General features: G+C 46.3%; 1 protein-coding gene across 1 annotated transcript; it reads left to right on the top strand.

The window, feature by feature from the left end:
- The first annotated feature begins 21,520 nt into the window (after positions 1-21,520).
- Positions 21,521-59,154, top strand: JCAD (junctional cadherin 5 associated). Its single transcript, XM_055334539.1, is given in 5 exon segments — positions 21,521-21,589; positions 33,563-33,901; positions 47,909-48,333; positions 48,336-51,683; positions 56,503-59,154. Coding segments are annotated over 4 exon segments (4,089 nt in total). The 5' UTR covers positions 21,521-21,589; positions 33,563-33,620; the 3' UTR covers positions 56,538-59,154.
- Positions 59,155-72,089: the final 12,935 nt, after the last annotated feature.

Raw genomic sequence — 72,089 nt, 5'->3', positions numbered from 1 at the left:
AACTTAAAAATATATATATATGGAAGGAGCATCCACATTTCACACCCCTTCTCCCTGGTGTTCCACTGAGATTCGACAGATGGAAGCACAGCAGTAGTTTTGCAAGTGGCTGCCAAATAGGGCAGCCAAACGGAGCGGGGAGAGAAGAGGTGCTATTCGAGATGCTGAGAGACAGATGCCCCTCCTGCGCTCTCGCAGGTAGCTGCTCCCCAATACCGCTGTGGTTCCGCTTGGCTGGCGGCACAGAGGCAGCTGGAGGCTGAAGGCCCAGCTTCACCACCAGAGGAAGAAAGCCGCTCAGCCCTTCATGTCACAGTTGGGGAAACTTTGATACAGATGGGGACAGTGACTTATCAAGGACATGGGATGATTTAGGAAAATCCAGTTTCTTGCCTCCCAGTCTAGCGGCCAGTCTAACATTCTCCAGGGCACTGTACCCATCACAGATGCTAACCACAGGCTCAGGAACCAGAGCCCTTCTGACACCCATGGCTTCTAAAATTTGTCCTGAAGAGGGGGAAAAACCCCTTCTTGATTTCTGTTAACGAGAGTTACTTTTTATACATCACCTCCCTCATTGGCATAGATTTCAAGGCCTGGCAGCCAAATGGACTTCGTCTAGTTCCTGCTTTTGAATCACAGTGTTTTTGAACTGTTTTTGTTTTTGTTTTTTAAGAGGAAGAAACTGAATCAAGGCCTTTATCTTACTATCTTCCAAACTATTTGTTTGTTTGTTTTTTTCTTCCAAACTATTTGATTTAAAACCTGAACACTGAGCTAGCAGATCTTGCCACTTGCTCTAAGTAAACAAAGGAGTCAGGAAGCCTGCAGAGAGGATTCCTTCAGTTTTGGCTGAGACCCACAGACTGACAACAGTGTTGTGTTCTCGCACATCTAAGGGGGACCATTTTATCCTAAACTTCCCATGGGGAGAAATACTAAGATTTTCTGCACTGATACTAATGATCTATCTTTGGGTATTTGAAGCTGGATCAATTGCTTCATACTGTTTGTTTATAATGTCTACACTTAGGCTACTTTGCTTTTTCCCCACCAGATCCACCCTGCCATGCCTTCATTAATTTTAAGCAAAAATTTACTCATGTTCAGTGAGGTTCCTGGTTCCATGCTAGGTCTTTTTGAATAGGGATGAAGGAAAAACACCTCCTGAGTTTTCTCTTCTCACATTTGGAACCTGTCTAGTGGGGGATTGGGTTACTGATAAAATGATATTGGAGAACGTGGTTTCAAGTCTACTGGTCAAGTGGGCTTAATACCAGGCCCCTAAACTAGGTCTGCTTTTGGCTACAGACAGTGTTGCTATTGAACACCCATGGCCACCAGCCTTGAGGAGTGACTAACATGGTGTATGTTGACTGGCAGGTACAGGAGGAAGGAGAAAGAAGGTATTGAGTTGTGTTCAGTTCCTCCCAGACTCTACATACCACTTTGCCTTGTGCCTGCAGTACAGTGTAGATGGGGGTGGAGAACCTGGACTGTGACTCTGTGTCACCAATGGGGAATGGGGTTTCCTCCGTTGTACAGACATTCCTAGTTCAGAAGAGCCAGGATTTCTGCCTAAGTTTCCAGAGCCCAAGTCTGGGTTTCAGTCCACTGTTCCCACCCTGCTCTCCTGACAGGGAACAGCAGAGTTCTTTAGCAAGACATAAAATTCCACCAAAAACTAAGAAATTTACTGTATCCTTAAAAAGAGAGAGAGAGAGAGAGAGAGAGAGAGAGAGATGGCAATATGCCCTTTAGAGAGCTATTTCTGACTTACGGGGTCGATTGAATTTCTTTGTTTATAAAAAGTATGAACATTTTAAAATCACATGCCTCAGATTAGAAAGAGTTCAGATTTACTGGCTGGGAAAAGGTAGGTGGATATCCCCATCTCTTCATCCAAGGTATGAGCCATGGGAAGGACCATGGTCAAAAAGCAAGGATACCTTTTGTCAGTTGGAAAAAAGCATCAAACAGCTTTTTTCTTTTTAAACATTTTATTTATTTATTCATGAGAGACATAGAGAGAGAGGTAGAGACCTAGGCAGAGAGAGAAGCAGGCTCCCTGTGGGGAGCCCAATGTGGAACTCGATCCCAGGACCCCGGGATCACGACCTGAGCTGAAGGCAGACACTCAACCACTGAGCCACCCAGGCGTCCCCAAACAGTTTTTTTCAATAGAGGGACTGGATTTACACCCGAGGGGTAGCGGTTAAGGATCTGGCTTTGTGACATGGCTCTCAGCTCAGAAAAGTCACTGTTGCAAATCCGAAGCTAAGATAGCTGAGCTTCCCACCTTGGGCCAACTGACATCATCCTGCAGGCAAACCCAAAGGAAGCGACCTCTTGACTGATTTATCTAACGCAGCTCATTTCAAACTCAGTAGTAGGCTCTATTTTCTGCCCTGTCAGTAAAATGCACCCTTTGGGTTAATGCCCTGCACAGCTGACACACCGTTTACACGGATTTGTCTGCCAAAGGACAACTCAGTCTTTTGTGGAGGGGGAGAAGTCCAATGTCCCAAAAGAGGCAGACAATCAGTAGACTTTGTTTCTAATTGTTTTGCTGGGCAGTTCATCTTTTGTGTACTTTATATGAGTTCATTTTTCTTTGAGGAAAATTTCTTTTTTTAAAAAAATGTAAATGTACTGGTTTATTTTTCTGGGGACAGTTTGATGCTAAAAAAAAAAAATTCTGAGTTTTCCATTTTTCAAAAGAGTTGGAAGAGATAGAGTTTTATATATTTTGTCCCTACAGTCCCAACCAATTTGCCATGTCATTGCAATTTTTAACCTTTCAAAGAAGTTCATTTAAATAAATAGACTGTCTAGAGGGAAGCCTAGATGGGTGTTAGAATTTGACTAATTCTCTCTGCTGCCATAGATTCCTGCTTTGCAAGTGAGCAGGGCACTTAGAAGCCCATGGACTGGGCACCATCACTTTAGATCCATGGGCACTCTTAGACAGAATAGGTAAACTATTCATCAGTGATGCTGGAGATTAGGCTGCTTGGCCTATTTGCAGTGACTGGAGGGGACTCTTAATATCAATCCATCATTTCCAGCTTACACATAGAGTTTCCAACACACATCTTTGGTTCTTGAAACTCATTCTTATTTCTTTGGCTCATCACTTGGAAGTCCTTCCTTCTTCCCATCCAATAAGGGCATTTTGTGATTCAAGTAGCCTTTTGTGATTTCATGGCTCTCACTAGCCTCTATCTTCTCCGAGTTTCCACAAAACCTGTGTCCCATGTTACAATCTCTTTAACTTGATGGAAAAGTATTGAAGTCAATGACTTTTATTCATTACAGAATTTTTGAGCTAGAGAGAACTTTACAGTAAAGACAAAGGGACAAATGTAGTAATACTACTGGAGAGTAGAGACCAATACAAAGTCACATAAAAATAGCGGCAGATAAAGCAGATGGCCCGCACAGAACTGGGCCACCATGTGCTCATTTTATAGTGGATCATTTTATTTAAGCCTTGCCTGACTAACAGTTTGAGGCACTGTCTTTAGCACCAAGAGCCTAGGTCATACCAAAAGACAACCACGTTCCTCCTCTTAAAATATGGAAAATGTAAAAACTGACCTTGAGTTCACAAAGAAACCAAAGATTAATTAACAACAACAACAGAAAGGTTTATGTAACTGAAAGAAAGAGAACGGTGAAGAGCAGAGTACCGGCCTGCATTTCTAGTGTCAGGAGTGGAGTGTCCTGCTAGGTCTAGGATCAGGACTGTTTTTGTAGGGGAAGATGTGAGGGCAACCAGTCTGAAGACCTGATGAAGGTAAAGAACGGAACGAACATGGACTGGGTGACTGTGATGACTTCAGAGCACAAAGGATTTTATATCAAATTAATTTAATTTACTCTCCCACCTCATGAATAATAGACATTCTTAGGTTCCTTATTTTTTAAAAAAGATTTTATTTATTTATTCATGAGAGACACAGAGGGAAAGGCAGAGACACAGGCAGAGGGAGAAGCAGGCTCCCTATGGGGAGCCCAATGAGGGACTGGATCCCAGGACCCCAGGATCATGCCTTGAGCCAAAGGCAGATGCTTAACCACTGAGCAACCCAAGTGGCCTGTTTCTTAGGTTCTTTAAAACTGTTTTGTCCAATTGCATGTTTTTTCTTATGATCTAAATGCCTGTATTTCTGTACTGATTCAGGACTGACTTGCATTACAGCTGGTAGACAGAAGTTTCATTTGATTCCCATGTAAAATTATGGATCGAGTTGTTTAAACACAGATTGGATGACTTAGCAAATAGACATTTGAGGTTTAACTATTAAATTAAAGTTCTCCCGCTGTCTGTAGCCCTCTATTCTGGCGTTCACAAAGAACTCTGCTGTTTCTATTGAATAGAGTGAGACACCCATAAATAAATGTATTTGAAATCTTGAAAACTCTTTGTGGTCATGTAAAATGTTGTTCAAGAATCTTTTATCAAATCATTCAGTTGATCCACATAAATACACACAGGCAGAAAATCTAATATGAGTGACTAGTTATAGAAATGGTTCTTTACAAAGTGCCTGCTTAGCATTGGGTGGAGGTGGGGTGGAAAGGTACCGGAGAAGACACTTGGTTTCTACTACATATTTGGCTCTAAACCACTGTCTGGCCTTAGACAAGTAAGTTGTTTCATCTGTAATTATATCTGAGGGTTTCTCCAGTTCTAGAAAACTCTACTTTTGTAAAAAAGAAGTTTTTTTTCCCTCTTCTTATACTTAATGTAAGGGATAAACCATTTCTATAAATGGGGATAGTAATACTATGCATTTCTGGAAGCCCTGGATTGTGCACCTGGAATTGGTCTGGAATCAACTGCATTACCTTTAAAATATATATATATATATATATATATATATATATATATATATAATGTATTTATTTGAGGGAGAGAGAGAGAGTGAGCAAGAGGGGGAGAGAGAGAGAGAGAGAGACCGCACAAGTGGGGGGAGGGGTAGAGAGACAGGGAGAAGCAGACTCCCCAGTGAGCAGGGAACCCAATGCAGGGCTTGATCTCAGGACTCTGGGATCATGATTGAGCTGAAGGAAGACACTTCACTAACTGAGCCACCTAGGCTCCCCTGCATCACCTTTTAAAACACATTTTGAATTAGGTTTCAGACCATTTGATCAGAATGGTTTTTTTTTTTTTTTGCATTCTGTGACATTCCTTAATAGCAAGTTGTCATAGTCTTCCCATAGCAGAATTTTTACAAAAGAATCCATATCCTAAGGGGTTAGAATAAGTGAGAGCTTTTCTTAGCACTACCTAAGATCTGACTCTGTTTTTCATCCTTCTGGAAAGCTGCATTTGACAGCTAATGGATCTGTTTTGTTCTAAAACTACCATCTGCTCCACGGCACTTTTAAAGGTTTCTATTATCACCATCATGTGTAAGATGTATAAATATATGTTAATAATTATTCATTTCTAAGAAAAAGGCAAAAACACAATTACACTTAGGCTTCAAAGATATAATATCTAAACAAATATACTGGCGACTCCTAGTTATACACACATTTGATATCGCTGAAAACTAAAAGAACATTTTATTATTACAACAGAATTGCAGGAAGTGCTGGAGAGGACTATACAAGTTACAGCTTCCAAACATGAGTCTGCTAATTCCAGGAGTGGCTATACAGCAGGGATGTGTCTCTGCTACACAGGTCTCTCTTCTCCTCAGAGACACACTAGTGCCACCGGGGTACCTGCTGGCATTTGAATTCCAGGTTCTGATTCAACTCCAAGCCCTAACCTACCAGATTTGTTTGCTCAACCCTTTCTTCAACCCTGTGATCCAACGAAATGTCTGATATGGTCATGCTAGTTCAAACTGGGTTTTTGTCATTTTCAGCAAAGAAAATTCCTGACTGATGGATAAAATATCAAAATAGAATGACCTTTCGTCTAGTTTATTCCTTACTCTCTAGTTTACTCTACTTGGCAAACTGGTCTTTGGTATGTGTTCACTAGGTGCCAATAACATCTCATCCCTTCCAGGCAACATAGATACCTCTTAAACTCGACCTTAGGAAGAGTGTGCCCATACCTAGGGAACTATGGGTGGTCAGCAGTAAGGAGATTTTGGCCATGGTAAGGATACGTTGTATGTTCTTCAGTGAATTTGGCATACGAACAATACCTGGTACAACGTTAAACCAGGACTACCCTAGTGAAAAGAGAATTCAATTTCCTCTTTCTGTAAGCCGAGAACATATCTTGGTAGATTCCTGGTTGCATGTGGGAGAGGAGCTCAGGAAGCCAGCTGGGCAGGAATTACCACAGACAAGGAGACCCAGGCTGAGCCAGAGGACAGCAGGTCACGGAAGGCTGTAGTACATGCAGACCTGGGGTATAATTCTGGGGATTGCTGCTGGAATTGGAATCAAAGGGGGCCCAGAGAGTGATGACAATAGCGAGCATTCCAGAGGAGGCAATGGCCGTAGAAAGGCTCAGAAGGGAGCAGAGTGGACTGCAGAGTGGTCAGACGTGGGGCTGTCCTAGCGGGGTGGGAGGGGTGATCATCCACGAACCACATGAATAGGAACTTAATTCAGGAAATGTGTGATGTAAGATTTGAATTCAACAGAGGCTCTCCTGCAGGTTTGCAAACAGAGGAGTTGGGTGATCCTCATGAGATTTGTGTCAGATTGTTCTCCAGGCTTTGTGTGGGAATCTGAGGGAGTAGTTAGGCCAATGGCGGAGCCCCAGACATTGTTGCCAAAGCTGCAGGACTATGTTGGAAGGGACAAGGGACGGGCCAGAAGGACACAAAGTGATGACTTTCTGTGAGGGAAAGACATTTAAGTAGGGAGGGGCTAGAGTTGGTTCTAGGCTGTGAGCCCCAGAAACTGACAGGAGGGCACCATTCCTGGAGCTCCTTGAAGATGGGAACAGGAGGGTGAGAGGAGGAACCTCTCAGAAGAAAGACTCAAGTGATACTCAGAAACCTGGTGGTTCTTCCAAGACCAGGATTCTGAAAGAACAGTTCTTTTTTTTTTTTTTTTTTAACCTAGCGACAATTAGATCAAACCACTGGATAGTAAAAGGATTGATTCCATCTGGACTCCCTCTAGGAGACGTCTCAACTACTCAACTTAGGTAACTCATTAAGGAAACCCTCTCAGAAATTTGTTTTTCCTGTCAAGAGAGTTATATAGATATTATTTTCATTCTTGTTCTTTCTTCAGGAGGGTGGTGTTGTTTGAAAAACTAAACAAATGGTGGATAATAATTGGGAATAATTGTGCAAGCAAGACCTGAGCTAAATTCTTTTTATGACGTATTCTCATAATCTGCAGAAATCATTCTACGTTTTAAGCAGGGAAGACAAATGTGAAGTCCTAGTGTCTGGTTTTCGTGAGTGGATTAGACTCATTGAGACAGGTGTGATACTCCAGAAACCCTCTTGCCCACTGCCCTCTAGTATTTGAATAGGAGCAGTCGCATTGTGTGTCATGTGAGCCAGCCCCCTAGCCACAGCCCCTGGGAACCCAGTCAGTGAGCTGACACACGGTCAGCCAATCCATGGTCAGACGTCTAGAAAGAGGTTTGGGGAGGGGGGGACAAATAGCTCTGCCCAGAGATGATAGTGATTAAGTGAACTAATCAGGTTCTTTCTCTCAGAAATTCCCTTCCTTAGAAAATCAAAGAGCCCCATCTAGAACAGCAACATCTCCATCACTCTAAAGTTCACTTGTACCTTTCTGTAGGCTGCTGCCAATTAGCCAGAAGTTCCTATAATTATTTGACCTACTAAAGAAGTAAGTCAGATCCCTAGACCAGGATCACCAGCAACTTCCCTGATGTTGACCGGAAGGGTCTCACCAGAGTCTGACAACTAGAGGCAGAAGCCAGATTTGTGGAGCTCTTACTACCACCATCTCCACCACCTCAGATACAGTTGCCTGCTTCGGAGGCACTCAGAAAAGATGACTATGACATCTCAGCATCCTTTACTGGGGTGTACTTAAGAACACTGGTCACACCCCTTCTTTCCTGAGTGCTGGCAGCACCGGTCCCTGCATCAGAGGCACCATCCTCCTAAGTGTCACCAAGGAGACATGCTCTGATACATCTCGTTCAAAAGAGGAAGGCATGGTGGTCCTGTAGCCTTTTTATGCCGCAGTATAAAGGGGCCTGCTGCCACCGGCCGATCACCAGAGAAGCAACTCTTCTGATTGACGGTTCTGCAGACAGCTCTTTCCAATTATCACAGGTATAATTTACTGGCCTCACGGTCCGGTCAGAGCAATCAGCTTCTCCTGCAAAAGCAGAAAGCCCTGCAATGGTCACCTTTTGTCTAGCTTTTCAGCCGTGAAAGAATCTATTTCAACCATCTCCACAGGCTTGATGGGTAATTTGCCTGGTTTGCACTAAGCAGCAGGTCTCTGATGCTGCCGTATTAAAAAAAGAAACCCTTCATCCGGCCCGCTGGGAGCGCAAAGTGTCTGTCTTGATTCAGATGTTTGCCTTTCTACAATTGCAATCAGTCCTGGTGCGCTATGTGGTTGTGACAGCTACAAGGTGGAATCCTGCAGAGCAGCTCCGAGATTTGTCAGGAATATAGGCTTCACACATACACCCCCCATTTGGTTGACCAGGGCGAGGTACTGAAATTTCAACCGACAAGCCGTCCCTATCTTTCTGTAGTGACTAAATTATTAGGAGAGTGGAATGCAAATCAAAACCACCATGAATACCGCATCACACTCATTCAGGTGACTATTTAAAAAAAATAAAATAAAATAAAGTGTTGGCAAGGGTATGGGGAAACCTGTTTATTGCCAGTTGGAATGTGAAATGGTTCAGCCAATGTGGAAAACAGTCTGGAAGTTCCTCAGGAAGTTAAACATAGAGTTACCGTAACATCGGCAGCTCCGCTCACAGGTATATACTGAGAAACCTGCAAGCAGAGACTCAGACAGCTATTTCTGCACCACTGTTCACAGCAGCCTTATTCACAATCGTGCCCATCGATAGCAAATGGATAAACAAATGTGGTCTCTACACACAATGGACTATTATTATTCAGCCTTAAAGAGAAATGAAATTCTGGCACCTGCTCCAACCTGGAGTCTTGAAATCTTTATGCTAAGTGAAATGAGCCCGTCACAGAATGAGAAGTATCATAGGATCCCACCTCTAATGTGGTACCTAGAGTAGGAAAATTTAAAGACAAAATAGGATAGAAGGTGCCAGGGGCTGAAAGGAGCAATGAACGGTGAATTATTGTTTAACGGCTACAGGGTTTCTGTTAGGGGTGATGAAAAAGCTCTGAACGTGGACAGTGGTCGTGTTTGTACACCATCGTGAATGTACTTACTGTTACTGAATTGTATGCTTACAAATAGTTGCAATGGTGAGAAGAAGTACATGGCAAAGTACATTTCTTCTGTGCAATTCCTTGCCAAGGGCATAGGCAGCTCAGTTCTGTGTCCCATCTTCTGCTCAGGGTTTTTGAAAGAAGCCACACCCATGTGTCACCTTGTCACAGAGAAGGCTAGAAGCTCAGACTCTGGGAGACAGGTCTCACTGGACCACGCCGGCTGGCTTGCAGCAGCCTTGTTAATATTCTCTGCAATCCCAAATGTCTTCTTAGATTTTTCCAAGTTTAATCACATACATGTCCATTTATTTGCCTGCAATTCTGGGCAAGTGAGTTCTGCTGGGGAATGTGCCTTCTCCTCTCCCTGAGAAACCCTTTTAAAATGAATAAAACATGGGTCTGAGCAATTCAGCCTTCCCAGCTGGTTCTTACCAGCTTATAGTATGTCTTTTGTTTCCTTCTACCCTTGACAAGCTTGATGGCTTTGCTCTCATGCTGACTTTTTACTCCTGTGAAGTTGAGGATAACAGGCCTTCTGTCAATCCCCATCTAAAACAGACTCTAGTGATTCGCAATGCCATGCTACTCAGGACTACACATGTATCCTTACCTTGTCCTAACTGCACACAGATAGCCCTCCCCAACTGCACTGCAAAATTCGAGAAGGAATAACCAGACAGCACTACGATGCATCCCTTGCTGAAGTGTGAAACCCTGTTTCTACATCTGGCTGAGTGGAGGACTCAGTCTTGGAAGACTATAGTCTTGGAGGACTCAGCTCTAGCTATGGTTTCCGCAATCACCTGACAGTGTAGCTGTTTTGACAAAATAGAAGGATTGGCATTCTGTCTCTAGAAAGAAGTAACTCTGTCAGATATTGAGTAGGCACCAAATGCTCTAAAAGTCCTGTTTGAACCATATTTATAAATTAGAAGTGAAAACACGTATGCCCCAGGAAGCATCAGGCTAACTCCATTTGTCATCTCAGTCGAGAAGATTCAGAACAAATGACAATGCTTGGGAATAAGTGTTATAATATAATGAGGATACAGCAGTGGCAGGCTGTGGAGAACAGAGCAGATGCAGAGGCATGACAGCTCCATTGCTATTTACCCCAATTCTTCCAAGGGACTTCTTCCCCCTTTAGCAGATATTAGTAAAGCAAAAACAAACTGCCCTAATTTCGAGTGCATTTCCCCCCTTCCTCTCTTCAGAATTTTCCAGTGTGCTGCTCCATAATCTGATGGCATGATTCTGACAGGTTGGCATCTGCCAGTGTTTGGTTTTTGGCATTTCTGATGTGACACTGGCTTCATTTTATGGAAGCGTTTTTATCCAGAATGAATATAAGTTCCTAGAGTGGCTTTGGGGTACAGCTTTGCTTCAAAATCCAACAATGTCGCAAACCTTGGAGTGTTCCATCTCCTTAGTTGGCCATCAGCTCAATTATTATGTGACAGTTATCCATGGTCATCAGTACGAACAAGAATGTTAAATCAATTAAGCCATTCCATGGAGTTGGGATAAAGCTGTGTGAAATGACACCAGATTAACAGGTCTAATGAGAAGAGCATGTTGTCCCTCAAGAATTCTACTAAAAATGTATTGAAAGCAACATGTCAGAGAGTTTGTTACAAGGGCTTTCTCCTGGGAGCGGAGGAGAACTGTGCTTGCATTATATTCTTCATTTCCAAAGCACATTTCTTTCCTTCAGAGGTGAGGACAACCCTGACCCACATTCCATTCTGGATTCCAAGGCCTTTTTTTTCCCACGGAAGTATAAGATGCTTCCTGGAAGTCTATATAGATCTCCCATTTCTGTAACTGGAATTTAAATAAAGCCTTTATCTGATGTGAGAAACGGAGAGGGGGTCTGCCTTCTAAGAATAAGCAGGTCCTGCTCCACATATGGGAAGCGTCACCCATTGGGAAGTGATTGGTATGGTAAAGGGAATGGTGGGCATGCCACAGGTAACATATGCTACAACCCTGCTCAGAGGAGTCCACAGCATTTTTGGATTTCTCCTCCATGTGGGGATCACTGGCAGCTGGAGGTACACACACAGCTGCAGATTTTGTCTTACCCTGGAAACCGTTGCTGTGGTGTGTTTGGGTGGATGCAGAGCCATGCCCAGTAGCACCACCTTTGCTATACCCACTCATTTGCAAGGTGAGATACTGTCTGTCCACCTGGGAATGTTTGAAAACCAGGCCTAGATTGTCAGGATGTTTAGGCCAGAGAATTTGGCCCAAGATACATTTGAGCACTTAATCTTGAAATCACTGAGACTTTCAGTGGATTTATAATATGGTTGCATCACTTCTACCTTGGCCAGTAGCCTACTTGGCACCCTCCCATTAAAACTGGAAAGAAGGGGTGAAAGGCAGTGGAGTAACGACGTGCTAGCCACAGGTACAGTAGGTGTTAATATCTGGAGAAAGAGTCATGTAAATTTATCCTGCTCATGTATACTTCAAAGGATATACTTGGCTTAGTATCAGATGGCTATTTTGTCCACAGTATTTTTGTCAAGATTTCTAACACATTTATTCATCCTCTCGTCACTGGGCCAAAACTGGTCTTCTAAATCCTGAAAGCTAGTTCTTTAACTGCCCTACACACACATACACACACAGAGAGCCATATGCTCAGATTAAGCTCTGAGACTTCACATTTCACATTAAATAAAAGTCCTTTCATTTATTTTTTTATTTTTTATTTTTTTAAAAGTAGGTTCCATGCCCCGTGTGGAGCCAAACATGGGGCTCGAACTCATGACCCTGAGATCAAGGCCTGGGCTGAGATCAAGAGTTGGACACTTAGCCAATCAAGCCATCCAGGCGCCCCAACAAGAGTCCTCTTATTGAAGTGTTCTCTTGGAATCCTGTGTTACCTGGGCTTCCTGGGAAAATGAAGGTATCTCTAAATACCCTGCTTTACATAGTGTCTGAACTGAATTCTTTATTTCAATAGCTTTAAGAAGTTCTAACACTTTGTTTTAACCTGAAAATGCATACCATTCTCTTGCCTGGAAAGAAGGAAGGAAGGAAGTAAAGAAATGCCAATCTTGCTTTCCATCTAAAAGGCTAAATGGAACAGTCTTTCTTAAAATTTGTTAATCATCTAGTATCTCTGTAACATTTTTTCCTATAAAAAGCAAATGAATATAGAAATAGTTTCCTCCCTTGGTTCTCAACAAATGAAGGAACTGTGCTCATAAGTTATATTTAGTTGCCCGAAACTGAAGATACTAATAGCTCTCGTTTGCAGAGTGCTAGGATGCACCAGGTGCTCTGCATTTCCCGCATTCATTCTCACATGAACCCGATGAAGAGGGCAGCAAAAGAACAGCTTGCGTTTATGGAATGCTGACTCTGTACTGAGGATGTTCACAAAGTATCTCATTTAGTCCTCATAACCAGATTATAGTTTGTTATTTTATAAATCGGGGCTCAGAGAACTGAAGCTTTGGAATTCATACAGGGCAACATGTAGCTCCAACCCAGATTCTTCGGACTCTGGAGCCTAAAGATTTTTTCCTTCAGGTTATGTCATCTCCTGATGAGCAGAGGAATTGGGAGGCACTTTACTGTCAATATACTCAGCTCCTCAAATGGGGCAACCAGTCACTTTGTGGTTAATGAGACCACAGAGCCAGTGAAGAACCAGGAGAACCTGCCAGTAGGAGCAAGCTAAGATTAGGGTAGGTCACAGGTGGCTACTCTAAAACTTGGGTGCTTATTAGAATCCCGGAACTTGGTTAAAGGCAGGTTTCTGGGCCCCACCTCTAGGCTCCTGGCCAATGACAGCTAACCACTCATTCTTTTGCCAACAGCCCACAACTCTACCAATTCATATGTGAATAGATTTAAAGGATGACATTTCTAGTCTTAATGGTTGATGTCATGAATGGCAGTTGTCCTCAGATATCTTGCCCTTAGGAAACTCACAATCTGGTGTGAGGAGGGAGGCCTTTGTGCCACATAAGGATGCTGCAGGAAGGCAGGCCCTTATTTTGAGATATTTGTAGTGTGGAACACAAAATGGAGCCTGTAACCTAGAAAGTGGGAATGTTAAATAGTCATAACTCAGCAGTGGGAGTTAACTGTGAACTAAAGATGTTCCACGGCACCTGCCTTTATAAGAGAGAGGAAAGTATTTTGTCTTCCCAAAGCAATGCTATATTGGTGTCTGGGGGTGTCTGGGGTCCTTCTTACTGTCTTTGTATTGGTGTTTCAACTCTACCTCTAAAAAATCTGTCTTTTAACTTTTAAAGATAATTAATTAATTAATTTAGAGAGGTGAGTGGGGGAGAGGCAGAGGGAGAGGGAGAGAGAATCTCCAGCGGACTCTGTGAAGAGCCCGACGCGGGGCACAATCTCAGGATCCCAAGATCACCTGAGCTGAAATCAAGAGCCGGTTGCTTAACTGACTGAGTCACCCAGGCCCCCGTCTTTTAACTTTTAAATATATTCCTTTAAACATAGTTATTCAGACCTTAACATTTTATGTCAGATGGCTGAAAATCAGATTTACCACCCTGCAATCACTTCAACATTATTTCGTCCCCACGTTCTTCAGTCCATCAGCATTTCCCTTCCACACGTGCTAGCACCCTGTTCACACTACAGTTCATTTGGAAAGCTGGGAAAAGTTAATAATAACAGTAATGGGACAATATCTTATGAGGTAGCAGCAAAGAATTCATAATTAGGAAATGTTCTTTGACATTTTAAATTAATCCTTCAACCTATAAAGTCCATCATAACCTCATATATAGGCGTGCCAACTGATAAACAGGTGGCCCCTGATAAAATAAACAGGTGGCCCTTGACCACGAATAAGGCAGTGTTCTCTGGATAGGATATTAGTTTTGTTGATGCATATCATCTGTTCCAAGAACGTAGAATATTATAGCTCCAATATATGCTATATAGAGAAGGAAAAAATAGGGGCAGATTTAATACTCCATCTGTGACTAGTTAGTTATGGTAACCTTCAGGTATTTGGTGGTTTCAGCAAAAGTCTGATGCACATTCCAGGCATCTGGAACTATAGGAAAGACGGTAGAAATGTTTAGACAGAGAAGGAATATATTCACTAGTTTGACAAAAACTAGACAGTACATGCAGTTCCAGCTGACTTCAGGACTGTACTCTGTACTCTGATGGCGGAAATGTGCTCCAGGTTCCCACACAGGGCAGAGGCTCTGGTGATGGCCCTCCTTTTCAGCAAGGACTGGGTAGAAATGAACCAAGTTATCCGGGGAGGGTGGGTGACAAAAGAAACTCTGCCGCTGCAGCTATCCTGGAGTTTACTAAGCAACATTCTAGCCAGATGAGACACTGGGTTCGGACTTTGTTACTTTCTAACCACTGCTGATGAAAAGCTGACTTTGGCTAATGATTTGTTTTCTTTTCTCTGAATTATGTTTCATGTCTATTGGTTGCCTTCCTCCAAACTACTAATTGTTCCCTTTGTCCTCTCGCATTTGCATATTTTATATTGTTTGCTTTTAGAAAATTTAATTTCTGTTCGATTAAACCAAACAGGTAGATAGCATGCAATCTACTTGATATATATCAGCCAGGTACTTAGAGGCTAATAAACGGAGTTTGAGAACAGTAGACTGTTTTTAAGGCAGAGCATGGAAAAAGCAAAAGTAAGCCTCAAAACATTTAAAAACAAGCAAATAACCCAAGGAAACCTCATCATTTGCTAAAAGTGCTGGCCACTTTTCCTTTGGTAACCTTTGATCCTCAGCTGAGTATTCCGACCCCATTCGTATGGTGAGGGTTTATAACTCAGTGTTTGTACCATGTGAGTTTCCACGATCATTTTTTCACTTCAGAGATATATGCCAACTCAATTCAATAGACAGTTGTTTCATCCAGATGCCAAAGGTATGGTGCTAGGTTGTAGTAAACGGAGAGACTGATTTGTACCAGGTCTTAATGTAGAAAGGTGACTGAGTGACAACATGGAAAGGTCAGTGTAAAGTTCCTTGCAGTTCCCCCAGAAACATGGGGCGTGGCCCGCCACGCAGGACCACAGAAAGAGCACCAGTGTCCATCAAAAGATGAAAAAGAGCATGGGGAAAGCATAGACATGGCCTTTTTTGGGGTCTCTGTGTAAAAGACAAGGCAGGGGGGCACCTGGGTGGCTCAGTGGTCGAGCATCTGCCTTTGGCTCAGGTCGTGATCCTGGAGCCCTGGGATGGAGTCTCCCTTCGGGATCCCTGCAGGGAGCCTGATTCTTCCTATGCCTGTGTCTCTGCCTCTCTCCCTGTGTCTCTCATGAATAAATAAATAAAATCTTAAAAAAAAAAAAAAAAAAAAGACAAGGCAGGGCTAGGGAAACAGCTGAGTATTGGCTGGTCTGAATAATTCCGGTGGGCTTTGGGGGGTAGGGGCCGTCCCAAGCCAGGGAACATACTGGTTTGATGTGTGGCGGGTAGGAAAGGAAGTGCTTTAAAGGATGGGCTCTGCATCACAGAGGGCTTGGAAACAGCTGTGGCCATTACGTTGGCCATTTACTATAATTGATAGGGGCCAAACAAAGAACTGAGGAAAACATGGTTGGGACAGGGTGAGGGGGTAGCTGTGAGCAAGCCCTTCCTCTGGGAACTCAGAATCTAGGAGCTGAACTAAGCACATATGTTATATGCCAATAGAGTGAATGCAAGGTAGAGCATGCCAGATGCTAACCTAGCAGCTTAAACAGAATCCTTTAGGAGTTTCACAGAGGCAAATAAGCAAAGTCACAGAAAGCTTTCTTATATGGGAGATTTCCATTGTCTTTGATGCTCAACTAGAATCACTTCTTCAAAATCCTAACACCCTGGTAATATATATGGAAGGACATAAGACAAGGCCCAGCCAAGTGCCTGACACATGAGAAACAGTGAATGAAAGGTAGTTCACACTTGTCCCTCACAACTCGGTGTCATTTCTGTCTTGCTAGCCATTGCCAACTTAATGAAAGGCCAATATGTTACCATGATTCCAAATGGAAGCTTTTTTTTTCTTTCTTTCAATTCATACTGGCAACCAACTTCTTTCATTGTTATTCACATAATTCCCATGTTTTATTTTATTATTTTATTTATTTTTTTATTTTTTAAATTTTTAATTTATTTATGATAGTCACAGAGAGAGAGAGAGGCAGAGACACAGGCAGAGGGAGAAGCAGGCTCCATGTACCAGGAGCCCGACATGGGATTCGATCCCGGGTCTCCAGGATCGCACCCTGGGTCAAAGGCAGGCGCCAAACCTCTGCGCCACCCAGGGATCCCAATTCCCATGTTTCAAATAAGAAGTCACGTGGGCTTAGAGAAAATGCTGGAGTTATTTTTCATTGATTCTTGATTGGCTGGTGTGTGATGGGAAGAGAGGAATTGCCCATGTCTGGACCACTCTGGTGCTGGCCACACCACTGTTTTCTTGGAGCCATGTGTGCATCTCCCTTGTACCGGTGGGACCCCAGCCAGCCACTGTCATTCCCCAGAGGACAGGAACGCAGGGTTTTCCTAATGAATCTGGCAAAGAATTGCAGACTACAGGCAGGGAGATGCTTGGGATGTTCTGTAAACCACTGGTAAATAGTAACCCTTCGCAAGGGTGGTGACAGGGCTTGGGAGAGAGGCAGAGAGGCTGTTTCCCATTAACGTGTAGCCTTACAGAGAGAGGAAAAAGCTGACAAAGAGATAGCAAATAATTAAAAATTATTTTTCTAAAGTATAAATAAATAAAAATTATTTTTCTCATGTAACAACCATGTGGATTCACTCTTCTTAGAGTGAAGGTATCAGGTTCTAAAAAAATATTTGTTATTCTTCTCTTAATCCCCAGGATTACAATTTTCGGTCTGGGCTGGTACCAATTCTTCTAAATCAACAGTTAACAAACACCTATTGCATTTTATTCCCAAAGGACATTGCTCTGCTGCTCCTCATCATCATAGAGTGATGGTGATGACTACTGTTTTTTGAATGTTTAGCATGTGTCAGTCATTCTGTTAGGCTTTTGACACACTATTTCTATTTCTTGCGCTCTATCCCTGCTTCTCAAACTTTCCCAATGTGTAAGAAGCATCTGGACATTTACTGGACATTTACTTAAAGGACAGATTCCTGGGTCTCAGTTGTAGAGATTAGAAATTCCGATTGTGTCTGATGTGTCTCGGGGCCAGGTACCTGGCTTTTGGTCAAATCCCCAGTTAATCGAAAATGAGGAGTCCATGGAATGCACTTTGAGAAACAGATTTCTAGTTCATGGTTAAAAATAGTGATGCAGAATAGCCTCGGAATTAATGTACAGCATGTCAGTATCTAAAAAAAAAAAAAAAGGTTTATTGGCACCTGTGGACATAAAAGCCTTTCCAGTGTTTGTATAATTATTATTGTCTGACTTTTAGAACAAAACAACAAGAAGGACTTCAAGGTTTTATCAAGGACCTTCATCTTTTAAAAAATGAGAACTGGTAGTGTTTTTCAGACTAGGAAAAACATCAAAGAATATCTAAGTCAGCTAAAGGAAACCTTATAGTAGGTCATCACAAAAGAGCCCCAAAGCAAGGAGGGAGGAGGGTTATCTTAGGTCCTTGAAAAGGCAGAGAATTAAAGAAACAAGGGTTTTGTCCTTTTTTTTTTTTTTCTTTTTTCTGAAGACGCCCTTTCTCTGGTCATCATATATCTGTCCTGATGACTCAATAATCTGAGTTCCTTCCTGAGTCTGTGAAATCCCTTCTCCAGGACTCAAAGAAAGGCGGGATGTTTGGGCACCTGGGGCTGGATCCTGGCACACATTCCCCGCCCGGCCAGCGCTGGGTTTCTAACAGCATCATGCTCAGAGTTGGTTTAAATCACATTTGATATCTCTTATCACATAAGTAGCAGAGAAGATATTTTTCCCTGTGTTGAAATCAAGTAGGTAAGAGAAAGAGACTACGGTTGCATTAAGAAGGGTGGGTGGTGATGAGGAGAAGGAGCGTGATTCTTCCTACAGTCAGAATAAAACTTACACAGGTGGTTTTTGCGTTACCCAGGCCTGACTTTTAAAAAAAAGATTCTTTTTTTTCTGAAAGCATAACAACCAACATATTCGTATGTGCTTATATAAAAAACATAAGACTGCACGCAGATGTAGAGCTGGTTTCTCTCATGCCATGTCCACCATCTCGAGGCTGTGGCAAACTGGCCCAAGGGACTGACTGACCTTACCAACTTTTATCCTCATTTGGGGAAGCACCTCCCTCCCCATTGTCTCTGTCTGACATTGTAATTCAGATAACCACCCACTCTGACTCGTGGATCTTTTTAACCTTACCTCCTTCTTCTTCGTTATTCTATTTTCAAATCTTCGGGAAAAATCTCTCCCAACTTTCTCCTTGCTCCCCAGCTCCTCCACCATTTTCTATCCTTTTTTTCACTCTGCTTGTTCACTTCAAATGGCCTTAGTCATGGCTGGAAAGCAATAGAGCAGGGTTTGTAATGTATCAGTGTAGGAGAAAGAGGGAAGGCAAACATTTTGAAATGAGGCTTGCCATGATAAAGAGCCAGGGCTCAGAAACCACAAAAATCTCTGAAATTGCAAAGTCATCTTCACAATCTACAGCAGCTCAATCTTATTAGCTTCTTCTAATTAAATCTGCCTTTACCAACCTTTCTGCTGAAACATAATTCATTAAACTTTATATAGGTGGGTTTGGCTTAGTTCCTAGCATTGCTTCAATTGCTTCAATGTTTTGGGGTTGTTGTTGTTGTTGTTGTTGTTTTTTCCTACTGCAACATACAGCATTTCAGTTACATTATAAAACTTCTGTGGGGTTGACCCAGAAACCCAACAATATAACATTGTTCTAATCGGTTTGCTGGCTGATAAATGATCTTGCAGGAACATTTGGCTTCATATGTATCTGCATGGTGCTGGGCACCTATAGGTGTTCCACAAGAAGAAAAAGTTACTTCAGTGAGTTGACAAATTGCGGGCAAATGGGAATGGGATGCCATTGAAGCACTCTGTCCCTGAAAGATGCGTTTATGGCAAGAAGTAATGGCACCACTGCACAGGACTATGACTTTTTTCAAAAGCCTCTGTGATTTATTTTCTGTTTTTCTCATCTTACTCCTTCAGTCGGGAAGTGATACCCTCTGCCTCTGCCTAGAATACAACTCACCTGTCGTCCAAGGTGCCCCCCACAAAGCCTTTCCTGGTGGCTCCAGCCCACAGAACACCATTAGTACAGGTACCAGTGGTAGGAATTACCAGCTTCTGTACTTTTGCTATGTGCCAGTACTATGGCTTTCCTAGGAGGTGAGCACTGTCATTATCCCCATTTGTCGGAGAGGAAATTGAGATGGACAGAAGGAACACATCAAGAAAGTGGTAGAAGCACCCCAAATTGTATCAATGCCTTCCTCGAGCACCAGGTCATGCTGTCCTGCTTGCCCTGTCTCCCCAGTGTGGTCCTTGGCCGCACTATAGATAATCCACAACACAGCATTGGATCACACATATTGTTTTTCTTCTTCAGCACTAGTGTTTTGGGCTTTTTGCTCTCTTAGCCTTGATGCTCCTCACGGTTAGGGTTCAGAGCAAGGGTCTTTGGCCACATTCTGCAACTTCTATCTGTGTGCCTTCCTGAGCCCCAGTGTCCAGTGCACCCCCCTCATAGGACTGTGCTGAGGATTACAAGACAATAATGCATATGAAGGGCTCAGCCTGGGGTCGCCCATGGTGAGAGTGCAAACAACTGCATGTATTACTGGTGTTGTGGAGTGAGCACAACCCTAAATGCATGGTGCTGCTAAGAGGTTTTCTAAATATTCATTCTGCGGGGATTCCAGTCTGCTCTGCCATCCATGTTTGCCACTGTGGCCTCGATTTTGCCAACACTCTCTTTCTCTTCCCAACTCATCAGCAAAGTTGAACACTTTATGTCTTTTCCCCACCCTCTGGAGTCGGAGGACTTTTGCCCCTGAGCAGATGATGGGGCAGCGGTCTCAATCACTGAGGCCAGGGAAACATGGAGTGGCCTGGAGTCACTGTTCATTCTAGTCTGAACTCTCCCACTGACCTCCTCCTACTCTTTTTTGCCTTTAGGCAAATCCTAGTTCCAGCCTTAGTTTCCCCATCTATCTCAAGAGAGGCTAGACCGACTGACCTCTAAAGTCTCCTCCAGCCTATAGCTAAGACTCTTAGAGGTCTTTTTTTAAACAAGGAAATCCCAAGCACTAAGCTGTTGTCACCGGCACCGTTTTATGCTCTTCACGCCTTCCATGATTGGGTTTTTGTGAAAGAGTGTGTGTATGGGTTTGTGTCTGTGTTTTATGTGTGTCTTTGTGTATATGTGAATATGACTGTGAGTTTGTGTGTGACTGTCTATGAGAGTGTGTGCATCTGTGTGTGACTGCATATGGGTGTGTTTGTGTGCGTCTGTGTGTAGCCATTCGTGAGTGCGTGTGCATCTGTGTATGAATATTTTGGGTGTGTGTTCTGTGTGTGCGTGTGCATCAGCACAGGGGCGAAGCCGCCCACACCCAAGTGACAGGAAAAGAGACAAGGGGGTGTCCCGCTCACCTGTGCTTTGAGGCGACCCACCCAGGCCGGGCCCGCAGGAAGCCCATGAGCTAAGGCTCCCCACCCGGGTACCGCCCTCGGCGGAGAGAGCGCGAGCCCGGAGGCCGCCTGGCGGGCGGGGCGGAGCGGAGAGCGAGGATCCGGGCGGGGCGAGGCGGCGGAGGGCGGGCAGATGGGCGGGGCGAGGGCGAGCGGGGCGCCGGGAGGGGCGGGCGGAGGGTGGGCAGATGGGCGGGGCGAGGGCGAGCGGGGGGCGGGGCGAGGCAGCTGAGGGCGAGCAGATGGGCGGGGCGAGGGCGAGAGGGGGCGGGGATAGGGGCGTGGCGAGGCGGCGGGGGGCGTGGCGAGGTAGCGGAGGGAGAGCAGATGGGCGGGGCGAGGCGGCGGAGGGTGGGCAGATGGGCGGGGCGAAGGCGGGCAGGGCGGGGATAGGGGCGTGGCGAGGCGGCGGGGGGCGGGGCGAGGTGGCGGAGGGCGAGCAGATGGGCGGGGCGAGGGCGAGCGGGGGCGGGGACCGGGGCGGGGCGGGCGGCGGCGGCTCCGGGCATGCTCGGCCGTGGCGGCAGCCAGCGGGGCGGGTCACACTGGTCCCCGGCCGGCCGGATCGGCGGCGGCGGCGCGGGGCAGCATGAGGGAGCCGCTGCTCTGTAAGTCCCGGCGTGTCTCGCGCCTCCTGACCCCCGCCGTCCCCTTGGCCTGCTTCCACGGCGCTCCGCGGGCCTCGCCCCCGGGGTCCCGCGGTCGCCCCCAACTTCTCCAGCCGGGACGTTGCTCCCGGACGAGGGGGCGTCGGCGCCCCAGCCGTGGGCGTCCCGCACGGTGCCCATCCCGGCCTCGGGGTGCGGAGCCCGGTCTGCGGGGAGGGGGCGTCCCCGCCGCTCAGGTGCCGCCCGGGTGCGGGTCTCCACCGCGGCGGGCGCTGGCGCTCGCGTGGCCCCTTGCCCGGGGGTGGGGGGTGGGGGGTGGGGGGTGGGGCGGGCCGCCGGGGGTCGCCGTCTCCCCGCTGGGCGCCCTCCTCGCCAGCCGGCTCCCGCCTCTCCCGCCTCTCCCGCCGGTGCGCCCCGACTTCGCGGACGTCAGCACAGGCGCTGCCAGCCGCTGCCCAGAGCCCCCGAGGCCCGGGTCCCACGGTGCCCCCCGCCCCGCCGCAGCTCGGACCTGCCCGCCGGACGTTGGGAGCCCGCGCCCGCGCCCGCGCCGCCTGCTCGGGTCTCCGCCGGGCCCTGCGCGCCGCGCTCGGCGGGGTCAGGACCGGGGATTAGGGCGCTAATCGCCGCGGCTTCCCGGCCACTGCCCGGGGCGGCCCGGCCTCTCGGCTGCTGGGGGTTAGGCGGAAAAGAGAGAGAGAGAGGGAAGGGTGGGAGAAAGGGAAGAGCCCCGCCTGAGAGTGCTGTGAATCTCGTTAATGAGCTCGTTTATGGGCTCCGGAGCCTGCCTGCTGCTCGGGTCTCCGCTCTCCGATCCCCGGGCACCCTCGTTCCGACTGCCAGGGTTTGCCTACACGCCGTGACCACGGGGGCTCAGCACCCACAGCCGAGCTCCGTTCCTGCCCCTTGTCGCTGGAGGTAGCGCCCCGCGCCTCGGATTCTTGGGGGGGGGGGGTTGAAAAAGAAGCTGTGATTTCACTACTGGAAGAAAAAAATACAAAACGGAAACTCCACGCCAGCGCAGCCTGGTCAGACCCTATTCCTTGCTCATCAACGCTCTCTAGGAGCAGAGGACTTTGGGGAATTAGCTTCGGCAGACTCCCCTCCCCCTCCCAACACACCCTGCCACCCTCACTCCCATCCCCTGCATCTCCTCCCTCTACTCCCATGCTGGCCCGTCCGCTTGTGCCTCCCCCGATCCAGTGGCTTGTCTTGGGAGAGGGATGAAGTAGAGTGAACCACACAATTGCGAGGTTTTCCCTACATCTAGATGTCTTCTCTTCTCTGGCTTTTTGTCTTTTCAGGTTTGCAAGGAAATTTGATTTGAAATGAGGATTTGGAAGATGGGATAGGGTGGGGTGGGGTGGGGGGCGGACAGGGAGGATTCCTGGGAGTCTAGGGACATGGGATTTAGGCAGCCAGAAATACTTAGATAAAAATGGCAGACTCAGTATTCAGACCTAAGTGGTCACAGGCTAAAGTTCAAGAAAACGTGCTTTGTATCAGGCAGGTCTAGAATTTAAGATGACTGGATTAAGACCATACAACAAGGCAAGCGTGTATAGTTGTTTTAGAAATCACATGCAGATTCTTATTTCAGGGGACTTGTGATAGTTTGCATGTGAAATTGGGAATTTGGTAAATTCATTTGGTTTCTCATAATGCTGTATGGGTTTGAACTTTATATTTACCTTGATGTTAGGTGTCTCAGTCTTGGCCACCAGCCGCACAGCAGTCCCGAAGGTCCCTAACTGTTACTCTGGGCAGATAGCATGTAGCAAACAGTTTGACTCCCCCAAGAGTGGGTGAGCAAATATTTGTTGAACGAGGCCTTAATCTGCTGGGCCTTCTCCTGGCAAATTTCACCCTGTGCTGCAGAGAATGGAAGGTCAGGCCTTTGGCAAGCCCAAGAGATTTCAGGGGATTGGATGGGTGGAGAAAGCCTGTGCCAGGAAAAATAAATAAATAAATAAAAAATATATATATATATATATATAGTCTTTCTACCTCCTTGGAATATAACTTAAAGTGCCGGAGCGCTCACATGCTCTGGAGGGCTTGACAATCAAGAGTTATCTAATGACCATCTGAATAGTCACAGACTCCAGACGCATACGGCTTATCATTCAATAGCTATAAAATGTAACTAGAGATTGGAGGTACACAAGGAGAATAAATAAAGGACCAGTTTTTCAGTTAAAAAAAAAAAAAAACAAAACACAAATCTGAAAAGATCCTTGGAGTATAATTTTTTTTAAGTGCAGTTTAAAAATAAACTAGAAATGCTATCAGTAAAGAAAGCCCAGAAGTCTGTGGTTCCGCCAAGTTCTCATTGTCCTTGCTGGAGAGTCCTCTAGTTTGGGAGGACAGTAAACACCAACCCTGCTCTAGGAGTCCAGAGTTTCTCTTTTAATGAGCTTGGCGAGACTTCACACTAATTAATCTAGGGAGAGTTTAGAACACAGAGCGTTGGATTTGAAACAATTGTTCTGTTGTGGTTTTTATTGTGATAAGCAAAGACTATGTCTCTGAAATCCTATTTCAGGCCTATTGCTGAACCCATTACTGCAGTTTATTTGGTTTTTTAACAGATGTTGTTTTTTACCTTTTGGATGGCAAGGGTTATCTCACTCATTAAAATGTGGCTATTGTGCTTTGTTTCAAGAGTCTATTGAGTTAAGGAATGCTGAGGGGCACTCACTTGCTAAGGCCAGCAGCCCAGGGGAGGGAGGTCAGTTTCCAATACTCTGATATAGCCTTTAAATGCTAAAAGTCATCGAAAAACTATAGGAACCGCTCTGATGCTAGAATCTCAATCATTTTGATTTAAATTGATGGTATCTTGTTTAAAATTTGGATTATTACCTTTACTTTCTTTAAATATATTTTACAGAAACTTTCCGTGGATCATATAGTTGGGAACAGCCAGGTCAACCGGGTAAAGATTAATTATTAGGCCACAAAATACCCTTGTAATTTGCTGCTTATTGGTGATCTCTCTAAAGTTTACCTATTAGCTTGTTTCTTCCATATGTAAATGGAATAATTTATTATGAAGAGACACGGGGATTCCTGGGTGGCGCAGTGGTTTAGCGCCTGCCTTCAGCCCAAGGCCTGATCCTGGAGTACCAGGATCAAGTCCCACGTCGGGCTCCCTGCATGGAGCCTGCTTCTCCCTCTGCCTGTGTCTCTTCCTCTCTCTTTCTCTCTCTCTCTCATGAATAAATAAATAAAATCTTAAAAAAAAAAAACAAAAGAGACACACCAAGATATATTTCAAAGAAGAAAAAAAGGCGGGGGGGGGGAGGGGAGACAGAAAGCAACTATACGTATACAAGGAATAGTAGGAAAAATGGAAACCAAACTATTGGTGGTGGTTATCTCTTGGCACAATGGGGTTATTGGGAACTTTAATTTTTTACTTAAATACTGAATTTCGCAATGTTTACTTCTAGAATAACTTTACATGACTTTTGCAATTAGAAAATAATGTACAAGTTTTGCGAAATAATTTAAACCTTAATATTATTAAAAGACCTTGACTCTTTTATTCTAACGTTATTTTAAAAGAAAACTAGTGTGTTCTAAGTTTAATAGACTGTAGCAGGAATCTTTACGTGTGAAGTTTAACTTACATGATGGTAGTGGGATTACAGTAATCTAAGTTTGACAGTTATTTTTGCAAATAGCCAAAAATTCCAGAAGATTTAAAAAATCTTAACCAATTTCACTTTTTCTTAATGACTGCTAATCCTTCAGAAATGTTAATGAGGTACTTAGGGTCTCATAAAAAGGAGAGGTAACCAAAGCACTAATTGTGTTGCAGAATTTAGAGGTGAAAGAGAAGACAGGAGTTGTGTGTGTGTGTTCACACATGTACAGGGGGAAAAGACAGATAATATTTATGAAAAAATAAAGGGCATAACATTTGGTACTTTTCTTCTCTTTCTCTGTGTTTTGGAATTGATGCCTTAACACTGCCCAACCCAGCAAGATTAGCATTCCAGGATCCTTTTGATCTTAGACCCAAACTTTCCACCTCCCCCGCCCCCCCACCTTTTTTTTTTTTTTTTTGGCCTGTCACCTTAAAGAAACTTAGTGATGTTTGCTCTACTAAAATGATTACTTCACAGATTAAATATGCTTTCTGTGTTTAGGAGATTTAACAACTTGAGGGCTCTGGTAAGAGCTGGCCATCACACTGTTGTAGGTAACAGCAGTGTGTGAGCACTTCCTGTCCCAATACGTAAGCTGGGACTATGGAGTTCTTTATTTAATTATTAAGACTGAAAAGAGAAATGGCAGTCCTGTTGCTCATAATAAAATACATAGTTCTATCATTAAAATAACTACAGAAAGCATTAAATGTCCATATAACAGCAACGTGCCCCATTCTGCTTTGTTTTAGGTCTTAGCTATTTACCTCTTGTTTAAAGAAAGTACTTTGTTATATATTAATCATAACATTAGACCAAAAATTGTCAGTTGAAGAAATATTTACAGTTAACTGCCAACAATTTGAGGGATTAATTACATCTTAAGTATGGAATGTCAGTGACTATAACTGAAAAGTTTTAGGTTTTCTAGAAGAGTAGCAGTGTCTAATCAAGCCCTGTAGAATGCTGTTTGTAATCTTGTATTAGATTTTAATCAGCAGAGCATGTGATTTTCGGCTTACTGGAAACAGGTTAAGAATCTCTGTAGCAGACAAGACATGTGTACCATATACTAGACCTTTAGAACCTTATAGAATTCACTGTTCATTTATTCTTTTCTTCAGTGTTTCTTTTATTTTCATTAAGTGTTCCAAGTTTTCAAAGATATATATTCCTAATCCTAATTAAGAAACTGTTCTTAATTTTGTTTTCTTTTTAAAAAAATATTTTTATTTTTATTTTCTTAAAATGTTTATTTTTAAAGTAAACTCTATCCTAATGTGGGGCTTGAACTCCCAACCCCGAGATCAAGAGTTGCCTTTCTACTGACTGAACCAGACAGGCACCCCTAATTTTTTTCTTTAAAGATTTTATTTATTCACGAGAGGCACAGAGACAGAGAGGGGCAGAGACACAGGCAGAGGGAGAAGCAGGCTCCATGCAGGGAGCCCAACGTGGGACTTGATCCCCGGTCTCCAGGATCACGTCCTCGGCGGAAGGCAGGCACTAAACCACTGAGCCATCCAGAGATCCCCCCTAATTTTTTTTTCTGATGGTGAGATTGTATCAAGTTAAAGTACATGAAAGTACCCATATTTGACCATTTTTTTCCTGCAACATGGCAACTTCATATGCTTTTATCAAATATATTTCATCACGGGACATCATAAAATGCAGGAAAGTATAAATAAGGACATTAAGAAAAAAAAGAAGAAACCAGAATCCAATACCACTGTTGATAATTTAGTATGTTTCCTTTTGGTGTTTTTTCTCCTGTGTGTGTGTGCGTGTGCGCATGCATGAAATTACTACTGTATTGAATCCTGTCTTTATTATTTAACGTGGTACCATGAGCGTTTCCCTGTGCCATTGCATATTTGAAAACATAATTTTACACATGTGTATACATATTCTAGTCTCCCATGTGGATGCATCTGGATTTTTTTAACCATATCTTAAATGGACATTTATTTGGTCCAATTTTTTACTTATCATAATTAAGACTTGAGTAAATATCTTTATAGATGATTTTGTGGGTATCTCTGATTATTTCATTAGGATGATCCCAAGAAATGAGGTTATTAGCCCATAGAGTGTCAGATATTTGAAGATTTTATGACATATTGATCACTTTTAAGAAAGGAAATACCCATTTGCACACAGACCCCAACCCCACAGTCATATACCCACAAATAGGAGAACGCTTACAACTCATCATACCCTCACCAACAACAAATACTGCCTTTTTTTGTTGTTTTTTTGTTTGTTTTTCAAATACTGCCTTCTGAAAGCTTCAATAATTTGATCAGTGAATAATAGGATTTTGGTTTAATTTACATATCTTTAATTACTGGTGAGAGTAAACATTTTACATTTTTAAATGAGTGTGTTATTTTTATATTAAAAATAAAATTTTTAGTTTAAAAAGGAAGAAAAGTTTTGGTTGATCTAATGAGGTTTTTAATAGTTTTATTTCACTGTCTTGGGAAGCCTTGTACCTGTAAATATGAGAATAAAAACAATTTTTATTTTTATAAATGTAAAGGAGGAGGAAGGGTACCTGTTATAAAGTAACATTCATTTGCCAATCTGAACCTTTGGTGATGAGAATGCCCATGATGGACACACCACAACCTAGAATCAAGCATCTGCAAGGGTGCGGCTGACAGGCCTTGTGTCTTTATGTTCTCCAGCACAGAGACCGGTGCCTGGCATAGTCAGTGTAAAACAAGTGTCCCAAGCGACATAAGTTGGAAGAAATGTTCAATACTTGTGCTCCGGGACCTCTGGATGGAGAGTTGCTAGGTGGTACTGAACTGCATGGCCTCAGCCCCAACCCTCGCCGCCTCCTCTTCACAGTGTGTGGCCATTTAGCTCTGCTTTCTTGGTTGGCCTCTCTGGGTGCTAATGGGGCCAAGGTCAGAGGTTCTGTCTTCACATGACCTATTTAGCTTTGTTCTGTGTCATGGCCACAAGCTGTATCCTTTTTACTGTGGCCAGCTGACTTAGAAACGCTTGCTGTTCATCACAAGGGTGAGCAAGCTAGAGAGAGGGACAGATTTCTAGAGCCAGAAGGACCCTATAGAACCTCTAGCTGAACCTTCTTATTTTACTTCTTCTGGAGAAAACTGAAGCCCAAGGAGTTTCCCTTCTTTGGTGCAGTGTCCCAGGCTCAATTCAACATAACACAACAACATGTATTGAGCAACGTGGAGAAACAGAAACTCATCCCTACAGTGAAGGGGTGGACAACCCTATGCTTAAATAATCATGGCTAATCTTTAAAGAACTTAGAAATCCACCACAAAATAAGATTACTTTAAGTAGTCTCAGGTTTCTTGGACAGGAAAAATAATCTGATGGAAATCTGTCTGACACTGATTTGGGGAAAATAAAATTTTGTGGAACTAGGTTGGTTCAATTAAAATGGGATGACCTGTTATCCTCAGTCAATAGTTGTTTCTGATTTCTGTCTTTTTCCTAAATGAATTGGCCATTCTCTTAGTCACCAAAGACTAAAATCCACTGTATGTTGAAAATTACTTTCTCAAAAATTACTCTTATTATTCCTTTCTCCCCACCCCCTCTGTTACTACCCCTGCACATTACAATAGAAGAGATTTATAACTGTTTGTCCCCTGGTCTGTCCTTGTTCTAACCACTCTCATCCTCTATTTTCCAGCCAGATTGATAGTCAGGCAGTGTTTCCCCTGCTTGCCCAAACACTTTTGTGGTTTCCCATTGCCTACTCAGATGAAGTCCAAATTCTGTCAGTGTTGTAGATAAGAGTGACTATTGCTGATAATTTCTGTTTTAGAATTTAGGGTTTTTTTTTCCCTAAAAGCTACTCACTCCTTTCCCATTTATCATGGATGTAATTTGCTTCTCAGATTCACACAACAGGTTTTGCAATAGCTCTGTAGGAGTCTGAAACCAAACATGATCTGAGGTCTGCTGAAGGTCACCAAGCAATGACACGGTCTATTTGTACATGAGTCCTATTACTGAGCATTTAAAATTAATACTAGCACTGCCATGAAAACATCACAGTCAAGTGAGGCATCAGGTCTTGTGTGTGTATGTATGTATGTGTGCACGCATGGTGTGTGTGTGTGTGTGTGTGTGCCTTGTGTGCATAAGGAAAGAATTCTGTAGAAGAGCCATCCGAATCCAAGAGAACAAAGGAGATTTTTTTTTCCTTTTAAATGTAGGATATCCTTTTAAATATTCCTTTTTCAGTTTGATGCCACTATGCCTTCCATCTTTTCTTGTTTATTCTTGTGCATTATTTGGTAAATTAGGAAACTTCTATTGTTATTAAGGAAGAAAATTTAGGGTGAGCCTAAAAGAGTAGCAAGTGGCAAGGGTTTTGAAGCTAGGTAGACCTTGGTTTGAACCTCAGATCTGTACTTACAGGCCCAAGATCTCAGCCTCAATTTTCTTGTCTGTAAAATGGAAACATTCGTGGCTACCTTAGAAGTTTCCTGGGAGCATAAGATGAAATAAAGTGTGCTTTCTCTTTTTACCTGTTTGTTCTTTGTTAAATGTTTCTTCTGTATGAATGTGTGTTTAGATATTCATGGAATTAGAAGGAGATTCAAAGTGGGTTCATTTGTGTCTTGTGTTCTGGTCCAGCCCATGCTAGAAGTCCCCTCCTTACCTGAGATTGTGTCTAGACACCTCTACTGTTGAGACCACTCTTCCTAGATGTTCACTATGGGTTTTTGATACAAGGCAACAAATAAAAGTAGGGAAGGAAAAAATTTCTTCAATGAACTATCTGGAAAATCATATAGCGTAGACCTACCTTGATGGGGAGGGTTTGTTTAGCTTTGAAGCAATCTTCCAGAAGCTTCCTTGACCCCTTGAGACTAGGTTAGGGACCCTTCTGCCTATTTTCTTGCTGTCTATACGACAAGATAGTAAGACTCTCAAGGGAGAAGAATGGATCTCATTCTTTATTATAGTTTCAGTGCCTGGTGAATTAGGCACTCAGGAATTGTGTCTTAATGTTCTGGATATAAAATAATCCTGTTCTAAGTGACTTGGACAAAAGACAATATATGTGGGTGATATAAAGCAGGTATGACCTTGGAAATCAAAAGTTACATCCTACATGATACAAGAGGAATTAGGAAATGGTCTGAATTTCATGATGAAAATTAATAGCCAATGTGGAGTCTTTCCTTAAGGCAAGTAATTCTTCAGAGACAAACTAGAGTCATTGTAGCATGATAAATCATCTCATGTTTGCGTGGTGATTTCCACTTATACATATTCTTTTTTGATCTGCAAGACAGTCTGGTGGGATGGGAAGATAGTAACATTGCTGTTTTGCAGATCAGAAAACAGGTTTGGTGCAGTTAGTAACTTACTACAGGGGTCATAGCTGGGGTTGGGTGTCAGCACTAACGCTGGGATTAAAAGGATTGCACCTGCTACTGTGCTATTTTAACTGCACACATACCTTTTCCAGTTAATTCTGATGTTAAAATAACTTACATTTATGTCCAATTTTGCTATATGTTTGTCTTTATAGCAACGCTTTGAATTGGTGAGTGGGTGATCAAATTAAATGCTGTTGATTTAGGATGCTGGTATCTCTGGATCAGAAAGCAACTTTAAAAGGGACATCTTTTTTGTGCAGCAGTTCATTGGATGCCTGTCTCCTCAGCATGTCAGCGTCTTCTCCTGGTGGCTGCTCTGACTGATGTGTTCATGGTGGGCCTCTTGCTGCCTCTTGAGGCAGCCCATTAAGCCTTAAGTAGATAAGGACGCTAAAGAAACTAAGCTGAATCTGATAGGGATCAGAAAAATGATGTAACTGTTCAGAGATTGGTTTCAGGGGAGTGGTGATGTTTAGCACAGGTGTGGGAAAGGGGTGAATTCTGGGCTCTGAGTTGGGATCAGAGCATGTCGAGTGTCAGCCGCAGGGAGATTGGATGGTGGCTGGGAACACTCGTTGGGGCTGTGAGGCTTGTGTGTCATCCTCTCTCCTCTTGGCTCACCTGCATCGCTCCAGGTCCTGTGTGTGGAAGCTGCTGTACTTTGTACTCCTGCCCCCCCCCATAGGTTCCTGACCTCTGTGAAGATAGAACAAGTTAGACATATCCAATAATCAATACAGCTTTGACTTCAGACCTGTAAGGTCAAGTTATGGCTCTTACAGTTTGAGGCTTTTTTTGAAAGACAACTTGGCCTGGGTTGTCATTGCCACTTGAGGGTTTGCTAAGTATAATTATCATGCAGACATGACCATAGTAGACCAACTAGGACAACTCCTCTCCCAGTAGGAATATGACCCACATTGCATACTTTACGAGGGCCTTTTCTTCTACCACCCTCTGTGTGTCGCATGGCCACTTGGAGTGTAGTACACTTTGCTTTTAAAGAGCCTGACATAGTAAGAGAGAGAAACTGAGTGTAATGCAACCTAAATTCCAGTGTTAGCTGTGGTGCCAACTGGCTGTGTGACATTGAGCCAGTCCCGGTGGGGACCCTCCCTGGTCTAGGCTACTAGGATTTTGTGGCCATGTCACTTCTTTACTTCTGAGGTAACTGTACCCCAGATTTATGCTATATACCAATTCCCTCTCATACACACACACCCATGCAGTTTATCTAGTGAGCTCCTAATCAGTCTTCCAAAACCTAGATCACATGTCCCTTTCTCTTATTTCTGCATTCATTCAATAGTTATTTACTGAGAGCATACTCTGTGCTAAATGCTGGGGGTACAGCACTGAACAAAATGAGGATGCTGGTTTCATGGCCTTGCCCCCGTGTTCCCATAGCCCTGTGTTTGTTATGGGATCACTTTCCCCCACAGACTGTAGTCCAGTGACTTGCTCAATTGAATCAAAGAACCAGTGATCGCCTCTCTGGCCCTTCCATTCCTAGGAGAACGACCCAAGTGGTACACGAGGGGCACACTAGTGGTACAACCCCCAGCGAGACAGGTAGCGGGAGTGTCAGGAATGATAGAATCGCCACGGAGACGTTCCCACCAGTACAGTAACCCCAGGGCTTGTCAACCTTCCATAAAGTGTAGGCACATGATGGGAACTTCTCGATTTCCCAAGTTTGATGCTCTCTGTACTGGCAACCGGGACTCTTTTGCCTCCCGTCCTCTAGCATGTGGTGAAGAGCGAGGACTTGCAGTCAGCAGAACTGCACGGCAGGCCCAGTTAGATCCCAGGACAGGAAGCACATGTGTCTCCCTTTCACCTGCACACAGACCGCCAGGCATTTCCTGGCCATTGTTGGCGGGGCTGCCACAGGCTGTTTCCGCGCAGCAGCCAAGTGGGCCCGGCCTCCGTGTGCTCCCTCCAGGCCCCAGGCCGCGGCCCGTCCCCACGAACCACCCGCAGATACAGGAAAGAAGATTCTCTTGTGTAAAAATAACTGTGGCAGCCCCATCTGTTTTTACACGCGGGCTCTCCAGTGGGTTCCTTTTGTTCTTTGCCAGGGCTGTGGCCTCGGACCATGTACCCCAGGGGAGTGGCCGCTGTTGAGCCCGTGGACCCTGGTGGGATCTGGGATTGGGGGTGTGGCCACCTTCAGCCCAGAGAGGGAAGAGCTGCCCCAAGGGTTCTGGGGGAGAAATGTGATTCTTAGAGATTTCCCAGGGGGAGAGCGTGCGGGGTGCTGCAGGGGGTGGGCGGGGTGTGCAGGGCCAGCGAGCCCCAAGACTTCAGCTCTGCCTTCCGAGGCTCCCCTGGCCTCCGGGCGTAGTGGCCACGCAGAGGGTTACCCCCGAGCCCATCACCAGTCAGCTCCGTGCGCTCACAGCGCCCGCTCGCCGTCGCCCTCTGAGAGCAGAGGTAGGGCAACGAGGTGGAAGCGGGAAGTGTAACAAGGTAGAGCCGGTGGCTGGTTGTTGCTCTTTTTAGAAACTCCCAGTCGTAATTGCAGCTTCCGAGTCTGTATTTATTTTGTCCTCCTGCTTCTGCCCATTGTTTTCAGATGCCGGGGGCCAGGGAATGGTGGACACCGTTAATCATCTCGTTGCTTACACACTGTTCCAGACTCCTCCGCGAGAGGCAGCGGCAGGGGGTGGGCCCCCCCGGGTGGGGCCCCCCGGCTTCCCGCCCGCCGCGCCCTGCAGCGCCCTTGCCGCGCCCCGCTCTGCTCTGCGGGGGAATGTGATGGAGAGCGACCTCGGGTGGAGCGATCCGCTCTTCTCCCCTTCCTCGTGGGCACCAGGCGGTGTTCATAGCCCAAGTCTTGCCTGGCCGGAGCGCAGGGAGTGGGAGGCGTCAGCTGGGTCCGGGGAGAATGGGCGACTCGTCTCAGACCCTCTCTGTTGTCCCTTCAGGGCGGGTCCTGCCAGCGCGCTGCTCCCAGGGGCTGAGCTTGGATGAAGCCGGTGCATTATGTACAGCGTCGAAGACCTCCTGATTTCTCATGGCTACAAGCTGTCGAGAAGCGTCCCAGCGCCGCCTGAGGAGGAGCGAGAGGGCCGCCGGCAGGCGAGGGCCCGTGCCCGAGCTGCCCAGGGCCTGCTGAACGGGTGCGACGATGGCCCTGCCGCCCTCCCCCACAGCAGGCCGTCGCTGGGCAAGGGACACGCCAGCACCTCTGAAACCAGCCACCGCGCTCCCAGAGCCCACGGCGAGCCCCAGAGCGCCTGTGCTCCTAGAACTCCGGAGCTGGGGTAAGCCTCAGTGTGAACCCACCACTTCCTTTGTTTGGGGGATTTGGCAGCAGGTTCCTAAATCAGATCCTTCTGTGCCTTGTGTTTGACTGGAGCCTGGAGGGAGAGGGTGAGAGACAAGAACGTCTTCCCACTGGGGTGTTTGGGGCATCGCCGCAGCACAGAGCACGGGGCCTGGCCATAGGAGGCCCTGAGTAAACAGTGGTAAGTAGATGCCTCGTATCATGTGAAACACACACCATTTCAATCCCCACCCTCTATTTCCCCTTATAATAAGCTCCTCGTATTGCCTTCACTAGGCGTCATTTCAGAACTCTGGAAAAGCTAGTTTCCATCAGGCACACATTCCGAGTCCATTAGGCTTTATTAATGGGTTTCGATCTTGTGTACATTAGAGAGTCGAAAGAGGTGTATCTCCCCCTCCATTTGTGAAGAAGAAAACCTTTCTTCTTGTATATTCATATGATTCTATTGGCTTCTGACCCATCTTTCCCTTGCACACGCTGGCCCCAATGTGGGTGTCCCATCTGAATACAGCTGTATCGGTGGGTGTTTTCTTACAACAAAAAAGAGGGCAGGTTGGCTGGGGGAGGAGAGGGGTTAAAAAAGGGAATTTGGGCAGCTTGCCACAGAGCCAGCATGGGAGGGGAGCCCCTGCAACCCCTATCCAACCTAGAGGAAGCCCGTGTCATCACTTCATAAAAGTGTGTTTGTCTTTGATGCTGCGTTGGGACCAGGCTCAGCCTGGGGGAGGAGAGCCCTGCCGGTCGGTGTAAGCTCATGTTATGTAATCGTGCATAACTGACAAGAAATGGACCAACACACAAATGGAAGCAGAGGCCCATCTTCTAGGGAAACAAACAAAAAAACCAAGCAAACAAGAAGGGAAGTGAATTCCTGTCTAAAGGGAATGAGCCAGCCTTCCAGGGTTGAAGGTCCCCTTTTTGCGGAAAGGATCTTCCTTGCTGGCTGATGGCTTTCAGGTGAAGACAGGAGGGATTTTATTCTTAAAATTTAGAGCATTTGCCACCTTGGTTATGAGTAAAAGCCAAGGTGGTTGGTCTTCTGATGCCCAGTGTGGTCAGGGCAGGCGTCTGCTGCCATGTCAGCACCATTTCTTCGGCCAGAGGCAAGGGTTACCACTTCTGTGGGCTCAGGAGGAAACCCAAAATGGGAAAGGGCTTAAACCTTGCCCTGCAGACTCATACTTGTGCCCATGACTGTCTTGGGCATAAGTCCCTTTTCAGCCACGTTTCCTGAAAAACATGCCATGCCCACCTTGGATTTTGGGAGAGGCCGCTTCCAGAGGAGTTGGCAGAGAGTTAGAGCAGCCTTAATTACCACTACACAAGCTTGTGCCCGACTCTCTTCCTGCCTTCCGTAGCTTCTAGCTTGGTGCTGAGTGTATCTGTACCTTCCACCTTGGATTTCAGGGCACTGAGGCTGTACCTGGTCCACTCCTTCCTCCCTTGGCTATAGAGCTTGTTGTGGTGTTGGATACACAGTGTTTCATACGTGCTGTGGATTCGCTTCTTTCTCCCACCACTGTAACAGCTGTTAAAAAGCAGGAGGCTCCATTTGTGGCAGTGGAGTCCCTGCAGATGGGCCTCGTAGGCAGTGTGGGTCTCCCTCAGTCCCAGAGGGCTGGATCAGAGATCAGAGTAGGGGGCAGTAAAATCCCGTCCAGAATTCTGGGGGCGGGGTGGGCTGTGTGGCTCCCAGCCTCATCTACAACTTGTTCAGGACTTTCTAGGCCTTTGTGCTAACAGGTTTTTGAGGACCGCAAGCACTCACAGCTCAGCCTCCCTCCTACGTAGGGAGGCATACTAGGGTCTGTAGTCAGTCTTTTTTTCTGTCATGAGCAAAGTGCTCAGATAAGTGGCTTTGGGTAGCACGGGCATGTCTTTATACAGATGACACAGTTCTCAGCTGATCTGGCCATTTTCCCCCATTTCTGAGGTTGGCTTCTAACCTTCGGATAGAAGGTTGCCTTGTAGGGTAAAAGGAGAGTATGCATACATGTCCGCAGAACTCTGTGCCAGTGCCCAGAGCCTCAGAGAGCAGCTGCAGGGCTTCCTGGGTTGAACTGAAAAGATGTTTTCTTTCTTCAGTCACTTAGAGAGAACTGAAAACAGAAAAGCAAACAGGTAGGCAGGAGCATTCTCAGGGAAAAAATAAGTGCCTTGAGAGGAAGTAAATAGGTGCTAGTAGTTAAAGCCTGGAAACTGAAGAAAAAGAAAACCCAACAATACTTTGGCTTATGTGAGTTCTGAATCTGGATGAATCGGTGGTACTCTGCCAAATCCTAGCCTTCAGCCTCTCGACTGGAGCAGCTGCAGTCCTGCTGCCTGCCTGTCCCACACGGTGACTCTGCGGGGCTGATCCCCAGGTCTGGAGGGGCAGCGGGGCCCCAGCTCCCAGCGGTCAGGCCAGGAAGCAGCACGAGGGCCTCCTCTTACTGCATTTCTCAGGTGGGTTGAGGTTTGCCCCACACCATGGGCCAGTCCTCAAGGTCCCATGGGCTTCCAGGAGAAGATGGTGGTCAAGGTGGTTTAGAAGGCCCCAGGGGCCAAAAAGAAGACTGGTTTGCTCTATTCTGGTAGGATGGCATGTGAGCAGTGTCATTATTATATAGCCAAAGGACTCAAAGCCCAGAGTTCAGTGGTGACTCTGTAAGAGCCACTCACTTGGTGCCACAGCGGAGGGAAACCTGGCTCAGGCCTCAGGCTCTGGGCCACCAGGGAGGCTCGTGGGTGCTGTGCTGCAGAGTGTCAGGTGGGGCCAGCTCTCCCCAAGACCTGTCCTCATTGGAATGGACATTGGCTTCTCCGAGCTCCTTTCACAGTTGCCCTGAGGGGGACTGTCCTCTCTCACTTCCTTGTCCTGTGGCCTGTGTGGATATGCAGTGGCTGTCAGAGCACAGCTGCGTCCCTTTCCTGTCTGAGGAGCCGCAGAAGAAAAGCATCCTGTCGTGCCTCGATTAGATGCGTGCACACAATGCCGGTGCTCTGTGTGTGTTGTTAAGAGCAGTACTGTCTGGCATCGGGGCAGGCCTTGAATGTCAGGATTGTCTGGTGAGAGTGATAGCACTTCTTTCTTTCTTTCAATAATTAACATCAGCTTCCAACAGAGTTTCTTACATTAGGGCCGGTTATATGCAGCAAAATTCAGAGAAACAGACCCCTCAAATATGGAACCTTGACTCGATTTTCGAACATGCAGTATGCACGTCTCCCAACTTGTGAAAGAGGCTGTGCTTTGAGCTTGCACTCTTCCCAGATCAGGTGATACTGAGCTCCCAAGATGGGAAGAGAGCAACAGTTGTGCTGTGTGTGGAGGGGAGTGACCCTCTGGCTTTCCAAGAAGCTCTTGTATGCAGGTGGTGGAAATAGGACCAAGAGTCACTTCTTACTTGGACACACGTATCTGAATTAGTGAGGACAGGGCGACCATGGGGTGTTGCACGATGTGTGTCAAAGCTGTATGAGCATTTAAAGCACGGAGGGGCCTCTCAGCCCCTTCCCTGGCCCCCTTTGCCTGTGACATCAGCCCCCAGCTCTGAATGGGCCCCCCAGGTTCTCCTCCGAGCCCGAGTCCTGTGTCTTCTCCCATTTCCAGGATGCCAAGTGTGTGGAACCACCAGGTGCTCCCTATGCCCGAACCCTGCCTGGAAGCTCCCAGAGCCCCCCTCTCCAGCTCCCACCGCACCCCTTCCAATCAGGTTAAGGGCTTCTGAGGCTCCCCCAGATGGAAGGCCTCGCTCCTGTGCCCCGGTGTCCTACCAGCACCCAATCCTGGTCCCCAGGATGGTCCACTCTCTGAAAGGTGACACCCTTGCTGATTCATCTCTGGTTTTGCTAACTTCTATTAAGGAATTTTGCATTTATTAAACACTCAAACCAATTTTTCTTTTTTAATAAGTTGGATGAAACCTAGTACTTCTATGCCAAGGGAGTTGTGGAAGTGTGAGTATCTCAGAACATTGGGAGAAGATAAGATGTGAAGTAGAGGAGGTTTTTCCAGTGAGAGGACCCAGGTGAGGCTGGTTTGGGAAGGTTCCATTGTGGAAAGGAAGGGTGCTTGGCTTTCCAGGCCGGGCAGCCGAGGTGGCAGTTCTGATGGCTTTGTCCACAGGACTGCCTCCTGGGGGACAGCCAGGGAGGAAGAGAGAAGGAAGGAGCAGACACAGACTCAGCAAAACTCCTATGAGGCTGAATAGCCTGGGTGGGGGAGGTTCCCCTCCTTTGTAGATTCTGCGGGTGTAAGACATCAGCCGCCAGAGTGATAAGGGGCAAGTTGTCGTGAGACTATAAAGGAGAGTGTAGCAGCCTCAGGTAGGAAGTGAAGATGAGCCGGGCCTCATTGACGTGGGAATGAGAAAGCAAGGACCCAAGACTGGGAGTCTGTCGACCTTTCTCAGGGTTGTGGGTTATTCCCCTGGGGGACTGTTCCCTCTCTGTCCCACCTTGTGACCTGGCTTTGCATCTCCCTGTGCTTCTGCTTTCCTCTGCGGGCTGGCCTCTTCCCTCCACCGGCGGCCCTTACTTGCCAGTGACTTTGACTCACAGTGAGTTTTAGTCTATGTTTGCTTCTATGTGATGCTTTAGCTCCCCTGGTGACCACTGCCCATGCCTTTTACATTTTTGAGAGAAGGAATCAGTAGAGTTGGGCTGGGACCTTGGTTACGGTGGGTGGAAAGGAGAGGGTGAACCAATATAGGTGTCTGATCTTTACCTGCCCTCCATAAAGGGGCTGTAGGTGAGGGAGGTGAGTGCTGACTATGCACCCCAAACATGCTCTTTTCACCAGTCCTTCACTTAGTAAACCCAGAGATGTGGCATTTCCCGCTTAAGTCTGTTACTCCAGAGAGCTTATCTCAATGTTAAACCACTCCTAAATGGTCTCAGTCAGCAGACTGTGATGATGCAGCTGGCTGTAGGCTTTGCACAAAAGTCACTCTGATAGTACAGGAGCAACCTCACAGGCCATGTCAGATGTCACTGCAGGATTGATAGGTTTATAGCTGGAAAACCATAGATGTCATAAAACTGCAGACAGCATTCTATACATCAAATGATTTGGTGCTAGATTTTTACCATGTCCTAATTTTTGCCATATAACCAATGATTTGGTGTGAGATTTTTTACTATGTCCTAATTTTTGCCATATAATCAACGACAGATACTTCTCGAGTGCATCATATGTTGGCATCTCTGTCCTCCCTCTGGCAATACGGAGAGGATGCTTCTGGAAGCTTACATTTATATCTGTGTTCAAAGATTATAATGAGGAGTGTTCTTTAGTTCATCAGTTTGCACGAAGTTTAGCTACTGTTGCACATACTGTGATGCTCCAAGAAAGGCCTGCTTTCCAACACACACACGTGTGCGTACACACACGCACACACATACCCCAAGATTAAGGAGGGAACAGAGGGAGTGGGCATAGGGGAAAAGTGAGCTGTTATCTATACATGGAGGAAACTGCATTCTTAAAATGTAAGTAGCCATTACTGAATAATATTTAGCTACCTTTAAAATATGTAAAAGACTGTTTTCGGGCATTCACGATTTCCTTACTGCATTTCCTCTGAAAGACTATAACAGAGGAAGCTGTAAAATAACTTAACATAGCAGGAGTTTGGATCTGAAAGTCATACCATAATAGATTGTTCTCTGCTTGGCCCTAGGAATTCTGGTAAAGATGTTTGTAAAGTTAACTATGAGATTGACTTACAATTATGTCTTGTCATCAGCAGCAGGCATCACTAAGTAGAGACATAGCAATCCAGACGAGTCTCTGATGTGGTCAGGGCCTCATCTTGGGAGGTTTACATTTGATCAGCAAACGTCTGTTCTAGATGGTGCTACTGGATATGGTAAATAGTCACTTTTTCAGAGGCTTTTTAAACTTCTCTCAAGTCACATCCTGCCTATAATGGTTTTCCAGAAAGGAAGGCTTCAAGTTTAACATCTGTTTCCATGTATATCTTTTTCTTTACAAAATTATATTTCCACTAGTAATATTTGTCTTTTAGCTGCTTGCTTCATATTCTCCTTATTAGGTAGGTGGTGGTATTCTGACCCCTTCACAGAAAAAAAGTATGGATTGTTTGAGCTGGTGAGCTCAGGAATACACAGTGAAGGTTCCGACCCCCTCTGTTTTCCATTGGGTCTTTGATAAACCTTTCTTCTCAGATGCCTTGTCCTTGCTGGTCAGCCCTGCCACCATCCAGAAGTGCCTGGAGCCAGTCCCCTCTCCAGCATGCACTCTCGCACTGCTCAATTGTTACCAGTTCTTCCCAACAAGAAGCAGGTTAGACCCTTTGAACATGTGACTTCTAGAAGAACAGCAATGGGAAGAGGGGGGTACCTCTAGGATTGATGGAAGGCTCCAGCAACACAGCCTAGAACTTCATTTGTCTGGGAAACTGGGTCCTCATCAAGAGGAGCATTGTAAGTCAAGTTCCTTCTTTTGCTAGAGAATTGGGTCCATTAAGGAAGCCAGGAGGTACTCAAGTGAGGGCACTGGATGGTTAAGGGGGTCCACAGAAAGCCCTGAGTGCATCTTCAGTTCCAGTTCACTCTGTTTCAGAGATGATGATACCTCTGAGTTCTTGACTAGGTACAAAGAACCCTAGAGGGTCTAGCTGCTGTACCGATGTGCACTTGCTATACGTGATGGTGGAAGCAGTGTCCTCATCTGTCTACGCAGACGCGAGACTAGTTCCTTCCAGCCCCTTCTGGCCCTGGCTTACCTTCTTTGGTGGCTGCCTCCCCCACTCTTCACTGCTGTAAGCTTAGCTTCTTAGGCACAGAGAGCACTCTCCACATGTCCACATGAGCACAGTGGGGGTGGTGATGGAATCATGAAAGAGAAGCAAGAAACTGGGGTGCTTTTTTTCATTATTGATGATGACACCATATAGACTGCACTGGTGAAGATATTTTCACAGTAAAAGTGTGTCCTTATGAAAGAGAAAACAGGAAAATTCAGTATTTGCCTCACCTATTGCATTTATGTGCAAGAAAAATGTATCAGAGCTTGCTCTTCTTTCTGCTTTGTTTTAATAAACTAAATATTGGTTTGTTCTCCATCATCATTGTGGAAGCGGGTGTAGCTTCTTCCTTAGAGACCAGCTATCACCGGAGGGGCAGAGTCTTGTTATGACAGTCAACTATATCATTATTTCCTGTTATTGTGAAGGCCCATTGATTACGACTTTGAAAAAGACAATACAGATCTAAAATAACCATCACATAAGACAAACACTCAGCTCTTCTGTCTTTCCTTTGTGCCCCTCACCTCCTTCCTGGGACGATGTGAGGAAAAGAGTTTCAAAATGATCTGTGCCGCTGAGAACTTATTTTAATTGAGTTAATAATAGTAGTAATTGTTTAAAAAAAAAGAGGGCTTATTGTGTGTTAGACACTTCACTAAACAGTTGGAATGTATTATCTCATTAAGCCCTCCCAACAAACTTAGGAAGGAAGGAACTATTCCCGTCCCTTGAGTATAAACGAAGAATTGGAGACAAATTGAAGTGACGTTCTATTGTGGAAGGCATAGGCTGGAAAGCCAGTGTCCGGACCAGGTGCTCACACTCCCCTGGTAGCATTGCCACACTTACCCTGTTGGCCACTGAGAAGCCTAAAGCCACTGATGCTCCTGTACCCTTTGTGGAGCCACAACCATGACCATCCTGTTCACCTGGAGCAACCCTCCTTGGATGCAGGCACCAACTCTTCTTTCCCTGCTGCCCTGTCTTCCTGACAGCTAAGAAATTCATCAGGAGGTGACTAGTAACCAACAGTAAATAACAACTAATAATTCTTGTTCAGATTGAATTTTTGCTGATAAGCAATATTGATCCATAATGTTTCCAGAGCAGCCTTATCTTTTCTGACTGATCTTTATGCTGCCCTCCATGTGTGAGTCTTAATCTTCTCTTGACCTTGTATTTCCCCTTTCCAAAATTACATTTCTATTACCCTGGGTCAGAGGATTATTTACACAGTATATTATATTCAATATACCAAGGCACACTGAAAAATAAAATTGCAGGCTTCCAGGCCCAGAGAGCATTAAGAGCAAATCCTGTAGCAGTAGATGGCTGACTCCATCACAGAAACATCAAACATCTCACACAGGGACTGGTGAATATGAGCCACTCTTAAGAGATGCCCCAATGCCTCTGCCAATCTAGTAGAAGAGAGCTTCTCCTTCGAGGTGAGGAAGGCTCTTTAAGTGACCTTTATGCTCAGATTATGCATCTGGGTAAGATGGACCCATCTGGAATAGGGAGTGGCTTCTGAAGGAATAGTATTGGCAAAGTGCTACAACTGTCCCCCATGTCCTGTAGGATGTGACCATCTTTTAGGCTGGTGGGCTTGCCAACTGGAAGAAATCACAGGACCTGGAGTCTACTTTAGTGGAACCTCCCACCCTCCACCAGGACCTCCACAGGGAAGCACAGTTGGCTAGACTTTGGGATCTGCCCCTGGAGAACTGGGTTCAGGACTTCGTTCATGGAAGAAGGAGGACATCTCTCCCATGCCCACCAGTATCAATGCAGAGCTAGGCTGTAGTGTGCCTGGATGATAACAAGTTTGGTGCAGCTTCTAAGGACCTCGGGGTCCAATGAGAAGACAGTCCTGGGGTGTGTGAAACCATGGTTACAAGTCATGTCAAATATTGTCATTCTATGTAGGCTTTTACTTTTTTTTAAAAAAAAAAAGGCACTATTTTCTGTTTTGGTTGAAAGTGAGTCATGAGTGCGCTAATAGAAATGTCTTCTAATTTTTTTCATCATTACCTTTTATACAGCGAATGGGCTTGCCTATTTTCCTCTGGACATGTTGTTTTTCACATGTTCACATTTCAGATATTTTCCAAACAGTTTTTATCAGTTGTCTTGTTGATATCATGTCTCTTCTCTGTGATAAGGCGTGGGGCTGTTAGCAGCTGTAACGTGTGTCTCACCTCTGTTGTGCTTTCCCAGGGGCTCTGTATAAAGACCTGCTTGTCTCTTTGAACTTGTCCACACAATTTTTTTGAGCTCTTAGATTCCACTTTGTTTTTCTTATCTTTTTCCCACCCTTTTCCCCACATTAATACGTGTGTTCAGCATGTTTTTGTAAAACGTCCCATTGTTCACTTTTTTAAGATGTGAATTATTAGGACTCATTTTTTTAAAAAGAAAAACTTGATCTCATCTCATTTCCTCAAAGGTATGAGAAAATCTGTTCTTGGCTTTGAAGCCACGTGAGGGAACACACAATTTAATGGAGAATGGACATCACATATCGAAGCCAGTAGATATCCATGCTTGATAACTTGTCTGAGGGAGAACTGTAGCGGAACTTTTACCATGTGGAGACCACTTGAACCTGTCAGAGTCAGGCTCATATTGGGTACAGGATAGATGTTTGTTAAATACGTTCCTTAGCATTTTCAATTATATAGATTATTTAATATTTCTCAGATGACCTGTATTTACCTTAAATTGAGATTTTGGTGTGTTGTACTAATAGAAAAAAGTTGAATCCAGAATGCTTAGCCATTTCAGTTGGCTCCATAGGGCAGTTTTGACAAGGTGAAGGTGATACAATGTAACCTTTTTATGTGGGGAAGAAAATGGATTAGGTCTGACTGTATTCTTGCCCTATTTATATCATTCTTTATTTGTCTTCTGATCATGCTCGTAGCACGTACATAGACAAATAGCACCTTGGGATTCCAGCCACCTCTGGGCACTTAAGCACACCACATATTTACTGAGAAACCAGAATAATCCACTCGAAATGAGCAAAAGCCACACAATGTGGTTTTTCTTACAAAGTTGAGTGCCCCAGGAAAATGTTTATAGGCCTATAAGCACTAAGAACGGTACTCATTAAAGCCATGTGGTATATAAAGCCCACTCACCATCTGCTGAAGAACAGAGGCAAGAAAGGAGATTCTTTACTCTCTCTTAATTGGGTCCGTGGCAATTGTCACTTCTTATTAAGTTGCAATGTTTAAGTCTTGCCCTTGGACCTGCGTAGAGCCTATGACCCCACAATCAGTTCATCTTCTGGTGTTTCTCAGGACATCTATGATGGACAGACAGTCACAGAGGACTTACTCAGGGAAAAGCCTGGAGCTTCCAGAGCTCATGCTGGCGACTCGCTGGCTCACCAGGGTAGGGGGTGGGGGCCGTGCGAGGAGGGTGGAGATGACGGCTTCCACCTTGACCAGTCCTTATAGAAACTGATCCAAGAAGTGTTCTGCTAAGCATTCAAATCCTAAGTGCTCAAAACAAGATTTTGATAACAACAAAAGCAGCAAGACTGCTGACACTATGTGTAAGTAGTAAATGCAGGGGCGCCTGGGGGGCTCAGTCTGTGAAGCATCTGCCTTCAGCTCAGGTCATGATCTCAGGATCCTGGGATTGAGCCCCGAATCAGGCTCCCTGCTCAGTGGGGAGTCTGCTGCTCCCTCTCTTCCTCTCTCTTTCAAAAAAATAAATAAAATCTTTAAAAAAAAAAAGTAATAAATGCAGAAGCATTTTGATTGCTCGGTGGCAAATGCTTTACCTCACATTGATTTTAAATATTTTCTGCTTTTTCAACTCATAACTCAGCTTTGCTTTAAGTGGCTGCTTAAAAAGTTATCTGGAGTGGGGATGGGAGCAGGACTTGAGGCAAAGAAGTAATTCCAAAATACTAACTACTACTATTACTACACTAATGATGGCATGCCTTGGAGATGTTGCTGCTTCAGTTACCAATTTTTTGGTTTCCCAATCCATATTAAAGTTACATGTACACCAGACAATAGTCTATTAAATGCACATAGTGTTATGTCTAAATAAGCAGAGTATATACCTCAATTTAAAATATTGCCAAATTGGGGCACCTAGCTGGCTCTGTCGATAGAGCATGCAACTTTTGATCTCAGAGTTGTGACTTTGAGCCCGGCATTGGGCACAGAGATTACTTAAAAAAATAAACATTAAAAAGTTAAAATATTGCTAAAAATGCTAACCACCATCTGAGCTTTCGGCAAATCATCCTTTTGCTGGAGGAGGATCTTGCCTTGAGGTTGTTAGCTGCTGAAGGTGGGGGTGGCTGTGGCAATTTCTTAAAATAAGACAGCAATGAAGTTTGCCACATTGACTCTTCCTTTCATGAACAATTTCTCCGAGAGATGTGATACTTTTTGATAGCATCTGACCCACAGTAGAACTTCTTTCACTGTTGTACTGAATTCTCTCAGGCCCTGCTGCTTCTTTATCAACTCAGTTTATATGATATTCTAAATTCTTTATTGTCATTTCAACAATCTTCACGGCATCTTCACCAGGAGCAGATTCCACCTCAAGAAACCACTTTCGTTGTTCATCCATAAAAAGCAGCTCCTCATCCATTCAAGTTTTATCACAGGATGGCAGCAATTGAATCTCATCTTCAGACTTCACTTCTAATTCTTGTTCTCTTGCTGTTTCCACCCCATTTGCAATAACTTCTTCCACTGAAGTCTTGTACATTCAATCTGTAAAAAATATAATATCTGTGAAACACAATAAAGTGAGGTATGCCTGTAATGTCATCATCATAGATATTCGCTCTTTATTGACCATCCAGGCTCCTTCCTAAAGGACAGCAGCCTCCATCAAGTGTGTTGGGAATGGTCCCCCTTCAGCCTGTCCCTGGAGGTTACTCCCCTGCCTCCCAGGCCTCCCGCTGTTGCCCAGAACCAGTGGCCCCAAAGCTCCTCCTATTCCTACCACCCTCCCTCCATTGTCCATCAGCTGAAAAGTGGGCTGTGTTGTAGAAATCGTTTGGAACCACAAATGACACCTGAGCACATGAAAAAAAAAAAAAAAAGCTGACCTCACTTGTAATCAATGAAATGCAAATTAAAACCAATCAGAAGTTATTTCCACTTATCTCATAAGGAAACAAATTAATTGTAATAACCAGAGATGGGAAAGGTCTGGCAAGATTGGCTCTCCTCTGCACCACAGGTGGGAAAGTAGATTGGAACCGCTGATCTAAGGGCAGATTTGACAATAGAGATAATATAAAGCCCCCGATCTATTAATTCCTTTTCTAAGGATTTATTCTAAATAACCCGAGACCTGCTTAGTGTTTGCAAGCAATAGCGTTTCTCATAGTGTTTTAGAATGTCATCTACAGAGAGGCCCTTAAAGTAATCCTGTATGTATGATACAATACTATTCATCTGTTAAAATTATTCACTTGAGGAATTTTGCATGACATTGGGAGCTGTGAAATGGAATGGCTACCTGAATGGGCTTTATTTAGGGCCACACTGACTGCATTTGAAGCTGTCCCTACAAACTTCCAGGCTGTGCAACTTGGGAGAGATGTTAAACCTCTCTATGCCCCAGTCCCTTAAAAGGGAGAACAAACAGTGGAAATACATACAACTCACTTGGCATCCTTCGCACAGTGCCTGACACAGCATAAGTGCCAAGTGCATGTTACTGTTAAGTGACTTACCATCTGTGCCTCAGTTTCCTCCTCTGTCAAACGGGAATGACAGCAGTACCTGTCTCAGCGGAGTGAGGGTGCGTTAACAAGCAGGAAGCACTTAATGTCCCCAAGAACCCAGATTCCTGGTAGAGAACCAAGGCTTTTCGAAAATCCCCACCCTCACCCACACCAAGACTACGGGATATATATCAAAATAACAGTTTCTGGGTTTTCCAGTGTCATCGTCCTGGTCTCTTGTCACTTAGCAGCTGACTGTTTCTGTGCAGGGTTAACAGGGCTGTTCTGATTTCCTCCTCATCTGCCTTAGAACAGTGATTCTGAACTCTGGATGATGTCGGAATACACTGGGGGTGTGCTGCTTGCTAGACTGGTGGGCCTTGGGCCTTCATATTTTTTAAAGGTTCACAGGGAAATTCTGACGTGTGGCCAGGTGATGGGCAGCAGGCTGGAACCAGGCTGGCATTTGGTGCTACCGTGTCCTGCCTGGCAGGGGGTTCTGGCGTATGGACAGAGCCCCTCTTCTCCGGCTGAGTTTCGAAATCAGCCCGAGCAGTTTTTCCCACATCACCTAAGGTGAGACTCCCCTGGAGTGCTTGCTACGAATGTGGGCACCTGGACCCTAATCCAGACCTACCAAATCTGGATTTTTACCCGAGGGACTTGGTAACGTGTATTTAGTGAGCCCATGGGGAGATTCTTGCCATCAGGGAATTGCAGGAACTCTGACGGAGCCATGGTTCTGTCCAGCTGCACAGTGGGCATATCTAAGGTGCCCGAGAAACCCAGATGCCAAGTCTCCTGCCTCTGGGACTCTAGCGTGATGCAGCAGGGATGCTGGCTGGGCCTCAAGACCTGGGAAGTCCCTCTAGAGTCTAACGTGCAGTGATGATTCTCAGAGTGGGGTGCTGGGACCCCCATCACCTGGGGACGTGTTGGAGATGCATACTGTAGAGTCTGATCTGAAACTGCTGAATCAGAAACTGGGGATGGGACCCAGCAGTCTGTGCCTGAACAACCCTTTCTCGTGATTCCTGCCCATGCTGAGGTTAAGAACCACTGCCCAAGGGTGGGGTTCTAAAAAGCCGGTTCCCAGACAAATTCCCAGGAGACCTCAGTGGTCAGGACTCAGGGGGAGAGTGGACTCCCAGTGGCCCATGACCACACTTTGAGAAATACTACTCTCGAGTTGACCCTTGTTCCCTTGGGCATTTGAACATTATGAGAGCCCTGACATCTCTCAAGTACCACCAATGTCCTGATGTGTTTGTGGGCAGCCTGTTGCTGCCACTCCTAGGCCCTTGGTGGCAAAACACATGGCTGCCTTCCAACCATAATTAGTGGGACATGTTTTCTTTAAAGTCAATAAGTACTTGGGTTGGGAATACATTTTGCAGAAGCACTGACCTGTGTTTGACTGGGAGCACCAGTCATAGAGCAGACGAAGGAATGCTTCTCCTGCATGGGTCTTCCCCTGCTATAACTTCTGTGCCTGTCTGTTTTGTAGGTTTTACCACCAGCCCGTACTAAGGTGGTCCTCTCAGCCCCAGACTGCTCACGACCACGCCTACTGGAGAAGAAGAGGACAGGAGGTTGGTGGCTTCCTGGGGCCAAGGAACCGAGAAGACCTGGAGGGCAGAGGAATGGCCCAAGCCCACAGTCTGCCTGTCCACATGAGGGAAGGTCCATGGGAAGTTGGAGGAAGGACAGAGAATGTGATGAAGAAGGCAGTTTGGGAAGAAGAGCTGAGAATGGCAGCACCTGCCAAGTGGCAGACTATAAGCCTTGAGAGCTGGCACCAGCCAAGGAAGTTAGGGAGGCAGATGTCTGATGGTGACGGGGAGAGACTGTTTCAAGATCTGTACCCATTCATGCAAGGAGAACAGGTGCTGAATTCTCAAAGCAAAGGGAAATCCCAGTCCTTGCCCAGGGTTCTTCCCCCGAGGGCCTGAGTTGCATGGAGATTCCCATTCCACTGAATGATGGACATTTTCCAAGTGTTCCTAAAATGCCATTTTACCCTCCAAATTGTGCCCCCAATTTGGAATCCACAAGGAACCTCGAGAAGAGTGGCTCCTCGGCCCCTTTGCCCCGGCCCAAGTTTGGGAGACCCCTCAAGCCTCCGTCCTACGACTCTCACCAGAACTCCCGAGTGGGCATGGAGAGCAGCGACTCTCCGGATGGTCAGCAGGCAGACCTGTGCGCCTCCTACCTGAGCAGAGCTAACGAGCCCAGGCTGGAGCTATGTGCGTCCGACTCCGGCTTAGAGCCTCCGGTGTACGTGCCCCCGCCGTCGTACAGGTCACCGCTGCAGCACATCACCAACCCCTACGGGGACGACGCGGCCCCCAGGCCCGTGTGTGCTGGGCCCCGTCAACAGCAGCATCCCGCGGAGGTGCCCAGTGCCGGGGGTCAGCCTCCTTCCAGGCCGCTGGGAACCGGGACCGAGTATGGTGCGAGCCCGCGCTCTCCTCGAGCGTTCCCTCTACAGCCCCGGCCAACCACCGCTTATGACAGCTCTGTCCTGTATATTCCCTTTGATGATCCCCGGATACGACATTTTAAACTAGCCCAGCCCCAGGGTTTCCATCCAGAAACACAGGCTGCTGAGATGTTGTACAGCTCGAGTCCGGGTACTGCCCCAGCACCTGCTCACGGCAACAGTCAACAGGACGGCGCCGTCTTGAGCCCACGGAGCGTGAGGACCCCACCAGGCAACGCCAGCAGCTCCGCCCCAGCCAGTCCTGGTCCCCGGTGGCTATGGGGCCATCTCCCCGGGGATGCAGAGAATGGCAGCTTTCCTGACCAAAGAGACCATGGTGCTGTGAGAGGACAGTGGCCTGCCGTGGGTGGCAGCCCGCGTGGCCACCCAGAAGGCCCGGCCCCCTCCCCAAGCCCGCAGGGTGAGAGTACCTGCGAAACTCGAACCACGCTCAAGAAGTTTGAAACTGGGATTCAGACCAAGAAAAGTTCAAAGAAAAAAATGAACGAGACGATATTTTGTTTGGTTTCCATCCCAGTTAAATCCGAATCACATCTGCCAGATATAGATACCAACAACAATGACTTAAAACAGAGCTCTGATAAAAAGAATAGGCTTGATAAGAGCCCGGCTTTGCAAGAACAAAGTCTGCTGAGCATGTCTTCCACGGACCTGGAGCTGCAAGCTCTCACAGGAAGTATGGTTGGGAGAACAGAGTTCCAGAAACAAGATCTGGGGGAACCAGAAGAAGGGAAACAAACAAATGACCTCAGATTCCTTCACCCTACAAAGCACAGAGAGCTCAAGTATTCTGGCTCATGGCCAGGGCACCAGTACAGAGATCAGCAAACACAAACCACTTTCACCGAGGACTCCAAAAGCCCTCTGCCCCTCCCATGCGAGAAGCCGGGAGGGTCCCCAAAAGCAGTACTGACACCCAGATTTTCAGACCCCATTGCCTCTGAAGCTCACCTGCCTGGGGTGTTAGCTTCCAGCCACCAGAGCCAGAGGCCACATGCTCATCACCTGAAAGGTCAGATGTCCCTCAGCCCCTCCAGCAACAGCGCTTTCTCGAAGACTTCCTCCTGCATAAGCCACGCACCTATTCTGAAAGCAGGGCCCACTCAGCCGTGCGTGGATGGCCGTGGCCGCGACGCCAGCCCTGTGCCCCGGGGCGAGGTGGTGAAGGGGGAGACCACCGGCCCCTGCAATAGTCAGCAGCTCTTTGGCCAGTTTCTCCTGAAGCCAGTGAGCCGGCGTCCCTGGGATTTGATAAGCCAGCTGGAAAGTTTTAACAGGGAGCTTCAGGAGGAGGAGGAGAGCAGTCACAGTGGCAGTGACAGCAGCGAGGACAGTGACACGGAGTGGCGGTGTGAAGGCCACGTGGACACCACCGCCAAGAGCCGGGGCTTGGGTGAGGCAGGCCAGGTGCAGAGAGCTGAGGCTGCCCTAGGGAGGCTGGCACCCGAGGAGCCCGGGCCCAGGTCGGGAAGAGTGAAGAGTAAGTCCGAGAGCTGGAGCGAGGAGCAGAAGCTGGGCCGGCCCCACGTCCCCCCTTGGTCCCTGGGCCCCGTGACGGTGGTAGGCGGAAGGGCTGCGGCCTCACTGTCTCCACGCACCAGCCCGGTCACCGAGAAAGGAGACCAGGAGGCCGAGCACAGGATGGACAAGCCAGCAGTCAGCCTGGGTCCTGTGAACGCAGTGATGTCCTCTAAGTCCAGTGACACGAAGCCAGTGCTCTTGTCTGAGCCAGCTGAGCTAAGGCAGCCCGGGGAAAGTCAGGAGCTGCCCGGCATGTCCATTTCTGGTGGGCCAGGTGCAGCAGCCCCTCGGAAGGCTGGTGGTGGAGGGGAGCAGGGCCCGCGGCTCCCACTCTTTCTTGCCAGCAAAGCCCGAGGACTGTCAGCCCCAGACTTGAGGTCTGTGGGGCTGCTACCTGCACCAGAGCGGAGTGCCGAGAAGTCAGATGGCTCTTTAGGGGAAGCGAGTGCCATAGAAATCCCCCCAAATGAGTCCCTGCAAGCAAGAGCTGCAAGGATCCTGGGCATCGAGGTGGCCGTGGAGTCCCTACTGCCAGGTGCCCAGAGAACAGGGCAGAACGAGCACCCTGAGCCCGATGGAAGTGTCTGCTGGCCAGAGGCCCCCAGGAAGGAGGCTGCATCCAGCTCAGTGCAGCCAGATGACCCCGCGGTGTCCACGGACGCCTTCTATGGCAGGAGGAAGTGTGGCTGGACCGAAAGCCCTCTCTTTGTAGGGGAAAGGGACGGTGCCCGTCGGGTTGCCCCGACCGCTGAGCATGTGAGTGTGGACAGGACTGTCCCCAGCAAAGCCCCCAGTCCTGAGCCTCAGCCCAGCCGCCAGGAGTTCACATCCTGCGATCACAGGGACATGGAGACAAAACCACCCTTCAGGTCCACTCTGTTCCACTTTATAGAAAGGACCCCGAGCGTGGCAGGCGCAGAAAAGAGGCTCAGAAGCACTTCCAAAGTGATCGAAAGTTTACAAGAGAAACTGGCCTCCCCCCCTCGGAGAGCAGACCCCGACCGCCTGATGAGGATGAAGGAGGTAAGCTCTGTGTCTCGGATGAGGCTCCTGAGTTCCCGGAGCGCCGACTCCGTGGAGGAGGCCGAGGACCTGAAGGCCGAGAGGGTGCCACCTGGAGGCCTGGTATCTCCAAATGCGGGGGACCTGAAGGCCGGGCATCCCCTCCCTGTCTCCAAGGGGGCCCCCTCGCTGGAAGAAGACAGGCATCCAGCAGCACAGAGAGAGAAGACTGTCCAGCAGGACTTCTGGTGCCCAGGTGAGGAGGCAGGCCGCAGGCAGGGCTCAGTATTAATTTGATGGTCTTAGAGTATAAAAAACACCAGGTCGGGGATGCCTGGGTGGCTCAGTGGTTGAGCTCTGCTGTCAGCTCAGGCAGTGATCCCAGGGTTCTGGGATTGAGCCCTGCATGGGCTCCCTGCTCAGTGGAGGGTCTGCTTCTCTCTCGATCTGCCCCCACCCCTCCCCACCTCACATTCTCATTCTCTCTCCCTCCCTCTCTCTCTCTTTCTCTTTCTCTCTCTCTCAAATAAATAAAATCTTAAAAAACAAAAAGCAAAAACAAAAATACCAGGTTGTCAGATGATGCAAATCCTGTATTGGTAAAGCTGAGTTTGTGAATTATCATACCAGAAGATTCTTCATTTTATAAAGAGTCATCCAGAAGCTTTCCTTAAAAATCAGTATCCCGTGGTACATCATAAATGATTATGTCTTTATGGAAATTACCTATGCAAACAATTATATACAATTATCTGTATAAATAAATCTTAGGTCCCTGACTGTGAAGAGGTAAATCAGTAAAGTATCCCAGCTTTGGTGCCACCCCTTGATGAACCTTGTAGAGACCGTGCCGTGCCGCACATGCTCTGCACTCTCTCCCAAACAACATTCACCTGGACCACCTGCGTGTTCTTTATTAACCTAATAAGAAAGAGATACCCAGATAATTAAATAAACTACCCAGCCGGGCTGCTGTGTCTTAAACCGAACCTTCCAAAGTCCTTTGTCCCATTTTATCTGTTTTTGCTACCACACCATTTATGAAACTTTAAAAAGGTTTAGTAGATAGAAGGAACAGTTTGCACTTTCTCAGCACCCCACCCCTAAAAGTTTCACCCATTAGCTCTGTCCCATAAGGTCTCCTAAGGTCTGAGGGCTAAGCCCAGGACAGAGGGCACCCCCTGGCCTTTGGGCCTCTCCCTTCTGTCACCTTAATGCCTTCAGAGCTGCTCCAGGTCAAACCACCAGGCAGGTTATCAGGGGCAGCAACGGGGATTGTCCCCAAACAGTCTCACCCTCTCAGCTCTGATGCAGACAGGCATCTCCATTTCCAGCATTTTCTTCAGAGGCTGGGCAATTAGAAATCATTTATGCTAGCACTGATTAGAAAGAAGAGTGGAGGTATATGTCAGAAGGCCTGCATCATAAACCACACACAGGGAGGGACCTCAGATCATTCATTTAGACCTTTTTACAGCAAGGGGGAAACTGCCCTTGTGTGTGTGACCATGCTGACCCTGGGCCCCCAGCCCCCCTCCTGAGGCAACCCCCAGTGGGGCAGCGCCCCTACTCCCTCTTCTCTGTCAATGGACAAGATCACTTGTTTCAGCTAAAAAAATCCAGAATTTTTGTTCTGCAAAACATCCACGTGGCACTTTTTAAATTTTCCCACGAATGCAGTATGATTCTTAGGAGTGTTGGCCAGTGTTGCTCAGTTCCTTACACGAAATACATTATTGAAATAACCCATTTGTCAGGGCCCTCTTGGATCATCTGACTTGATAAAGGTCTTTGCCAAGAGAACACTAAGATGTGGAACTCTTGCCATAATGGTGGGGAAAAAGTGTTATACGACCCATTTTTTGAGCTGTTGGGATTAGGCTTTAGCTCTAATAAATGGGTCCTCTCTCCTCCCATGCAAAATATGCCCACTCGCTTTTGAGTGTGAGTTAAAATGAGTTTCTTCATCAGTCTGGTCTCATCCTGAAGATTGTAAGGATTTTTAAATGAGGCAAATCCTGTTACCAGTTTGTCAAGATTTCTCTTTCTCAGTTCATGGCCACATATTTCAGGGAATGTTTTATGACATGAAACTTCTAGTTCAATAAAGCACTCCCTCAATTTTTAGCTCATTTGGCATGTGAAGAGGGTTTAGATCATTTGGTACGTGAAGAGGGTTGGACAGGTATCTGCAAACATGTAGGTAATGCCAATTTTAATGTTAACCACTAGGAACACCTCTTCCATTACTTTTTTTTTTTTTTAATCTGTAGTTACTGGGCAGCCCGGGTGGCTCAGTGGTTTAGTGCCACCTTCAGCCCAGGGTGTGATCCTGGAGACCTGGGATCGAGTCCCAGATCAGGCTCCCTGCATGGAGCCTGCTTCTCCCTCTTCCTGTGTCTCTGCCTCTCTCTCTCTGTCTCTCTCTCTTTCTCTGTGTGTGTGTGTGTGTGTGTTTCTCATGAACAAATAAATAAAATCTATAAAAAATAAAAAATAAACTGTAGTTACTGACATTTAGTAGATATTTTTCCCCTCTTCTCCATCTGATGCATTTATTAATACATAATAAAGTGACCACAAATCTAAAGGCAGAGAGCTGCTCATGATGCACACAGTCCCCTCTGGCACTCTTAAATAATGGCAGAGCAGGACACCATTAGGGACAATTTCATGCAGGAAGAGGAGCTCGGGTGCACCTCCTTCATGTGATGGTCACCAGGTGTATCCAGAATCATTTTGAGAGGAATGTGGATCATATGACTATGACAGTCAAACTTGAGATATCTTACCTTCTCCTCACTGTTGCTTCACAAGTGAGAATAAAGCCTTGTTGCTTTTTTTGCTGATAAACTCTGGGACATGTTTTCTTCTTGATATAGTTTATCATTTTATACATAAGAATCAACATCTCCATCCCCCAACCCACCCCTGCCCCTGTCATCCCAGTGTGTAGGAACCACTTCACTATTCCCGAATTCACAGCCCACTTAGAATTCAGATTTTGTTCTGGAATATGAAAATAAGTTTATGCCACCGTATATCTAACCCCCGCCCAGCATACACACATGCACATGCCCTTCCACATGCAGTGATCCTTGAAGGTGGTCCTTTCAGCTGATATCTTTTTAGTGGTCTTTTGGGCCTCTGGCTAAGAAGTCAGCACCTTAAAACTTAACTCAGGTGACAAAATGCCATCTCTGCTAGATGGAACGTGTTCCAGTTTGGAAGTGTAATCTTAGGAACTGGTAGTGTTCAGAACCCTGGTTCTGTCAACCTCCGTGGCATACTCTATCCATCTGGGCGCAGGAGGAAAACAAGGAGAGACTGCTTTGGGCCCAAAGGGGTGCATCTTGGGAGGGTGTGAGATGCCAAGCAATGCCACTCGTGGGAAGGCTGAATGTAGCTCTCCAGCATGTTGATGCACAAAACACCCACAAGGGCAGGCCTTAGTGTGTTGTCTCTACCCGAAATCCTGCCCACTGGAACCAGGATTCTCACTACTCAGAGTAGCCTCTCTGTCCTCTAGATCTCCACATGCCAGGATGGTAGCTCCTGGTCATATGTGGGGCCTTGAGCATTTGAAACGGGGCTTATCCAAACTGAGGTGTGCTGCAAGTGTAAAATACATACCAGAGTTCAAAGACTTAGGATTAAAAAAAATTTTTTTAAGTTTCTCAATTTTTATATTGATCACCTGTTGAAATAATAATTTGGATGTATTTGGTTAAATAGAATATATTATTAAAATTAATTTCACCTGTTCCCTTTTACTTGCTTTATCACACCTTCTAGATAATTTAAAATAATGTTATGTGGCTCACATTATATTTTTATTGGACCTACACTGTCTATGATTGGCAGAAGGAGCCCATTGTTCTACAGAGTTCTTTCCCTGGCTCCCTGGCTCCGGGCCGTTAGCTGCATTAGTAGGGCTGTGGGGTGTGGACTTGTTCTGCAGAGGTGTCCCCCTGTACCTGGCCCGAGGTGAACTGCTCGGTGCCCACTGGATGTAACCTATGCTCAATAGATGCTCAGCGTCTTTCTGGCCTCTCACCGGCTGGAAGTGACCACCCCCCCTCATCTCCAGAGAAAAAAACTGTTCTTGCTCAGAGGAGGTCCCCCTCCAAATCCACACACAATGAGGCTGACTGAGCACAAAAATGTAGTGCTCAGCTGTTCATATCGGATGTTATCACACTGGGTGTTGCTGAGTGTAAAAAATCAGAAGGCAGCCAACCCACTTGAGCTCCACTTGCTTTTAGCCACGCGGGCACTTGGTGCAGCAAATCACATTTGGGGAGGAGCAGGCTGCTTGCTTTTCCCAAATGCAGGCACTGTTGTCCTATTTGGTTTGTAATGTCTGACTCAGCGCTGTAAGCAGGGTCTTAGCCATCACAGGTGTGTCGTCTGGATAGTAAGCATATCATGGCTAAGCTGAGACTGTCTTAGCAGACATGGTAGGGCGTTTTGCTGCTGGAGAAATTGGGATCGGTACGGCCTTCGTATTGCACAGTTGTCCAGGCACATTTAAGAAGAAATCATTTTACAATAGTTTTTATAGCTGTCAAATTGTACCAATCCTAGATTTCGTGTTTTCTTTCTTTCTTTTTTTTTTTTTAAAGATTTTATTTATTTGAGGGAGAGAGAGAGAGAATGAGTAAGGAATGCGGCAGAGGGAGAGGGCGAAGCAGGCTTCCCACTGACCCAGGAGCCTGATGCGGGTCTCGAACCCAGGATGCAGAGGTTATGACCTGGGCTGAAGGCAGACACTCAACCACTGAGCCACCCAGGTGCCCTACTAGTGTTACATTTAAAGTTGAATGATGTTCCATTTCTCTGATTAGGTAGTGACCAATGTACCAATTGTACAATGTACAATGACCAATACAGTGTCCTTTTAAAACAGCCTTTTGATGATAGTTTCTTACTCCTCAGTGAAAACCATATTGTTTAAATGTCTAAGTGTTCACTTTACACCTGTGAATTTTGTTCCCTCAAAATATTTATGTCTGAGGATTGAACAGAAAACACTCTAATTGAATATACCACTAATCTTTTTTTCTCTTTTATAGATTCGTATGACCCTAGCAGAGTGGAGAGGGTGTGAGGAGATGCCAGTGAAGCACCGGATCGCTAGAGTTTACTAACTGGGTGTCCTCTTGTTTGGCCTGTCCGCCCTGCCTGCCCATGTGTTGGCTGGCGCCTGCTGGCTTGTACTGTACTGTCGCATCCTCTACCACTGCCACCAAGAAATTCACCATCCCTCTAGAATCACTTTGTGGAAATAAAGCATTAGTCTATTGAAACCATCTGTTTTTATAATATGAAGAGTTAATGCCTGTATGTAGAGAGGAGTTGCATAAACTCTCCTTAGTGATGGATTTAGCCAAGCTGGTAAATAGTTTGGTGTTAATCTGGTTCCATGTAAAATTCAACCGGGAATGGTTTTGAAGGGACTGTGAATGTCATTAATTCCCCTTTGCATCTCCATAGCCCGTGGCCCATGCTCGTGTTAAGGAGTTTGGGACTTGGGCCAACTGCCCGGCATTCCAGCACTTTGAGTTTAGGGGAAATGGGATGAATCTATATGCCCGTTTCTAATCAATTTGGCCTTCTGCTGCTGCAAGTAACTCTATTTATAAATAACTTGCCATCAGAGAATAAAAGCAATATCTTTTAAGTTTCTAAAAGATTAAAAATTGTACCATAATGTATTCAGAGTATTATTTATCTGGCGATGAAATACTTTGATCATTCGCAAACATGCCATCGTCTGCTTTGCCCTCAGTATTATCTATTTTTATGTTCTGTATGGATGTTTAGAAATTCTTTATATGAAAAGTAATTGCTGGTTTAAAATAGACCATTTTAACAAAGTAACTATATTTCTTTTTACAAAAATGCTATTTTTCTATGATGTAAACAATTATGAGGTGGCAGATTTTTAAGGAAGTATTATTTTATTTAAGAGTCTGTATCCCTTTGTGTGAGAGGAACCCAGAAAGGGTTCACATTTGCTTTAAAGCACACACCCCTTACCCCTTCACAGCTCAGCTACTTGTATGTTATCTTAAAAAGAGATGTCAATATAGACATTGTATTACAGGGTTAATAAAATGAACTTTTCACAAAGATGCTTTCGCAAATGTAGCTGTAAGGTTATATTTGAAAATAACCCTCTCAAAACCAGCCAACATCCTTACAACTATTTTTGCTGCCATATCCACTAGAATTACCAAAAAACATAGTTTCATCTCGGTATGTCTGTGGGGATCTCCCCTGAGACGATACTTTCCTCTCCACTGCCCCCTGCCCTTTTATGAAATACTGTATTTTTATCTAGAATGATCCTTAATTATTAGTCTCTGCATATTTTTTAAAAGTGCTAGAGACATTATATATATATGCCAATACAAAAGTACTACGAGGCCTCTGTATTCTACTGTGTTTACTATTGCAGTAGCCTGCACAAATTTTAAGCATTTTTATGCATTTGTCCCTTCTTTCTAAGTAGGGTATCTTGTTAGCTAACACTTCCTGAATGGTTTCTTGTCGCCTTCCTTCCTCTTTCCTTCCTTCCCTCTCTCTTTTTTGAGAAACCACCTTCTCTATTTTTAGATGTTTCAAATTCGTAAAATGTAAATTGTTGGGTGGTCTGCAATTTGGCCTGCAAACAACTCCGACTGGGCTTTCATGGCCCATTTTTATCTGTACCATATGATTTTATTTCATAAAAACTTCATGTATTTGGACTATAATAAACAACACAGAATCTAAGTAGTTCTGAACAGTTGTTTCAAATACACTTATCTGCATTCTTGGTCCTTACCTCTCTTAAGCAGTCTTCTATTACTTGTTTCCAGATTTTGGCTCTTGTGAAAAGTTGTACTAGGCTCTTGCTTTCCCAGCAAATGAGATGGGCCAAGTCTTAGCATTAGGAATGGCAGAAACTTTTTCCCCAGGAAAAGTTTAATAGGGAAGAGGTCAGTTACTCTAATAGTTGGTGAATCACTCAAGTCATCTGCTAAAACCAAATGAGGGTGGCTACCTGGAGGTCTTTGTGGGATGTGCTTCCTTCCTTAAATTACAAATGAAAGAAGGTGAGGTGTACATATATGTATGTATGTACACATATAGAAACATACATATATACATGTCTATTAACTCTACTCTGACTTCTTAAATTTGTTGATCCCATCTAAAAACTTCTTTAAATGAAAGTAATGAAATTTTAGCTTATTCCTCAAGAGAAAGAAAAGGATCCTGAAGAGAAAAAACAGGGTAACCTATGTATACCACAAAGCAATATAATGATGGTCTTCTGATTTTTATTCTAAATTGTACCATCTTTCTGAAACCATTCTGAATTTTGTTGAAATTATCAGTATTTCTACTTTGAACCTTAATTTCTGGACTTAAGCCTGTATATAAATCTTTTTGGTGTGTGTTGGGGGATAACTTTGACAATTTGAGTTTTAAGCTTGCACATTCTGAGGTAAATAATACATCCTGTAATCCAAAATAGCTTTCCCAGAAGTTTTGAACTTAATGCTAATTATTATTTTATTATTACTACTTCTGATGCATATATAACTCTCCATTATTATTTGTGGCCTGAAAAAAAAAGTTCTCCTATCTTGTCCTTGTCATTGTTTTCTCATATGTATGCTAACTGTTGGTGTTTCATGATTTTGGGCTTATGAAATTAAAAGTTCTACCTTTGACCATTTGGACTAAACATTACATGAGGAATTGCCTATGAAATTCATTTGTATTTTTTGATTTGCAAAAGAAGGGAAAGAGAACATGTTGGTAATTTGGCTCTAATTACCTTTCTTTGAAGAAAATTTTCAGGTTGCCAAAAACCAGGTATCTTCATTATCATTTTCGACTCAGGTTTCTGTGGATTGCAGGAACCTGCCCACTAAGGGGGGTGCAGTTCTTGGCGCATGTCTGCAGAACTCTGTTCCATGCTGCCTGTCACATGGAATTCTTTAAAAGTCCCTGAAAATGCATCTACTCTTGGAGATCCTGGTTTCCTTATTAGAATTGTAGGTTAGGGTTTTGATCCATGGGCAAATTCTAAGTAGAACTTTTTCTATCCTCTTTGACTGTTGGTTGGAGTGTTTCTGTTCATGGAAGTTCCTATGCGTAAACTCAGATGACTCTGGAACTAGCCCCTGACCGCTTTTTGCCGCAGCAGGATGACTGACTCTGGTGGCAGCTTGGCTTTGGGCTTTGGAGGAGGAAGGGTGAAGCTGACCTGCTGTTGACACGACTGCTTCCCAGCTCAGAGCAGAAAGAACCAATGGAAAATATGATGAGGCCACCACTTCATCTGGGACCCCCCGCCAAAGACTGTGTTTGTGTGTCTTGGCTGTTTTGCTTTGTTTTGTTTTGTTTAAAATGATGAAGTAGGACACAATTAAGTGTCAGGTTAGCAGCTCTTGGAAAGTGACCAGTAGAGCAGAGTTCCCACTCTCTAAATAGCCGGGCTTAGAGAAACACTCTCAGTATTCTAAGTGCTGGTGAGCAGTTGCTGCAGTGTTTGGGCCATTTTCTGCAGATCCATCTGTGCTAGAGGGATGGAAGGAGGGGTGGGAGTGAGTCTCAGGCTGCTCTTGCACGCCTGAGGGATTTTCACATTTGCTTTTTCTTTTGTTTTTAACTGCAGATTCTGTACATCTGTTTGTGGGAGGAGAGTTGCTACTCAGGACAGGATTTAAGAGACAGATTCCAAGTGACCTTTAAGAGTGCATGGTGGGAGGTCCTGTTCCAGGAGTGTGGGTTGGTCCACTCTGGGACCCACCAAGCGAAGAAGGAGGTGATGGTAAAATAAGCTTAAAAAGAGAGAATAGGTCCCCAGCCTTCACATTTTGTTGAAAGAAAGAAAGAAGTGGTTAAGAATACAATCCAGATCGAGACCTCATAAAAAGGTCAATATGGTCTAACCAACTGCCCGTTGAAACAGTCCTTGGGTTCATCAGCAGTGCGGAGAGGCGGGCAGAGTGCCTGCAGATTCCTGGCTTTGACTTTTGAGAGCCCCTGTCACACTTGTATTTGTTACAGAAGACAGGGAGGGCCTTGTTCTGTGGCCTCTGCTCAGTGATTGAAATTTGAACCCAAAGGCAAGTCCAGATTGTCCAACCATTCGTCCCATTGCCTTGATTGGGGGAGGGGGGGTGAGGAGGAAGCTCTCCCCATAAGATGACCCATCCCTGCTTCCATACAGAAGCCAGGTCTGCTGGGGCTTGCAGCAAAGCCGAAGGAGCAAGACTTCTCTCCCCTGCTATCCTTCAGCCCACCCTGTGGCAGGGCCAACACGTGTGACACTCCCTGTCACAGCAAGAGCGAGACAAAGGCAAGTCAAGTTGAGAAGCATGTGGCAGAAATTAGAAATGAAAACCATATGTCCCAGCCAGAGAGAAAAGCAGTAACCTACAGATTATAAAAATCAACGAATTACTCTCCCACTTGGGGCAGCTGAAATTTGAGCCCTCACACTACACTCGGATGTGTCAGGAAAGCTAGGCAGAGGGATCTCAAAAAACAAATATATAAATAAATAAATGAATAAGTAAACTTCCAAAATGTGGTGAAAACAAGGCTCTGTAACCCCATAGAAACTTTGCTCATCATTTCTTTGAGTACCACTGATACGTAAGGCAGGTGGAGAGGATTCCAGGAAAAGACACACCTGGTAATGGCCAATCACCAGCTGCGGGTCATCGCCCACTCCCCACCCCCCATCCAGCAGCACCAGAGGCCTTAATGTGACTAGCGGTGGAGATGGGTAGAGTAGACATGCCCACAGGGCACAGATGAATGTCTTCCAGGAGCTCTTGTATCTCTGCACAATGTAAAGACTTGCTATTTCAGGATGGTTGGCCTGCTCGTAGCACACATATTCCAAATAAACATTTTGCATGGAAGTACCTCTGTCCGTTGTCTTTGGCTGTGAGAGCAGGAGCTGCCCTGTGAGCCCTTCAAGGCTGGTCCTCAGAGGGCAGCAGGTGGCACAGACTGCTGCTGCTCAGATGCCGTAATATGGGGACCGGTGGTCCCAGGAGGTCCAGCACCTTTTGGCCTCCACCAAGTATTTCCTGGGTGTTTAAGCAACTCTGACATCTACCCTGCAAAGACTCACTACAGGGTAGAAAGAGGCCTTTGGTCAATTTGGGGACTGGGTTTGAGTTTGGGCTCCATTATTAGCCAAGTGGTCTTGCCCATGTCCCATTCCTGGCTTCTGTTTTCCCCACGCACCTCTCCTACTCCTTGAATATAATAAGACCCAAGCATCTAGAAAAGCCCATGTTGTAGGCGTCCAATGAATGGAAAATGGAGGTTGACCTGTGCCGTACAGGGTAAGGGGAAACTGTTTGGGAGCTTGTAGGTTTTGAAAGCCAGGCCGTCATTCTCTTACAGGGATTCACCTCCTTGTTTCTAGTATCCCAGTTCCGGAAGCAGATGCAATTTCGGCACCGCATCATGCCTCTCAACTTATTTCTAGTAGCCCAGGAAACCTAGAAGCAGTTGTGTCTAAGTTTAAAAAAATAGATTTGGTCCTTCTTTCCAGCTTAAGCCCCCTCTCTTCCTCATTTGCTTCTGGAGACTTGTCCTCATTCCTTCTGAGTCTCCACATGTGTGGGTCTCCACGCTCGAGGGTTCCCAGGCCCTCTCAATAGTCTGAAATTTCAAATCATGTTCAAATGCGGGTTTTAAAGTAAGAGCTATTCCCAGTTGGTTGGTAATTGAATCCGCATAAGAAAATAAAACTGAAAAAGAAGTCCCTTGACCAAATTAATGCTGTAAGATGAAACACACAGCCTAGGAATCGGGGGACCTGTCCGGGCCCAGCTCTGCATGAACTAGCTGTGACTCGGGCCACCTCCCCTGCTCTCTCTGGAACACTTGACAAGTGGAGAAGTGGGATTGAACTAAATTAACTGGTTTCTTCCAATTCTAATATTATGTAGTTATTTTTTGGCAAAATTGGAAGTCCATAGGGTCTTTGTCCTGCCAGAAGGGTCCAAGAGTAAAATAATGTGAAAACCACTGTAGAGGCCTGAGGACCGACCGGGTCATCTCTGGGTAGGGAGCCCTGCCATCATTTCTTTCACCAGGGTGGTCCTTTCCCCATTCCAATAACTTATCATACTTCTCTCCCCCTTCTCATAGTTTGGGACCAGCCAAGAGACTGACAATATTGAATTCTCCCAAACATATTTTTCTTATGTGAGAGCAGGGCACTGGGTGTTTATGGGCCTGGCTGGCAGCCCAAAGCATTCATCTACAGCGTCTGTACAGAGCACTTTTCTCACACTTGGCTTGCTCGGGGTCCTTTTAAATGCACTTAGGTTTGGAGATATGTGTGACTTACCAGCTAAGTTGGCCTCTCTGCTTCAGTCCCCCACAGAAATCTTTCCCAAGGGGGTCAGCTTGTGTCCCACAGGCTGGAAACGCTGTCAAATCACCCAGAACTCAGCATTTGGGAGACAACAACTCCATGGAACCCTGGGAGCATCGGCTCTCCACGTCTAGTGGGGCCACTGTTTTGGTTTCAGCCGGATAGTCTCACTTTTCTTTACGTGAGAGATTTGTGCCAGATCACGTGCAGACTCCACTGGCTTCCTCTTTGGGCTACTTCCCTGTGTCCCATGCTCCCACGGCCTTAACTGTGGCTGGGGTTTTTGTTTGTTTGTTTTTAAATAAAGGTTTTATTTATTTATGAAAGAGAGAGGCAGAGACACAGGTGAGGAAGAACCAGGCTTCATGCAAAGAGCCTGATGTGGGACTCGATCCTGGAACTCCAGGATCATGCCCTGAGCCAAAGGCCGGCACTCAACCACTGAGCCACCCAGGCATCCCTGTTTTGTTTTGTTTTTTAACCTAGCCTAACCCTACTGGTGTTTCTCCAGCCATGACAGCAGGGTCAACTTGTGGAGATTTAAACTCAAATGTTCATTTACCTAGAGTTTCTTTTGAGTGTTTAAAATAAAATGCTCAGGGCACCTGGGTGGCTCAGTGGTTGAGCGTCTGCCTCTGGCTCAGGTCGTGGTCCTGGGGTCCTGGGATCGAGTTCCACACTGGGCTCCCTGCAGGGAGCCTGCTTCTCCCTCTGCCTGTGTCTCTGCCTCCCTGTGTGTCTCTCATGAATAAATACATAAAATCTTTAAAAAAAATAAAATAAAATGCTCAACACGGAGATGAAGGGAAGACAAGGAAACAAACATTGTTAGGTCCCTGTGGTGCACCAGGTATGTTGTATGCATGGACTAATTTAATAGCCTGTCACTCTACAAAAGATAAACAGAAACAGAGAAGGGGAGGCAAAAACTTGAAGCATGTGGCTAGCAGTAGAGCAGGGATTCAAACCGATTTCTCTACCCTAAAGTCCATGCTGCTCACCTTAGCTTGCTGCATCCCAGGAGGATGGACAATGATCTTCCAGCTAGGAAATTCAAGGATAACAGTTTACAATACTAAATACATTTGTTATGATCAGATTCAGCTGCTTACATCAAAAAATTAGAAACAACAGTGACCTAATGAGATGGAAGCTCATTTCTCTCACATTTCAAAGGAACCAGAGGGTTCAGGGCTAGCGTGTCTGGAACGAAGGATAATTGGAAGAAAGACAGGGACAAAAGGAAACCACCCTTTTTAAAAAAAAAATTTATTTATTTATGATAGTCACATAGAGAGAGAGAGGGGGGCAGAGACGTAGGCAGAGGGAGAAGCAGGCTCCATGCACCAGGAGCTCGATGTGGGATTCGATCCCGGGTCTCCAGGATGTCCCTGGCAAAGACAGGCACTAAACCACTGCGCCACCCAGGGATCCCAGGAAACCACCCTTTAAAGGATTTTACACCACCCTGCAAGGAGCCCTCCACCCTTTCCCACGTGATAGGTAGATGATAAAAACCTGATTGAGTGACAGGCTCATGGAGGGTTAATCGGGTTAAAATGGCCCACCAATAAGCCCCTAAAAACTCCTAGGCTTAGAAACTCCAGTGGCAGCCCTCTCAGGTCCCCTCTGTCTTCGAGAGCTTTGTACTATCATGCAATAAACTTTGCTCTTTTACCCACCATTCTTTGTCTGGTCAACCTCTTCATTTTTTGAAGCAATGTGACCAAGAACCGTAGACACACACACACACAAAAAAAAAAAAAGAAAGAAAGAAAGAAAGAAAGAAAGAAAGAAAGAAAGAAAGAAAGAAAAGAAAAAGAAAAAGAAAAAGAAAAAGAAAATCCCGCACCAACCATGCAGCGTCTTCACATGGTGGCTTCCATCCTCAAGGTAACTTTATGGTCCAATATGGCTACCAGGGTGCCAGCCATCTCAAACATTTTCCAGGTAGCTGACAGGAGGAAAAATCCTCCTTGCAAATGAGTTAGCTTCCCCTAAAGAGACATCCAGGGTGTCTTACACCATTCTGCTTATATTCCATTTGCTGGAACTCAGTCACACTGTCAAACTAGCTGCAAGGGAGGCTGGGAAATGTAGGGGTTTTGTTTTGTTTTTAAACTGGGCACATCACAGGTCTGAATAAAATCGAAGTTCTATTAGTAACAAAGAGAGGAATGATAGTTATTGACTGGCAACCAGCAGCCTCTGCTGCAGTTAAACTACCTACAGGCATCATTAGCCCCAGGGAGATGGATGCTCACCAGCCACAACACAGAGCAGTCCATGTGCCTTCTTGGTCTCTGTGGAAAGCTCTGTGGCAGAACTTCACAAACAGCACCGAAGATTTTGTCTAATGAAAGATTAAACATGTTGCCCCAAGTGGACAGTTTTTAATAGTGTCTTTAATCCAAGAAGGGAACAACCACCAAGCCAAAAGGACCAGCTGTAAGCAGCTACCCCTGCAGTCCACTCTTGGGGTCTCACAAAAGCAAACCCTCACTTTCCGGGAGATCCACGCTCAGGAGAAGGAAATGATTTTTCCACGTCGGTGCTCTTTGTACTCACAACAAGGAAATGTGGGGAGAGGCAAATGGCCAACACCAGAGTGGAGATACCGGTGCAGATGATCGCTGGGTTCTGAGAACCACAGACTGTGTTTACCCTTGTGTCATCACACCTTCCACCCAGAGGCACAGACTGAACTCTGGACTATCTTCCTTGAGGTCCCAACAGTCCTTAGGGAAGCCCCCCAGGGAAGGAGGAGGGGCGCCTGGTGGGCGAGCCTGGGGCCGACGCCATGGAGACAGATGGAGCAGCTCGGCCTCCCACATCCTTGTGGGAAGGTCCCCTGAAGGGCTTATGCCAATGCCTTCCTGCCCAAGACGGACCCTCTCAGCCTTGGAAGCCCTGCGGCCTACCACAAGGGCACCGGAATGGAGCTCTGGGCAGTTCAGATAGCAGGGTTTACAGCAGAATCTTCTGCCTTTCTAGTTAATAATCTCAGCCAGTGAACGTTGCAAGGGAAGGTTCCCGAAGCCCTTTCTTGGGTATGGAGATTTGCGTTTATAGATGTGGCTCTATCGAAGAAGATGTGCCCCAGGAACTCTTTTATTTTTTACTCAGACTTCATGACTAAAGACAAAAATCAAACACGAGCCACAAGAAAACATTTCAAGAGGTCAGGGGAGAAAGCTGCGGCAGGTGGCAGTTTGTCCAGCAGCACGGTGGTGAACATTCTGGATGTAGAATCCTTTCCCTGGTGGGTCTCCCCAAGAGGGGCGGAAGAGATGAGCTCAAATTGGGTGGGCGTGCTATGCTAAGCAAGGGAGGAGAAGCTAGGGGACGGTAGGGAAAGATGATTACCAAATTTTGACAAACCTAGGAGATATGTCATTTTTGTTGGGAAGAAAATGTTGTCAGTTAAATTATTAGTTGCCCTTGACTATAAATTCATCCCAATTTCGGAGATGGGGGAAAGAGATGTGCCCATCCAGTTGATGAGATGCAATAACTGGCCTTCACTCCCTCTCTCAGACTTCACGAACACCCCCTCTCCCCAGCTAAGGCCCTGCGGGGATGGTTCTGGAATGACCAGCCTGCCCTCCAAGAGCATGCAGGCCACATGCATGAGGAGCAGCCCCCAGGCTGTGGCTTCCAAACTTGAGTGTGTAGCCCAATTCCTGGAACTTGTTAAAAGAGAAAAAGAGGCTTAGTTTTAGTGCTTCTGGAGTGACAACTAGGACACTTCTTTAACCAGTGGGCATGTAATTTCCAAGTCCACTGTCCCACAGACATTTGAGAAAACTCTTCTGGAGTCTTCAGAAGCGATTCAAAGGGCAGATCCAGAGCTTCCCTCTACCCTTCCTAACTCAGAGCCCCTTCTCTTCCCTGGACAATGTCCACGGGCCTTTCATTTCTAAGATGAAATCTCAGGTTTTGCCACAGCTTCCCTGACCTGGCCACATGAGGTGGGCATGGTATGAAAGTGTCCCCCCCAAATCCATATGTTGAAGCCTCACAGCCTGATGGGATTAAGAGGTGAGGCCTTTGGGTCGTGACGGGGTCAGGAGGGTGGAGTCCTCGTGAATGGGATTAGCAGCCTTTTAAACAGACCTCAAAGGGCGCCCTTGTCCGGTCTGCCTCTTGAGGACACAAGAAGTCTAACACCCAGCAGAAGACCCTCACCCAACCACGTGGGCACCCTGACCTCAGACCTCCAGCCTCCAGAACTGTGAGGAATCAATTTTCATTGTAAGGCACCAGTCTGTGGGTGTTGTGATTGCAGCCTGAGACGGCTAAGACAGGTAGGGTCGCTCTGGGATGCATTTCTCTTGTAAGGCACTGACCATAATGACTGTGATGGAGCGTCCTTAAAGTATCAGATGTCACTGTCTCTTTGTCCTAGGTGACAAGCTTCTGAGGGTTTGCATCATGTCCGTCTTGTGCATCCACACAGCCTAACACAGTCCCTTGCACATACTGACGACCTAGGTTAGCAATAAACATTCAGAAGTAAGATGCAAGAGAAGAGGAGAGGCTACTCCTCTGTTGTATTTCAGGAGAGCAGGAAGTCATCACCATCGAGCAGCCACCATGTCAAACAAGCCTGGACGGGTAAAAAGAGAGAGAGAGAAGAAACAGTGGACAGTGAGTTGAACTAGATCCTGAGGTGGTAGGAATTCTGGAAATTGGATGGGGTAAGGGGGCTTGCTGGGGAGGGAGACTCAGGCCCTTGGAGACTTCTAAACACAGAGAAAGTCGCAGCTCTGTCCCCAGGTTGCAGGGCAGGTGGGCAGAGGGCTTGAGCGGGTACAGCCTCCCTCCCCGACAGCTGGCCATGGAGTCTCCGCCCCACGCAGCCTGGGCTGGCTCTGACCAGTCTTGCCGGTGGGTCCTGAGGGCCCAAGGGAAGGACCCCCACTGCAGAAAGCTGGCAGATGCCACACAGCTTATCCCAGTTTATCCCAATCCCGAGGGGCAGTCCCTTGCCCCTCACATCTGACCTTCTTTATGTCAGCAGGAAGTGACGGCTAGGGTCCATCCCCATTCTCTGGGCACATTCCTATATCCTTTCAGTAGGGGACAAAACCTCTTATGACAACTAAGGATTGTGCTGCTAGTGCTGGTTGATGCGACTGTGGCCTGACATTCACTCTGAAATCTAACCCCCCGGGGAGCCTGTGTCAATAATTGATTTTAATTTCCATTTGGACAGGAGAAAGGGATTTCTTTTTTTTTATTTTATTTTATAAATTAATTTTTATTGGTGTTCAATTTACCAACATACAGAATAACACCCAGTGCTCATCCCGTCAAGTGTCCCCCTCCGTACCCGTCACCCATTCACCCCCACCCCCCGCCCTCCTCCCCTTCCACCACCCCTAGTTCATTTCCCAGAGTTAGGAGTCTTTATGTTCTGTGTCGAGAAAGGGATTTCTTTTTAAAAGGCCCCTGACAGTGAGTTGCAGGCCTGGCAGCCAGCCTCCAAAATGGCCCCAATGATCTTGGCTCTAAATTATTCCCGTGCTTATGGAGCCTTCTCCCACACCAAGGAAGGCTGAACTTTGTACCCAACGGCATGTTGCAAAACTTAATGGTGTGTGAATTCTGAAGCTGGATCATAAAAAACCCCACTGAGGTGTCCGACTTGCTCTCCTGGATGCCTCGAGGGAAGCCTGCTGCCCTGTCAGGGGGACGTGCCCGCAGCCCTGGGGTGGGAGCCGAGGCCTCCCACTGACAGCCGGCACCAGCTTGCCTGCTGTGCCAGGGGGCCACCGTGGAGGCAGACGTTCTCGGCCCATGGAGCCTTCCAGAGACTGTGCTCCGTCCAGCCCCCAGGCTCAGCTGACAGAAATGAGGTGAACTAACAAATGTGTACCGTTCTTTTCAACTGCTGCATTCGGAGGTGATTTGTTTTGCAGAAATGGAAATCTGATCCTGGGTGTTTGACCTTAAACTGAGCAAGGAAGTCAAAAGGCAAAGGGACACTTGTGGTCGCCATTGGGAAAAGAAGAAGAAATGTCAGACTGGGGCCTGGGAGGATTCGTTTTGACAGCTTCATAATTTCACTGTAGGGTTGGCTCTTTTGGGCTTCAACTCTGGAAGAACAAGTGGGAGCTGTCAGGAGAGTCATTTCTGCCTCTGACAAGCCCTGCATGCACGCCCTTGCGTGGAACGCTGAGTTTGAATCATGCCTGCGGGCCGCACAGTTTATACCACTATTTTAAAAATGACCATCTTTATGATGAAGGTCTGCTACATGGAAGATTCCCTGTCAGAGTTATAATTGTGCCCATATTCTCTCTGGTTCGGACCCATCCCATATACGTAAGGTTGTACCATGAAGAAAAATTAAGCTGAAGTTTATCAAATCATTCTATCTATAATAGACCATCTTCATTAAGTTCGGGTACCTCCAGTGGATGGTGCCTGTGGAGGGGTTAGGTTTTTTCTTAATCCAGAGAAGTTTCAAGGTCACAGAACCATGGTGTAGATCCCAGTATCATACACAGTACAGAGAAAATGTCTTTGTATGGCAAATAAAAGTATAAAATGTTAATAAAATGCAGGTTTCTCCAATATGCCTTGTTCATTGTGCCAGGCTGCCCGTTTCGAGGAGTGAGCTCTGGGATGAGAACCAGGAGTCTCACAGAGCAGCATCTCCACAGACGGCCCCTCATTGACAGCCCTGAACCCTCAGCCCTAGGAAACTGGACCATTCCCCTTGCCAACTTGGCCTCAACAGTTTTGTCTATTCTTGAGTGGTCTTTATGAAGAGCAGCAATTGGTCATAAGTAAATCCCCCTGTCTGGAGCTGGTACATAGCAAATAGTCACCCACCGGACAGCCAGTGCAGCATCACCTCCACATGGCCATGTGTGTCCCACCCATTGATTAAGTCAAAGGCACATCGGCGTCCAAAAGGGTGTAATTGTTTGGATCAGAGTCGAACAATTCTTTATTTTCGAATCTTCACTCTCCCCTTCAGTGCACACTCTGAAGACAAAGAATAAATCCAGGCCACTGATTTGAGGCTTGGCCACATGGCCTGCTTTGGCCAACGAGGTATCAGCAGATGTGATTGGAGCAAAGGCTGGAAATGTGTTCACATGTGGTTGGGTTTTCCCTACTGTGCTTCTCCCATTGCCAGGAGAATATGCCTGGGGCAGCTCCTCATTCCGGAGACATGAGAGACACAGACAGGTGGGCCACCCCAGTCAATGTGGAGATGCACAGCTTGAAGTAGGGTCAGCTCAGCTAAGCCACAGATGTATGAGAAAAACAAATGCTTCCTGGGATTCCTTCCCGAAGTGCTTGTGCTTACTTGTTACACAGTTTTACAACGGCAGTGCTGCTAACTGCCACATGGGCTAGTTAACATTTTTTATTTATATATCATTGTATCCAAGGGGAACATGTGCCTGAGGTCAGGGCCTGCAGGAGTATCAAGGATCTTCTGGAAATTCCTGATATGTGTATTCAAGAGGCTCCCTCTCTGCCCTTTGATCCGGAGCCTGCTCTGGAAACTCGAATGCTAGATCACTGTAGGCATGCTGCCTCGGGAAGTCTCCCCTCGCACCCCCGCCTCCATTTATTCCTGGTGGTCAAGTAGAACTCAGACTTGTCCTCTTACGTTTCTTCGACTCAAACATTTCTCTAAAATCCTAACATGAGGAGTCGTGTTGTTCCTTAGCGTACAGATGATTGTCTTTAGAACTAGGTTCCAAAAGAGATGGTGATGTGGGAAACAGTAGGAAATATATTTGAGGTTTGTGGAATCCAAGCTGAAAATACTTCCATATCAACACTTGCCATTAGCCGTTGGGATAAAGGGCTTGGGAGGTGACTGTAGGACAGGGCACAAAAGTCCCCGCCAGAGAAACATCCCTTCTGGTGGAGCTGAGCGTGCAGAGGGCGGCCGGCAGCCCCAGCCCCGGCCCACCGCGGCGCCCGGACGCTCAGGGTTTCCACGCAGGGGCCTCGCTGTGGGTGTGGGGGAGCCCGCCGGCGAGGGGCCCAGTCTTGGGAGGGGGAAAGTACGCTGGGTCCTGCCCTTCCAGGGAAGACCACCCTGCGCGTCCGGAGCCCGCGGGCGACCCGCTGCTCTTTGAACACTAGAGGGCAGCGTTCGCTCATGCTCGTGCCAAGGACGTGGTTGCTCGTGCCGGGTCCCTCCTGGATGTGACCGTGGCTGCAGCCTTTCTGCAACCAGAGCCCAAGGAGCAGCTCCGCCACGGAGCTGAGCTGAGGAACTTGACCCAGACGGGCTGGCATGGAGGAGAGACTTTTAAGGGATCCTGCTCCCGGCCCCCTAGTTGATTTGTGGAAACGCGCAGATAATCCACCAGGCCTTGGCTGGAAGCATATGTGGATGAGACTCTGACGAATTGGAGTTTTATTACTCGTGTGATTTGAGCATGTCACCGCAGAAATGAGTCTTGGGAGGATTAAGTAGGATGATGCATGCAAGGGCTTGTCACAGCGCCTGCTCAACCAGTGTGAACGAGCAGTCATACTGGTGGACTGGAAAGAAGCCCCCACTGGGCAGGAGCCTCCTGAAGAGAGAGAGCCGGCAGGCTGCTGCTCCTGCACAAACCCATCCCTGTAGGGGGTGCAGTGAGAGCCCCTCCAGGGCACCGCATTTGTGGAAGCAGAGACCTCAGTCCCAGGCCACAGGGCCTCTTGAGCCTGGCAATCTTGGCTGCACAGAAGGAACCCCTCAGGGTATGACCCCTGAGGATGGAGCAGAAGTTTGGGTGCCGGCTGACACTCCCCCCCCACACACACACACAGACCTGCTCCTCCCAGGAGGCTCCACGCGGCTCCTGCTCAGAAGGCTGGCTCACGGGGGCAGATCTCCCGTGGGGCCTGGTTGCTCCTGGGTGGCTGTGAGCTCTCTCCCATCCCTCTGACGCCCAAGTTGGCAGGGCAGCCCCTGGAATCATTCTGATAACCCAGAACAGAGCCTAGTTATTTAGTGCCCATATCACCTGTTTTCAAATGAGCTCAGCCTTGGAAGCTTCAGAAGATTCTAGCAGCAGCTACTGCTGAGTGCTCCCGGGTGTTACAATTTGTAGATTGTAGTGGGGACGAATGAATGAGAGATCGTCTTGCCAGTGGCCTGGAGTCTAGACTCCTCAGTGTTAGACATGGCAGTTCACCAAGTGGCTGGGTGGCCATGGGCAACACTTAACCTCTTCCTACGCCAGGCTCCAGATCCACAGAAGAGGCAAAATGCTGATTTCTGCC

Source organism: Nyctereutes procyonoides, unplaced genomic scaffold, assembly GCF_905146905.1.
Source record: "Nyctereutes procyonoides isolate TBG_1078 unplaced genomic scaffold, NYPRO_anot_genome, whole genome shotgun sequence".
Taxonomy (NCBI): Eukaryota; Metazoa; Chordata; class Mammalia; order Carnivora; family Canidae; genus Nyctereutes; species Nyctereutes procyonoides.
Note: the sequence above shows the minus strand (reverse complement) of the source record. Positions and strands in the feature narration are given on the sequence as shown.